This window comes from Siniperca chuatsi, linkage group LG17, assembly GCF_020085105.1.
Source record: "Siniperca chuatsi isolate FFG_IHB_CAS linkage group LG17, ASM2008510v1, whole genome shotgun sequence".
In the NCBI taxonomy this organism is placed as follows: domain Eukaryota; kingdom Metazoa; phylum Chordata; class Actinopteri; order Centrarchiformes; family Sinipercidae; genus Siniperca; species Siniperca chuatsi.
Genome location: NC_058058.1, coordinates 23,389,169 through 23,461,257, shown reverse-complemented (window position 1 = coordinate 23,461,257; position 72,089 = coordinate 23,389,169). Strand labels below are relative to the sequence as shown.

The following is a 72,089-nucleotide window of genomic DNA, read 5'->3' as shown; positions in this document are numbered from 1 at the left end:
TGCAAGGAGTGAAATCGACTTGATGTTGTAATACAGTATTATTGACTGCTGAGGGGGAAAAGTAGCAGAACAAAAAGAACAAACCTGTTGCAAAGAGAAACATAATAATACAAATTGGACTTTGCATTTAATTACCTGGGGTCCTTAGTATGATTTGTGCTTCTCATTGAAGGGATCCATTCAGTAGTATTTTTGGGAATATAACAGAATAATCAGGGCAGTAAACACTGAGGCTGAGCTGATGTCAGCAAATGAAGAGCTTTCAGGTAGAGAGCTTTGAAGTAAACTAGCATGTATTAAGTCTTTAGTGAAGTGCATGTATTATATCCCATGTGTTAATTGAACATAAACAAGGAGGAACATGACAAAGAAAAGAGTCAGGGAATTGTCACTCTGTGATTACATATGCACAGGTCAGCTTCTCATCACGGCTCCATTAAAAGAGATGCGACTGCTCAATACACAGCACCTCGGTTCACACTTAAAAGGATTGGCTAATGATGTTGTCTCGTCTGTTCCTTCTAACTAAAGGCAACGTCACTGAGTCTCCACAGTCTTGCAGGATCACAGTGTTCCAGCACCTTCAGCTTAAACATATTTTTTGTACAGAACCAACATATTCTGTGCAGACAGTTTCAACGCTGCCGTAAGACATTTGACATAAGAGGACTAATTCATTTTTCATTTGGGCTGCTGATGTCACACTATTACAGATATTTTTTGGCACCTTTTAAGCCTACATGGGATGAGTGAGTAATACTCAAATATTATATATACTATAAATATTTAATATATAAATTTAAAGAGTAACTTAAAGGGGCACTCGAGTAATTTAGTAATTCCCTAAAGTTGGGGGACTTGCAAAAGAAAAAAGAATGGATCAAATCCAAGTAACAAATCCTGACTTGTTTATGGGTCAAGTTCCAAAAACACTGGATCCCACATTTCCCATAATGCAACTCGTCATTAGAACCTCCCTGCCTAGTAAATGTACATATTTTTCAAACTCTAAGCCTACACGCAGACTGTGCATTTTTAGTAGTCAAGGCTTAGCCGAGATAATCTTGATGACATCAACAGGGTTCTTTTCTCAGACGAAGCTCCTCCACAGCCACAGAAGACCAAGAAGCTGAATGTTGCAAAAATTCTACAAACCCCACCCAGGTGTTCTTTAGGGTTTTTTTTAAGCAACTGAAGTGTGAAATGAGTCTTAAGAACAGCAACTGCAAAATCTTTCATGAACTGGTTTGCTGGTTAAAAGCGATACCAGACTGGCATACATCAATATGTACAGATATAAATACAGTATATATGGGACAAAGTGTGTAGTCAAATAAATCCATACATACTGATTGATGTGTGGTTCTGCAAATTAGCAGCTCTAATGCCATGCCTGTAGGGGTCACGATAAAACCACTGAGGGTTAACACCACGAGTAACTCCTCGCTCAACGTCTGTTTAAATAAATCAGATGTCTTTGCTAATGTCAGCATCTGCAAATGTTGCTAACAGCGACACACATTTTCATTAGTGACTATAAGCTCTTAGCAATAATCAGGGCTGCTGTCACATACGTAATCTTTACGGACTCATTAGATGTTGCCCTGCTTTTATGGCCTGCTCTGAAGAACATTACATCTCCTTTGACATATTGGCCATTGTTAATGTATTCTGAGCTGAAAACACCTATAATTATCTTGCCTGCACAAAATGTTCTTGCTACTGCGGGTAATACAGAACACAAGTGCAGACAGTTGACTGTGCCAGGAACCAATGATCACATTTACTTACCACCATTTTATGTAAGTGTCTGAAGTGTATGCACTATATACTGCCCTCATAAATTCCCACAACAGAACAAAAAATGTAGTGTTTATACTGTAGCACGTACACTACACTGTTGTTGATTGCTTTGATTGTTTTCACCAGTGTCAATTTGTTTCACCTGTGTCTCGTTGTCTCCCCTCACCGAGTGTATTTAAGTCTGTGTCCTTCCTTTGTTCAGTGTCAGATCGTCTTTGTACCTGGTGTCGAGCGTTTCAGCCCTTTCCCTGTGTTTCTTGTATTTTGTGGACTTTCTGCCTCGGTTTTGGACCACTGCTTTTGGATTTTGCCTGCTCCCTCTTGAACTCATTTGCCTGTTCGGACTGCTCTCCATGTTTTTTTGTTTTTATCTCTGCCTGCCTGACTACCCATATAAGCCTTGTGTCTATTATACCAGTGATCTGCACCTGCCCTGCCCACATGCCTGCATTTTGGGTCCTACTCCTGCTTTCCTGTTCGACACACTACAACAGGGCTTCTATTAAGAACCCTGTACCTCCCCCAGTCTGTGCATGTGTACAGTATTCCTATGCTGAAATATCACATGATCCCCAGGTTTTTCTGTGTGGTAATCTGATTAAACACAATTTAATTTAGAATTATGCACCATCATGTAATAATGATTACAACTGATATAAAGCAGATCTTACTGTACAGGATGCATCTGGTGATATTCAGAAATCAGAAATACTTTATTGATCCCCGAGGGGAAACTCTTTTGCACTTTGTGGCAATGGCAGTGTTGACAATAATTTTATTGTCAACACATCTCATGCAAAAACCAACAAGGAATGTATCCTACTAATAAGTATTGTGTGTGTATCCAAAGGCTGATATATTTTCTTCCTCTGTGCCATAGAGCTCCATTGTTGTCCAAAAATGGATGGATTAATCCACCACTGAATAATCCCCAACAAATGTGTTAATTCCTTTTGTTAGAGTCACGTTTGAAAACTACAGTGCCCAGCTGTTTTATGAAATTACGACGCCTTTTTAAGAAATAATGCTATATTTGTGACCTGTTTTCAAGACTTACGTCTAAGTAGGAACCAATGGGCTTGGGGCTGAGTGCCACAGACAAGGTACCGAAGTCTGAAAGTACTGACAGATGTACTAACACACTGTTAGTTTTGTCTTTTCAGTGGCTTTATTGACAATAAAAGAAAATGGAACAATGGAAACCTTATCCCCCAAAGCTAGATTTTAATATAAGACAATTCAAGACAGTGCCTCAAGATCAGATAACAGGATCCACTTCATGGCTCTTATCATGTCGGCTGATATTGTGCCTTAGTTGTGCATATTCCCAGACAAAGTTCTAAATAATGAAACTACCACACACTGAAGCTTTGTGGGACTGTTGTGGCAGTCGCCTGCTAGTATATAGTACACTATTGCATTTTTATTATGTAGAGAATAGGGAATGAGTCATTGAGGGAGTCCCTCCAAATCCTTCACAGGAATTGCATGTACAACTTAGAAGTTACTACAGACACAAGCAAAACAATTGAACTCATATTACGTTGACTACTTCTGTGAGTCTAACCAAACTGAACACAATCATCATCTTGGCTGCAAAATTTAGTGTCACTGAATATTTAAACAAAATCAGCAGGTTGTTCACTGACACTGATGCCGTAAATGTGCACAGCCACAGCTTAGCTGATTTTTATCCACTGCTGCTAATTAAGACTTAAAAGGAAGGCTGCTGTATATGTGAGACATATTAGGATTTTTGACTTGATCAATAGGTTCAAGTAAAGATTTTATTCACTTTTTTCTCTCTTCTCACCTCTTCTGTTAAAAACCTTTGATAGCATCTTAGCGTTAGACAAGTTGCATTTTGCTTCTACAATGCACCTTGCTGCATAAATAAACATGAGCTGAACAGACTTCAGATTTCAGAGGAGCTTTTAAAGCGAAAGGTAAAGTATCAAAATAAATTCCCTACATTGCCAATCAGTGTAAAGAAGCGCTGTGTCAAGTGGTTTATTCATTCTGCAAGATCTTAGCTACTGCATTTTGAACAAGACTGAACAGATTTGACTGAGGCTCTTGTAAAAGGTGTTACAGCAATCCAAACGAAATCGTAAAAAGGAATAGATAACCTCATCCAAATCCACAGAGGATAAAAACCCTTTTACATTTCTCATCCAACCCAATCACTGCCAACCCCCAGAAGCCCTGGCACAGGTGACCATGCCTTAGAGAGGGCTGCAGAGGCTGTATAAGCTAATTAAGATAATTATGTATAAATGTGTTATTGTTAAAATGGTCACATTTATCATCCATGAAAATGGATGTGCATGTGCTGGTTGCTGCTCATGTTTGTTTAAGGACAAGAACATGCTGCATTTGGTGCTCTTTTTTTTTTTTTTTTGCGGGGTCTATTGTCAGAACTCCAGTGGTTACTGACGAGATGTTCAGTGTGATGTCCAGTGTTTTTACTCAGTTGTAAGGTTTATGCTCCTTCCTGACTGTCAAAGACTAAAAATATCTGTGCAAGTTGGTGGAAACAATCTTTATATGAGGTTTTTCCAAGCTTTGAAGCTTTCAGCTAGTCTTCAGGTTTGTCCTTAGCTTTAGCCGTAGAGTAAAAAAGTTCCTCCTGTGACAAATTGTTCTTTAGTCATTCAAAGTCTTTTGCACATATCAGGAATCTGTCATCTCCATTTAAACCACTCTAGCTATCACAAGTAATGGGCAGCTATTGTATGGTGACTGGGATGTGGGAGGTAACTGGAAAACCCATTAAAAAAACCTAAATGAGCACTAGGGAGCACTTGAAAACTGCACACAGGAAAGCCCCAGTTAGCTCCAAATGTAGGGCTGTCTTGTGACATGACAGAGCCAAACGTCGCATCAGCATCTCTTTTATAATCCTTTTGAGATGACTTTATAGTACTTCAGGATCCAAAGCTGTAAAGGTTAGAGCAGTCAGAGTTGGGGGGACATAAGACAAATGTGGCGGGAGTATCTAAAGACAGGTACATCACTTTTTATGAATCACTTATAAAATTATGTAAAACTAAAGTTTTATATATTAAGGTTTTAAAAAGTTTAAAATAGTCATTTTTTATGATTCCAGATGGGCGTTGGACAGAAGGGGAGAGGGAGTCTGATGCTGTCTTCTTTTTAGTGAATAAAAACAGCTCTTCTTAGGAGGCTTCACTAACTGGGACGATGATTAATAGCAGCAAATGATAAAGCCCTCTTGTAGAGAAATGTGAAATTGAAAAAAACTGTCTCCCAGTGCACCTGCACACACACACATCACTGGCAGGAGCAGTTAACGGTTACTAATAGGGATGCACCAATCAGGTTAGGGCTGACTCTGAATGCTGATTTTTTTTCATCCAGTCAGGAAATCAATGATCACTCCACCAACTGATGATACAACCTGCCCAGAGACTCTGCTAATAACAATACATCATGTGAAAGTGCACAGTGAGCGATGTAGTTAACTTCGAATGTACTGTAGCAGAAAAAGATGGCTGCATATGGAAAGTCTATGCATGTGTAAATCAACAGAGCAACTGTACATGTCAGTGTGTGCTTGACGACTGTGCTTTCATTGTGTCAGCAGCTGTCGGTCCAAGACGAAATGTTGCTGTCTGAAATAACTCTGACTGCTGCAAATTGGTTCATGCTTTGTGTGTGTGTGTGTGTGTGTGTGAGACAGCTTTACTGAGTTAATAATTCAAATGTTTTTATGTGCATTTATTTTGATCAGGCAGTTCAAGCAGCGACTAGCTGATCATTGGTGACATGTTGAAGGAATATCAATCATTAAGGAATGGAATTTCAAATATGGCGGTTCAACAAGGACCTAATGCAAATTCCTACATTTGGTAGTGGATGCCTTGAGTCAACACAATCAACACAACTCAACACAGATGCGGTGAGCTTTAAAATGTGATGCATTGTTATAGATTAAACCACCCAACAGCAGCCTATGAAAATAGTTACATTTAGGTCCACCTTGACCAACTACAGCGGTAAAATGCTACCTACACAGTATATAATGTATCAGTAATGATAATCCAACAATATAATATAGCAATCACAGGGGGCAATTTTATGAATTGATTACTTTTGCTTTTGATAATTACAAAAAATGACTTTTTGATACATACATTGCTGCTGATGCATTGCTACATTTCTTGGCACATTACTACCACCAACTGTTCATCAGTAGAACGGCGTGATACCATTGGTGGGACTGTTTATCACGTCACCTGCATGCAAGCGCGCGTGCATGGGCGGGACAGGATACCAAAAAACACACACACACACACACACAAAAAGCGACCCACAATTAAAAATATTGCTACTAATGGTCAAAAAGTCCACGTGGAACCTTCAAACACTAAATTATATGTAGGTCGATGATACTTTTATATATACAGTATCTCTCTCTCTCTACATCTTTAGCATCATGAAGACATTGCACAGTTGTTACTGTAACATCCTTTTCAAAAAGTTTGACAAAAACCTTGTTACAGTTCAAGTGCAAACATTTCAAAATAACAAGCACTTTCAAAGAAACAATGCGATAGGTTGGCTAGACATAATGACAATTCAAAGATGTAATTTAGCATAAAGTAGCTAACAGATAGCATAAATGTAACTGTTTCATTGTCATGAAAAACTTGCAACATGACAATCTATCAAATGGAGGACTGTGTGCAATGAAGAATGTAAAATTGATTAAAGGTTTATGCCTCCTTTTGCTATACTGGACAACCCTGCAGTTTTTATAATGAACAGATAGCCGGCGTTAGCTTCCTTTCATTACCTACACAGTTAAGCACCATGACTTAATGGGGGATTTTTAATGGACAGGTGGCCATAAGAATATAAGATCTAAATGTCACAGATGCATACACCACTTCCTCATTTCAGTGTGCCTTCTTTAACCTTCTCCGGCACCTTTTCTGATGGAAATGCAGCTGTGGCGGCCCTCCCTCCTCTCGCTTCCCCTCACACCTACTCAGCTGCAGCGGCACAAATGGACAGTGGCATTTGAGACAAAATGCAGCTCGCCTCTTGACATTCCCTTTTCATTTTGGGTCTAATGATTTCACTTGTGATATGAATGTTGAGTCGGCGCCAGCTACTCAGAGTCATTAGCAGTGCCCTGATCATTAGGGTGAATCTTTAAACAACAAGATGAGGCGAGTCAGGGCTCACGATGTGTGAGTCCACCGGGTTCAGAGAGGGCTTCTTTCATGTTCTCTGCTCTCTGAGGGAAGCTGCAGACAGATTAAAGACATCCTAGGGTGCAGAACATATAATGTTGAGCATCTATTTTATCTTTCACACACAAGCGGTGCTATATTTTTTCCATTTTCTCTATTTGATAACTCTAGACTACAATATCCACATGAATAGTTATGAGATTTGTTTTCTTGCATTTCACAGAGATTTTCACTTTTTAAAGAAATCTGTACAACTGATAAGACTGCTGCTCAGTGGTAGAAGTCGATCATGCAAAGGAAATGCCACTCTTCCCTCACTTTGTATCTTTTTGTGAAATGTGACAAGACATAGCTAGTGGTAAAAGGTGATTTATTGTCAGGCATGGAGAAAAGAACTTTCTTAAGTTCTTCTGAAGGTGAAGGACTGATTTAATGTGTTGACCTGTTCTATGGATAGTTTAGGAAGTTCGATGTCAACAAATAAGCGGATACTTTAGGTGCTGTATCCATTATCAGAGTGATAGAGTTCCTTATAGAAATAGTGGAAAATACGGTTTATGTCATTTGAGTTATGAATTAACTTTCATGTGCATCTTTGATTTCTGTTATAAGTGTTTTTTCTTTCCCTTAAGCTGATTGGCGAGGAATTTACATGTGTTTTGATGTAGGATTTTGGGTTGAGGATTGTATTGAAGACTCCTACTGTGATTATTGAGTCAGAAAATTCCATAAAGAGTAAAAAAGAATTCTGGATTGTCATCATTGGGCCCATAAATGTTGACTTGACTACTGTTATTTTCACATTCCTGCTAAGTCCATTAATAATAACAAAGCGACCATCTGGGTCTGTGATTAGTTCAGCAACACCTCTTTTTTTTCGAATTATATGAAGCAGAAAATATGTGGTCTATCCATTTAGTTCTGAGTGTAAGATGTTCTCATGTTGTGGGATGTGGTTCCTGTAGAAGGCAATAGCCGCGGTTCATTTGAGTAAGATGATTAAGGACTTCGGTACGCTTTCCCAGTGAGCCAATGTCCCAGATGTTCCAAATAATAAACTTGTGAGTTGACATTATGAGTAATTTTTAGGGTTAATACTGTTTAGAATGTTAGTTTTACAATTGTAAATGTAGTTAAGTTTGAACAATGTTCACAATGTCCACATAGGAGTATATGCTATGCTATATGCTATAATAGCTGTCCTTCAATGTAAAGTTTATCTGCCACAAGGGATGGGTACAGTATTTTGAGAATGGGTTTGAGAATGGGTACATTATTTTCCGTCATTCATTTATTTCTCTGGGGAATTGATTGTTGATGCCGAATGCTGTGCCTTTCAGCTCTTTACTAGTTCTTTCTGTTGGAACTCAAATTTAGCAATTATGGGACAAGGTCTGTTTTCAATACGTGTTCCGAGTTGGTGTGTGCGGTGGAATGTAATGTTGTTCATTGTTTCTAATGGGAGTTTCAAAGAGGAGTGCATGAAGTTTTTGACTTTCCAGGAATTCCGGAAAAGAGGGCACATCCCCCACTTTTCAAAACCCTACTTTTGTTACTCACCTCTCCCACTTTTATTGTTTCAGGTTGAGTTTCTTGCCAAAGTCTTTCTGAACATTGTTCTTTTACTCTCCAGCCACCATAGTCCAGATGAGAGAAGATCTGAGCTGATTTGGAGACATTTTCTACCCTGGGTTTCACCTGTCCTACTTGGAAATAAAAGGCAGTTTGGAGATTGGACGATATCCAGGAGGGTGGGATCAAGCCCAGGTTTTTTTAGGACTGGCTGGACACAAACAGTTTTAAAGAAATCTGGGACGCAGCCAGTAGACAGCAATCTGTTAAAAATAATTAGCAATACAATCCATAACTTCCAATAAAAACCTAGTTGGGATTTTGTCCAGAGGGCTGGAGGATACTCTCATAAGAGACATGATGTCTGCGAGTTCAGGCAGCGTAACAGCAGAACAATTGCTTAAAGAATCCCTGAGAGGGTGATCCACATCTTAAAAAGGCAGGGTTGGGAGTGATACCAGATCATATTAACTCCACCTTACCAGCAAAGTGCAAAAGAAACTTTTCACAATCAGCATCTCAATCAGCAGGGGCACAAGGAGAGGCTGGGTTAACTAACTGATCCACAGTCTTAAACAGGAATCTGGGGTTGTGCTGATGGGCAGAAATAAGTGCAGAGAAATGACGTGTTCTTGCATCCTTCACCATCCTATTATAAAGGGGTAATAACTCTTTCATGGCCACAAACGGACCTGGAGACCTGATTTCTTCCATCTGCATTCTGCTCTTCTGCATTTCCTTTTACAGCTTTGAATATTGTCATTTAACCATGACTGTTTTCTAGTCTTTGAGTTTGGTCTATTTTTCAGAAGAGCTATGAGATCTAAGGTTGAACACAGGTAGTTAAAAGAATCAACCAAATCGTTGGTGTTGGAGGAATCAGGAAACACATTGCCAGGAGAATTGAACAGTGTACAGAATTTTGAGGCACTATGCTCATTAAGGACGCGTGTGTACTAAGAGCGGGATAAGACAGTACTAGCAGCTTCTAATTCACAGTTAAAAACAATGCATAGGTGATCGGATACAAACATGTCCCTGATTTCCACAGATGGGTTTTCAGTCCAAAGTAAAGACTAGGTCTAAGGTGTGGCCACGGGAATGAGTTTGGCCAGACACATGTTGTTGAAAGTTAAAAGAATTAGTGATATTTAAAAAATCAGCAGCAAGGGCATTAGAAGAGTCATCACAAAAATAAAATCACCACAAAGAACAATTCTATCATAAATTAAAACAAGACTGGATAAAAACTCAGGGAGCTCCAACAAGAAGGAGCCAGCTGGTTGTGGGGGGCGATAAATAATAGCAAATATGACCGGGAGGGGGCCACCATGTTTAAACATGAGGAAAAATCATTGCAAGCTATGAGGTTACACTTTAAATGCTTCCTATAGACAGTAACAAGGCCCCCACCTCGACCACAGACCCTAGTGCGGCTAAAGCAGTCATAATCAGGAGGACACAATTCAGCCAGCTGACTGTGATCACCAGGACGTAACCAGGAGTCTGTTAAGAACATGAAATCTAAATCAGTAGGAGAGATAAAAATCATTTAAAATAAACGTTTCATTCGAGAGCCATCTTAAAAGGTCTGTGCTGGGTCAGAGCTGAAGTTGAGACTGGATCTTTATTAAGTTATAATTATTGCTGTGTCGGCTGTGTCTGTTTCGTATTAAGGACCTTAGACCTTAGCTAGAGGGATCCGGGTTCCAAATAGCAGCATTATGTTCAGTCAATACAAACTAATACTTCCATATACATCACACTAAATTCAGTAAATGTTTTAAAGGTTTCGGATGTGGATATGTGTTCTTAATATCTGTGATAATGTTGCTACAAGTGGATTATAATTATAGTTTATCTGTCTATGTGCTGTATTGCACAATAGAAACTAGAAACTAAAGTAAAATGGGAGCCAGAGCCTTCAGCTATCAAGCTCATCTCCTGTGGAATCAGATCCCAGTTTTGGTTCAGGAGGCAGACACCATCTCCACATTTAAGAGTAGGCTTAAGACTTTCCTCTTTGATAAAGCTCATAGTTAGGGCTGGCTCAGGTGAGTCCTAAACCATCCCTTAGTTATGCTGCTATAGGCCTAGACTGCTGGGAGACTTCCCATGATGCACCTCTTTCCTCTCTCCTTCTCTCCCTCTCCATCTGTATGCATTTTTATCCCATTACTGCATGTTACTAACTCAACATCTTCTCTCTCCCGTAGTTCTGTGCTTTCTCGTCTCTCTCCTCTCTCCTTCTGTCGCTTTCAGCAGGTATTACCGCCTCCGGAGCTGCAGAGTCTGGATCTGTGGTTGCAGGCCACCTGCTGCCCCCGTGTTCCTGCTCGACAACTGCTACTACAGTTGTTGTTATTGGCTCTGTTACTGAAGCTGACATTATTTTTCCTATAGCTGTCATTCCTATTATAATTAATTATTATTATTATCTCTCTCTCTCCAAACCCCCTCATTAGACCCCCTCAGGTGTGGAGATAAGCAAACACACATCGCTGCAAGTGTTGAGGTTTTGTCTCTTATAATGGAGAGTTGGACAGGCCATGGTTGGCTGACTGGCAGGCAGACCAATGGCGAGCTTCTCTTTCGTGTCAGTATCCATAGGGCCACTCATGCATTCTGTGAAAGCCACCTCTATAAGCATCCATGAGCCAGGGCCAGGCCAGGGTGAAACCCTGTATGAGTCTGATAAGGTTGGCAGCTAAATGTAAGCTGCAGGGTAAGCCCCGTCATTATGTCCACATGCAGTCTACTGTAAACAATGAGGCATATCTTTTGATTTTGATTTGATGTCTTTTGATTTCAATCCCTCACAGAGGTTAGCTCCATGGATTAAAGCAATCTTCAGTCGGGCAGTCATGTTCTGCTGGCCCATGCTGGTTGTGGACTGGCAGGGCTTTCTGTAGTCATGACAGCTTCAGTTGAGCCCATGACAAGGCTGAAACATGAATAATGATGTGCAGCAATTTTAAAGTTCAAATACAGTATGTAGCAGCACTTGACAGCATTTTCCTAAAGCACCTGACAGGATACAGTATGAATCCAGTATAGATTAAAAAATGTACAATATCTGGGACATCTTTGCATAACCCAATGTGTTTAAGTCCAACTGAAATTGAATAGTAAGTTTTTTTCAGCCACAGCATACAGATCTGCCTTGTAAATTACATTTCCTGTTCTCTCTTGAAAACAATTAGTACACAAAAGAGAGAAATTTGTATTTTTTCATGATGGCACCCGTACCTGTGTACTAGAATGTCTGCATAAACAGAAAAAAACCCACATTTCATTCTTTACGGTGTAGAGAGCCCAGTTGAAAGCAGAACTTCAGGGTTCTGTTACAAAAGTAAGAAAACCACTTTCAAAATCACATTGAAATTTGTAATACCGCAAATGACTAAAAATCCCATACTGAAACATAGCCTTACCCAACAGCATGCCATGTGGTTCACTCCACATGTCCAGATAAGGATGGTAGCCTACATTTTTTTTAAATTATCCAATGTATTGTTTACTTAGCATTTCTGTTAGGCAATCGGGCACAGATGCATGAGATATGAGTTAACAAGATAGAACAGGAAATATTCAATATCTAACAGACAGCCAAGGTGACACTAGACCAGAGGGGCAGAGAGGGAAGCGTCAGAGAGTGTTGGTTAGGATATATATATCTATATATATCGATATAGATATATTAAAGTGAGATGTAACTTTGCACACTGCCACCATTTTCATGGAAGCTGTAAGTTATTTTTTTCTATACTAACAAATGAATCGTGTTAATTTTGCCAAGCTAAAGAGAGTTTCAGTGCTGCCAACTCTCACGCGTTGACCGCGAGACTCAAGCACTTGACACTTTTCACACGCTCTCATGCCATACGTCCATCTTCTCACGCAGTGAAAAACTAATTTATAACTGATAACGTCGCACTGCAAATCAGCTCTGCCCAGCTGATGCGACACCAGATATTGGAGTAGCTGGGAATATGATAGAAGCATGAAGTAATGCAGAAAATGGTATTCCTTTTTTAAGGAGGAGGACCTTGGTCCTCAGCTTTATTGTGCACATCCCCACTTCTCAAACCAATGTTACGCCCTTGAGGTGAGTACTACAAATTTGAAAATCAAATCATTAATAGCATCCATTAACAATATATGTGAACAAAATTCATATCCACTCATATATTTAACCCTATTTAACCCCCATTTTTCAATGGGACTGAGAAAGGCAGTCCCATAGGTCTCATTCTGTTTAGCTCAACCTCATCAAATTTTATATCACTGAAGTCAAGACCTCTCACTAAGAAGCTAACCCCAGGACTTTGCACTTTTTTCTCTTCTGAATCAAATCCTCTAGATGTCTTGATTACAAGTGCGCTAGAGAAAACAGTTTTTAACCAAGTCTGAGGCTGATTACTTCCAGGAAGTAACAACCGTTGGTTTGAACAGAGAGCTGGCCAAATTATCTCCTCAGTTGCTCATTCAGTTCTCCACACTGACCCTTCTAATCCAGCTCCTTCAGTCATCAAGTCCATATGCTCAGATTCACCTCTCAACCTGAAAAATGCAGCTGTTGTGAGGGGCAAAGAAAATGAGGAAATTGCCCGAAAGCAGTATGGAAGTGGACAAATTGCTACTGACCTGGCTAGTGATGCCAGAACATCCTTGTCTTGCTGTATCACCTGATGGCAAAGTCTTCAATATCGCACACAAATCCAGCACCACATGTTTGTGACTGGGGCAGTGTTCTGTGATTTCCTTGTCTGGCTGCCTCGTGGAGGCATTGTGTGCACTGTATTTCCAGACAGTGAATACAGACAGACATGTGTGCCCAAACTAAAAGACTTCTGGTTGGATCACATTTTGCCCAAGCTGAGAAAGTTTGAACTTGGTTCACAGAAAAGTGCTGCTGATGATGGTGATGATAGCACACACCACTGTTCTTGTGGGACTGTTGACAGTTCTAATGATCGGTTTTGATAACAATGACTGCCCTCATCAGTGGTACCAGTGGGAGTGTGTTGGACTAAACAGGGAGCCAAAGTAAGCAAAATGGTACTGTGATTTGTGCAAGCCTGAAACACCAATGAGAGGGAAAAGAAAACGGGAAGAACAAACACTGTTTGACTGCAGCTAGGTTGAAGTTTTAAAGTGTAAAATAGCATTGGAAATGACAAGGAATGGAATGTTTTGGTTGTAAATGTATTGTTTTTACCTGTGTATTTCAAGTTTTCCTGGAATTACCTGTCTTTCTTGTATGCATCTGACATGCCTTCTCACATCATCTTGTACATCAATCCCAGAATTATGTCTATATGAAATTTCAGCTCAATATCTCTGACGCAATTCTCACAATGTACAATAAAGATAATAGTAATATTTATGAACCGAGTGAAGGGCAGATGTGAAACATTTCTTTCTTACAAGTTTGACTATTTCTCCAGTTTAATGTGAAGTTCATTGCACACATTTTGTTGTCATAGTAAATGTATTATTGAACTGATAAAAACACAAATACATGACATTGCAATCAAAGACAACGACTGCAGAGGTGATAAAATAAACTTAATGCAAATGTTTTAAAGTGAGCTACTTGAAAAATTCCATTTATTATCGGAGAAAAAAAATGACCTTGGCCAATAATTGATACGGTTAAAAACACATTAAACCAACCAATGTAGAAAAAAACAGAACAGAACAGAAAACAGCTTCACAAAATTATGAAGAAAGGCAAGAATAATGAAATAACTGGTATACAGTTCTACTAATTGGACTATGAAATTAATTAATAATCACCATGACTAGGTTACTTTGACAAGGCAAACGTGAAAGGTTCATTCTCTGTACACAATACCATGTAATATGTCAAAATAGCACAAACGCCAACTATTTTATCAGCACTTGTTGTTATTTCCAGCCTCTTGCTTGAGTGACTTGTTACAAGTGTTTGATGGGCAAAGTACCCTGAAGGATTGCAAACCTATTTTTCATCAGTCCAATTATTCTTTCCACATGAATTCGTACTGAAGAGATGTATCGAGAGGCCTCTAGCTCTTAAGTGTTAGTTGATTATGTCCTTTGGTATATGCAGGAACAATGATTTCTACACCAGCAAGGCCAGCAAATTCCTCCTCCATCGAGAATCCACCATCAGTCAAAATCTGGTCACCTGGATGATGAAGCCACTTTTATGCACAAGTTCAACATCACTGACCCTACCACCCCCAGCATCAGGCAGGAAGCAAATGGCACCTTGAGGGGCGCAGGCTATCAAAAATGTCATGGTTGTGTGTAAGAAAAGAAGAGGACGTAATACCATGATCACATCCTCTGTGCTATTTAATTTTTTTGTTATTGCATACACATCTCCTTATCCTTGTTTTGAGTTGATTTGACATTCTTGGGCGTTAGCACAGGCTTTGTTGTAAATTTGGAGGGTATGTTATCAGGATGGTTGCTTTCCTTAACTGGTCGTCCTGGATTAAAACAAAACTCAATGAATAATTAAATAATTCAAGTAGGAACAGTAACATTCTTAATTATGTAGATTTTTTTATACATGTATGTATACACGTATATTTAAGATATGATGGGACATTCCATGTCAAATCAGATAAGGTTGTTGCAGCACCGTCTGAGATTTTATTCAAACCTTGTCTATATTATGAATGGCTCCCAAAACCAAGGCCTGTCAAACAATTATTCTGCATGTATATATAGAAGGCTGTAATATATGTAGCGGTAATATGGGGAAGTAGCTGAGAGACGCTGCCTGAATCCCTTTGTATGTGTTCAACTGTGTTCTTATTCTCCACACATACATTGGACATACATTATTCATTACTTTTTGCCCATCTGTGATCCTCTAATACTACTCTTTTTTCCTAATACTGCACTCTTTCTACTCTACACAGTGAAAAGAGCATAATGTCATCCATACTGCATGTTAGTGATGACAATTGTTTATGAGTTCTGATCTACAGTATTTTCACTGAAGATCACAGGTGCATACGCTTAGCTAATGAATGTCTCTGAAAGGCATTTAGACTCAAGGACCCTCTCTTCATCCATTTCCATTAGCCTGTCCTCTGCACATTTTTGAACTGAATGGCCCACTTTCAAACTGTAACGTCTATGTGTGCTGTCTCACGGGTTTTTGGCTCAGCTCGAGCTACTTTACGAGACAAAAGCACTCAATACCCAATACTGTATTTGAAGAATTGTTGATTCCTGTCAACATTCAATTGAACAGATAGAAAGACATATTTGTGAATTTTGTTCTTTAGTGGAGTCTGCCCGGAGAGTAGTACAATTAACCTGAGCATGATAGAAAGCAAACTATTTGGAGACAGCACACATTTACACATTCAAAGCTTTAAGCAAGCAGCAACCTGAAAGCAAACTGAAAAATGAAGCCAACGTGGAAGTGCCAAAAACTGCGCTTCCTCGAATAGCCACTTGAGGCTTACTCCAAAAACGAGTCAATCTCCATAAGCCCCCATGTTAAAATGCCCATCTTTACAACCTATGGGTGACGTCACGGACACTACGCCCATTTATTTATACATCTATGGGATTAAGCAACAAAAGTACGTGGTTAAGATTAGGGAAAGATTGATATTTCGGCTACATGTAGATGAAGTTAACTGGATGGTGCACAGAGGATGAAATCCCTTGACTTGTTATCTAGCACCACCAGCAAGTCAAAGTTTTCATTTAAGCAGTAAAATGTGTCAATATCTGCTAGATTGGTTAGCACAATATTCAGTGCAGACATTTTCAGGCGATGTATACTAACTTTGGTAATTCCCTGACTTTTTTGCATCACCATGACGTTGACATCTGTGGCTTTGAGTGAAATGTCTCAACAACGATTAGATGGATTACCAAGAACATGGTTCTGTAATTTGTGTCCCCTACAGGATGAACTGTAATGACATCAGTGAACCCTTAAGTTTTTATGTAACGTCATTATCAGGTAAAAACTTGATTTATAACTAAATATGTGCAAAACTAATGACATTCCCATCAGCCTCAGCTGTGCTTTGTTGTTAGTGCCAATTAGCATCTGTTGGCATGGTAACACACTAAACTAAGATGGTGACCATGGTAAAAATTATAAAGTACCTGCTAAACATCAGCATGTTAGCATTGTCATTGTTAGCATTTTAGCATGATGACATTAGTCCAGCCTCACAGAGCCACCAGCATGGCTGTAGACTCTTAGTCTTGTTCAGTATTTGACAGGCTGGCTATTCCTATTAACCAAGTGCTATGCCATCCTCTTTGTTTCAAACACTGTAGGCCACAGCTCATTGCAGTACTTGTTTTTTTCTTTTGTCTTACTATGTAGGAAAATTCCTTGTATGTGAAAACCTAATTGGCAATAAACCTGTTTTGTTCAAAATGTTAATTATGCTTTAGTTGCTACGAGTGGAAATCAGTGGGCAAGCAAATGAAATACAAACAAAAAATGTTCAGATACATTCTGTATGAACAGTTTGGCTGTTGGCAGATTAATTCATTAAAAACATTTCCAAAAATACAAAACTTATGTCGATAAAAAAAGGTAATTCAGGCAGCAATACATTGCTGCTGCAAATTAGTAGCATATGTAATTTCTAGGAGACAGGGTTATTCATCAGGATCTTGGGAGTTATTATGACAGCAGCAGCACCGTATCCTATTAGAATATATATATTAAACTACTGTTGAATCTCACATCAGGGATATGAGCCTTTGCCTTGGTTGTTAAAGTGGCCAGCCATTGGTTAATCTGCAGGGAGGCTTCTCTGTTGTGGATAGAGCAATCAGGATAATTGATAAGTGGCTGCTAGTGGAGGAAACCTCCATAATTAAATTGAAAGTCGTCAGCTCTTTCACTGGAGCACTCTGTGGATGTGGTGCTGCCGGTCTCCATGGTGACTACAAGATGCTGGTCTGAATTTGCAGAGGAGATGCAGAGTTGGATGTTTAATTTTCTGATAGCTGTGGAAAGCACACTCCGGGACTCAGAGAAGCCTTGGGCCATCTCTTGTGTGTTTATCTGAGCGACTGGATATGCACTTTGCAGTCCAATGTCATGACGGACTATTTTGAAGCACTCTCCACTTTTCAAATTGAATCATGGTCATGCAAGATGGATTATTCCATTATGAGCCCAATAATTTTCAAGAAAATATTATGCTATCCCATTTCCTCTTGTTTCCAGGAAACCAAAACAGAGGCTTTACAGAAAAAGAGGTCATGCAATTTTCTCTCAGCTTCATTTTATTTTCTTTATTTTTGCCAACAATTTTGAAACACAGCTACTGCATTATAAAAATGTTTATACAACATATGCACCAGAAGAAGCTAAAAAGTAACGTTAACACTGTTAAACACTGTAAAAGAACTAGTTTATTGTCAAGTATGATCAGCAAAATTCCCTTACACAATACTCCAGTCAGGGACTATACAACAATGAGCATCTTACACAAATGTACAGTTATTTATATTCACAAAGGCTTTTCAGTATTCCGTTTACAGTGTTAAGCAGTCAAATAGAAAAATGACAAAGTTAACAATAATGCAAGGTAAAGCACAAAGGTACAGAAAGAAGCATATCAGAGCTGAACGAAGGAAGAAGATCAAAGGAGCAATCGGTAAATCTTCAGTAACTCGACTGGCAATCAATAGAAACTCTGTTCAGCATATGTGGCTCCTCCTGCACTTTTCTGAGCAACAGCCTCAGCTCTGCAGCCTCACCTCAGTTACCAGGTTCTCCCACCATTCCCTCCCATCTCCTTATATACCAGACAACTGGTTCACACGGTGTAATCGAACCAGATAAGCTACAGTTAATGAAAAGAACACGACAAACCAGGACTGAATTATTAACTGCCATACAGTGAAATACTGCCAGAAATCACATTGATGGTTGATCACCGACGTTAAAACCAAAACCTGTAAACCAACCTTTAGATCTTGAAACACAACTCATGTCATGTAAAACATAAATAAATCGAACCCATAAACAGAAGTTTCAGCTATTTACAAGACACATTTTGGTGTAAATTATTTGTAGAGCCCCAATCTACCTGTGTTTGGAGTGACAGCAGCCTGGTCACACCAGAAAGTGGTACAGTGAAATTAATCTGCTTGGTCATTAATGGGACAATGAGTTCAAAAGATGTATTTGTACCATCGACTCCTGTCTCATACTTGTCAGCAAACCATTCCTTTTGTGGAACAGTTTTTATTCAGGCATAGGAGGTTAAATAAAAGTGAATGGTGCAACACAGCTAACAAACTACGATAGCTACCTTCATTGTGGAATCAGCTCTCCGACCCTCAAAGGTCAGCACTGTCAAAACAGCTTGCTATTGGTCAACGGCAGGAATTCGCAGCTCAAACCTCACAATACTTAAATTTGACTCAAAAAGATTTAGCAGATTTCCTTTTCCCATGTGAGCGAATCCACTAATTCCATTGTACTTAATTCCATTTGCTGTGATATTTTGCCATCTTAAACGTGTGGCCAGGCCTTAACCTTGCCCTTCAGTTTGGGGTGGTTGCTCAGGGGGAGGGTTTGGGTTAGCTTTGTGTAAATATAAAGGCAAACACAAAGCGGTGGAAAGCTGATGTTTGCAAGGTGTATCATAAAGACATTTTAGAAAGGTAGCTGCTAGGGGGCTAAATATACAAATGTCATACAATGTCTAAAACATCGGCTACTGTAGTCAGCCTATCAGTCTTCTGAAGAGTCCCTAGCTTCCTCATACCGTGTGTGGTACTGGTTTTACAGTAGAAATGACGAATTACTTTGCTGATTTGAATTGTTTCGTTCAGGTCACTGTAAAGATTTGCGGTCACTGAATGTGTACTTTTTTTTTTAGCTAAGCAATCACATCACTGTTCAAAGGCCCGTCAGTACGCACATCAGTAAGCATACGCATCACCGCACCAACCCTGTCGCTTAGAAATTACATTTATGTCCTACTACTTTGTTTTGCGTTATTATACCGGTAAACCCACTTGGTACTTCACACTTATTTTATTTTATACTTATACCCACTTGGTACTTAATTTATTTTCTGACCTGTTTTTATAGTTTTTATAGTGTATTGTATTATATATATATATATATATATATATTTATTTATTTTTTTTATTTTTTTTTTTCCTAGTACTTTCTCCTGTGTGCACTGACGTGAAGGCGAGCTGCTGTAACAAAGAGTTTCCCTTCGGGGATCAATAAAGTATTTCTGATTCTGATTCTGATTAACACTTTTTGCGTTATTTCTGCCAGCATTATGTTCAATGGGAACGTTGTTTCAAAGTGCTATGTTGTTGTACTATATGGGGTATGATATGGGTATATGAGGTGAAATCACAGGCGTGACACCAGAGCCTCTGAACCTGAGTCTCGTGTGGTTAGGTTTAGGCAACAAAATAACTTTGGCTAAAGTTAGAGAAAGATTGTGGTTTTCGTTAAATAATAATAAAGTCAACACTTCATGTCTCATGCTTCAGGTTGTTGTTGACTTTTTCAATATTAAACTAGGACCACGATCTTTCTCAAACCGTAACCAAGTACTGTGAGCGCATTAACATAACCATTTCAAAAATCCTGCCTAAGTTGCTAGGGGATATTGTACTAAAAGAGCGGATATTGTGGGAAAATAAATGAAATGAATGAATGAAAGTTTTGCAGATATGTTCAGTAAAAACTTTTTGTGCCTTGGCAGATACTTTCATGATAAACTTTTCCTCATTATGGTAATAACAAATGTAATTCTCAAAACTCTCAAAATAGATTTGCTTTTGCAAATTAGTAGTATATAATTGTGATTTATAGGACACAGGGCTGACAGTTGAAGTTGGTGCTGCTTCTGACTGTCTTTAGTTCAGCAGTAAGTCCGGTAGAAGTGTCTCATTGTATTGTCATTAAATTATATGGGGTTTGAGATATTAAGTTTGTTTGGTCAGTTTTTCTTCTACTAAATGTTGTTTTGCCAGTTAAAGGAGCAGCAATACCCTGAAAACAGAAAAGCTCTGGTGGAGGTTTCTGTGACTGAGGCGATTTTGCCATGCGACTACACTAAATAAAGCTAATTACAATGTAGATTTCAGTAATTGTTTTTGATGGAGTGCCGCCTGTTTGCTTGATGAATATAATTCATTTTGTCATTTTTGTTCCATTGCGGTGAAAAGCTGCCAGGGAAAGCCTGTGTTTGAAGGGATGATTTGGGAAACGTTAGAGCTGGACGGTTACTGTTTGTTCTTCCATACTTAATGATAGTGAAGGTCCGAGAGCACGGGGGCATGTGGTGCTCCAGGAGGCGGGGTTTAGTATTAAAATCTCCGTTGCCATTAGGAAACATTGGGTGACCAGCATTGGTTGTTAGCACTTTGATACCTCTGCTACTTTGTTATTGTCACTTTGTGCAACAAGATGATAAAATATTACTTAGAGTTTCTTTTGGACACGACCACGCAGAGAAAATTACAACAATGACAACATGTTTTATGTCACTAACTGCATCCAACAATTGAAACAATTTGAATTTAAAAGAATGACAACGTACCATCGAGACAAATTCTGCTTGTACAGTGTGATTAAAAATGACAGAAGGAAACATTTTTTAACTTAACCCGCGCACTTTAACTTTGATCATACCCTGAATGCACATGGTTTATGACATTGTTTTAACAGTAATTAGTTTCTGTTGATTTGTCAAAATATAATAATTTGAACTTGTCGTTGTTATTTTTTTTAAAACTAATTCTATGCATTTCTGTCATTCTGACCTTATATAACTATAAATTTGCAAAAATAATGGTAGCTGAGAGATATCCTGCACACCCGACAGATGTAGCACTTGGTGAATGCTAAGCAGAGTATACACAGTATATACAGTACACTTTAAATCACCACTGTCATTGTAAGAAAATATGCAGGAATGTATCACAATGCAAAAATGTAAATCTCCTGCTGCACACAGAATAGTCAATATTTATTGTCTTATTGTCAACCTACAGCTACATTGCTGAATCTGTGAACAGAGCAGAAATCCGTTTCCAAGCTTCGATTGTTGTCTATACGTTTTTTTCCTTTTTTTTTTTTGAGCCACATGAGTCAAAAGCATTGTGGTGAAATGTTAAAAACCATAAAGTGTAAAGAAAGCGTACAGAATCACAGGCACACCCCATAGTCATTTTAAATGTGGCTGAAGCCAAATTTGTTCAAATGCAAAAGCTTTATATTATCTACAAATTCACATGTATTGACTTTTTTCCTTTAATTTTTCAAGTCAAGTCAGTTTTATTTATGTAGCCCGGTATCACAAAGTAGCCTCAAAGGGCTTTATAATCTGTACATCATATGACACCCTCTGTCCATAGACCCTCATCTTCTTTTATTTATATTCAGTTTGGATGTGTTTTATCTGTCCCACATTTACCACATTTGTCGAATAACTTAACATTTCAACATTAATCAAAACTATGGGATATTTTGACATGTTTGGATGTCAACACATATTTAGCCTTCAAAATATTTCCACAAGAGCAAATTCTGATAAACTGCATTATTACTTCTGACATACCTCATCTGGTATGCAAAGTTTAAATAGTCATTAACTTCACAGCATCCACTGATTGATGTCTCCAATGTGATTGGTGTCAAGATCTGTTGGAGCAAATAAATTACCCAGAATAAATTACCATCCTGGTTAATGCCATTCAGTGTGTCTTACGTGCCAATAGACATTCGATGTGACAGATGGCAGGCTTTTTGCTCATTTAATATGCTGATCAATATTCTTGAACCAGTTTGTTTGTCGACATCAGGACAAGCGTCTCTATCCACACTGCTGCTCTCCGATGAACCGACAATGAACCAGTTGTGGCTGCCAACAGTGTTTTAGGTTTATCATTCTTTAGTGATTCTGCTCAGAGGCTCTCTGTGGGGTTGACACCACTCATGAAAGTCCAATAGGTGAGCAGCAAAGAAGTCCAGAGAAATTCCAAGCTTCAGTGGTTTGATGCCGTTCTGGATTTTTCCATCTGAGCACAAAATCATCTAGACTTGATTTTGATAACATGTCCTTTATGACAGACATTTTCAAATCCAAGCAACAATGAGCCCCAAATTTCTCTTCTAACACAGTTGATGGTGGCAGAGTCTAAAGGGAAAAAACAAAGAACAAATGTCTCTTTTTGCTGTAAAAAAAAAAATATATACAAAAAGGGTTGGCTGAATACCAAACAAGATTTCCCCTCTTCTCCATGTAGAGAGTGGTTGACCTTGTTGTGCAATAAACTATGCTGTAATTCATCATCCAGCTGTCGGTGGCTATCGGTTGTGTGGTTCTGCTCTGTAAGGATCATTTGTTTTGTGTTTATGGTAAAGATACAGATGAAAAAGATTTCTCTCTGATGTTGATTTTTTTTCCCTCAAAATACTCGTTCCTCACCAAAATTTAATTTGTTTGAATGTACAGGCATGTGTTCCTTAGAAGAAATTGAATTGAAGAGGCCAGTGTTTCATACTTCTGTCTTTTGTTGAACATTTTTCACCCTGACAGTGTCAGTCTGTATTATTACAATGCACTCTGAGGGATGGTGTCTGAACGATGCATTCTTCTTCATAAGATAGAAACCTGCAGGTGTTTCTTTGTCCTTTTTGCATCATCAAAAAGTCCTGTACTCTTGGTCCTTTGGGCAGACAAATCATGAGCTCGAGCTATCACCCCATCTACTGTCACTGCCTTTGTAAGGTGTTAGTTTCCTGTGAAAAAGATTCCACTTTGTTATCAGAACTTTAATAGAAAAGTAAGATCAGAGTGAAACTTATTTTCCATTATCTTTAGCTATTCCTTTGAATGTCCAGTATGTCAGCCAAATTGGAGAGAATAAGCGGCATGACTCAATTCTTTGAGAGATAGCTTTTTCTCGTAAAGATCTCTTAAAACTCTGTTGTGGAGATCTGGGTGACCTCTGATTGCAGGTCTTGCTGGATCCTCCTCGAGCGAGAGCTGTGGGGGACCCAGTCCATGCCTAGTCATGCCGGCTTCTTCCCCGCTTCTGTTGGAGCGCAGACAGACACCGGCTCCCTGGTGGTGTTGCGGCCTCTGGTCAGACTGTGCTGCTCCACGCGGGTCCGACAGGGAAGGCAGAAATCCCTGAAGCATCGCTTAAAATTTTCATCCAAAAATGCGTAGAGGACAGGGTTGAGGCTGCTGTTGGTGTAGCCCAAGGCGATGCACAGGTGCCAGCTGGCTATCACGAGGGGGTTCCTGCTGTTAATCTCCACCATGGTCTTCACGATGATGAAGATGTGAATGGGGGTCCAGCAGATGATGAAGGCTGCCACCACCACCAGCACCATCCGGGTGATGCGGCGCATGTTGCGGTCTTTCTCCTTGGAGCCTGAGAGCAGACGAACGCTCCTCAGACGCAGGATCATCAGGCCGTAACATATGGTGATGACCATCACAGGAACCACAAACGCAAAGATGAAGACGCAGATCTTTGTCACTGTGTCCCAGTACCAGTCAGGGTCAGGGAACTTCAACATGCACATGGTTTTACCTGGAAATAGGGCAGGTGGAATTACAAAGGTTTTGTTAATGTAAGGTTATGGTATCAAGAAGGTGTAGACAGATACTGATTTGAGGATTAAGAAGAGGATCTGTACCTAAAATACTACTGTTGTTGCTGCTGTGCAAATGACAGACAATCAAGAACATATTCTCTGTGAGGACAGACTGTAGTAATGCGTTTTATCCAACCCTATTGCCAGAAAAGAACATTAATAATGGACGATTACTTTCAGTTTTTCTACAATATCTGTGCATCCATGGTTTAATTAAGGCAAGGGAAAGACTCTGGTTACGGTATGGTTAGGGCCGGGTTATACTAAGAAAGAACTAGTTCAAACGGGATATGGATGGAGAACCTTAAAAAATAGGTCAAGGTTAGGAAAGATCATGATTATGGCTAAATAGAAAGTGAACACTAATTGCAAGATGGGATGAGATTGTGATGGGACGGAAACTCCGGCCTTACACATGAAAGCCGACTGCGCCACACACCCATCCACCACCCTGACTTCCTCACCCTTATGCCCTGTTCACATATAGAGACTCAAAGTAGCAGACTCTCTCTTGTCTCTCACAAGCCTGAAGCTTGCGAGCATGTTTAGCATTAAGCACATAATTTAGAGTTATTTTCTCCCTTTGCCACTATACTGCCGCACAACAAAGTACTTCATTTCTCAAGCAATGTTTTTCCACATCAAAATCTGGTAGCTCATTAAAATGGTATCTTATTGAATGGGGAGGGAGTGGACTGCAACAATTCTCCACCATTTTATTTAAAGTATTTTTACATAGAAAACAGCTGTGCTTCCATTTCCAGAGGGAAGCAAAACATTAGAAAGATATTTTGCCTCTTCCAGGTTTACTTGAGAGTAGCTGTGACTTGATCCCAAAGACATTGACGAATTGAACAAATCTAGGCTCATCATTCAACATAAAACCTAAAACTTCACGCAGACACACAAGGAGACTCTGAGTCTTGTAACTCTAAGTGAGTAGGAAAAGTAGTACAGTTCCACCAAAAAGGAACTAACCCGAACTACTAATGAAATTAAAATTCTATTTTTGGTTTCAGTGGCAGGTTTTTGGATTCAGTGGTCTAAATGTTTCAACGGCTTTTCCGCTCACTCTGAGAATCCACAATGGATCATTAGGGGTCATGGGTGGGACTGGATTCATAATCACCATTATTCTTGCTTTTTCTTTGTGTGCCATGCAAGCCCTGATGAAGGTCTTAAGGACCAGATGCTTGGCCTAATAAATGTAATTATGCAAATCAAAGCATGATGAAGGTCTTTTCTACTTTGAATTCTGTCTGTTCTCTGGCACTTTGACAAAGATTCAGTTTGGTGAGCCGTACATATTCAACTGTATGGCCCACCCCATTCTGGAAGACAGTTAATACTTGTACTAAACATGAAGACTTTAATTAATAATGAAAGGTAAAACAATGGAAAAAAACACTATCTCACCATTATCTGCCACTTTGGTCACAGCCATAATCATAATGGGTACCCCAATCGCAGAGGACAGGACCCAGATGAGCACGTTGATCAACTTAGCCTTGACCGGTGTCCGAAACTCCAGCGCCCGGACTGGGTGGCACACGGCGATGTAGCGGTCCACGCTCATCATGGTAAGGGTGAAGATGCTGGTGAACATGTTGTAGTAGTCGATGGCAATAATGAGCTTGCACAGGACTTCCCCAAACGGCCAGGTGTTCATGAGGTATTTGGCGCTCTGGAAGGGCAGCGTGCTTGTGGCCAAGGCGTCAGCAAGAGCCAAGTTGAAGATGTAGATGTTTGTGGCCGTCTTCATCTTGGTGTATCTGGTTGTGATCACAGAGCAGAGAAATGTGTTTGCAACAAGCAGCAGCGGTAATAAGAACAGCTGGGTACGGAAGTCTCTTTTATGGGATATGGGGATTTGAAAGTAATATTCACTCTGTAGAGTGTTTTATGGTTTAGATCCGAAGTTAATTCCCTCATGCTATAGATGTGTAGTGTAGAGCTGCAAATGTCTAATGCTTACTCTTCACAACTTAGATTTTTTTTTCTAAATGAGTCAATTGAGATAATGGTAACAATTGGCTTATTGGCCACTGATCAAGCAGCCTACTTGCATGGAAAGCACCAGAGAGTTGTGAAAAGAAAATACTGTTCAATACTGCTACTGAATCGAGGTTCATATATACTGTATGTGCTGGACCCTGCTTTCAGCATGGGACTGTGCATTTTTCGCTGTGTGTGTGAGATACAGATATTTTTTCTCACGCATTTAAAAAAAAAAAAAAAGGCCATCAGCACTGTTTTATTTGATACAATATTAGCTTATTGGATTCAGAAATTCTCCTCTGGGGCATAAGGCTTATTTCACAAAGGCATCTCTCAGAAACCATGCAAGATGTAGTTATACTATAAATCTCAGCTGATTTAGTTTTCTAGGAGAGAGCATCATTTTTAAATTATTGCAAATACAATCCAACTTACAAGCATAGCAGACTGCCCAAAGCCACAAAAGGCAAGCATTAGGGACCAGAAAAGTGTAAAACTTCATTAACATATACTGTATAATACATATTATAATGCTGTATGAATACATTATGCTGATACTACATGGAATTGGACATGCGTATCTTTTCTTCTATTTCGTATTTTTGAATGATAAAGAATTGGTTGAATGAACAAGGACGTAGACTGCATAATAGCCTATGTATCTGGCATTTTAATGGGAAAAAGAGAAGAAATGAGAAATAACATTCATATTGGTGGTGCAATCTTTGTCGTTCTATTCCATTAGAATACACCCAAGCCTGATGTCTAAATGGATATGTGTATTGATTTTTCTTCTGGTCATTTTTCACATCGGCAGTATAGACAATAACCTGGGGGTCTTGGTGGTGGTAGTGATGGGAGGGGGCTGCATATTTGCAGCAAGGTGTTCCTAGCCAAACCCAGCACACACGCACAGATGCTGAGTTCTTAGAATCGCTTGTAATCATTAGTGATAATATGTGGAAATTGTATGATCCTTTTCCATCATTAGCACAGAATTTAAATAAGGTCATGTTTTTATGAGCATTTGCCAATATTTGCTGGTTTTTAGTGGGTTAATGCCATCTTATCAGGGACTGATTTTTGTGTTAATACAACACGTTATATTGGTGGAACTGATTGATGATGAGTTTGTGTAAAATTAGTACTGTACCCTGTCTTAAATTGCAAATATCTATCTCCAACCTCATAGAAGTAAACTCCCCAACAAGGGACAGCACTGGGGAGTGATCAATACAAAGAGGCAGGAGTTTGACACTGAAATAGAGAATATGTGGGCTTTTCATAAATTGTTGAATCAAATCAAGTCAATTTTATTTATATAGCCCAATGTCTCAAATCACAAATTTGCCTCAAGGGGCTTTACAATCCGTACAGCATACAACACCTTCTATCCTTATACCCTCGATTCAGAACATCCCCCCCCAGAAAAGTCCTGTACTTGTTTTTAGTTGGTGAGCTAGCAAGCTTGCTAGGGTACTAGTTAATAATGGAGTGAATAAGTTAGCTTCAAGAACAGCCTATAAACGTAACAACAAGCTGTGTCTGCCACTTTCTGGCGGCTGTGATGTGAGCTCTCAGCTCTCAGTCTATCCGATGACACTTTTGGGAGTTAGCCCATTGATGATATATTAGTGACTGAACTCTTTGGACTGATTTTGTCTGATATAATAAATCAGTTTGATGTGAACATAGGCTTCAGCTGAACCAGAAAATATAATTACGACAGCTGTCGAAGAGTCCCTTCAGTTGTTCCATTATTCACTGTCAGCTCCAACATCAGGCTCTAGATGACATCATCACTAGTGTCTGTGTCTCCTCTGTTCAGCTGAAGGAGAATCTGGTTCAAATTTACAAATTAAGCTCCTTGTAAAATCTGACTTTTGTGTGACAATGGAGTCAAACATGTTTTGCTAACACCAACATATAGGCCTATTTGGGAACCAATATGACAACAGAAAATGTAAAGTCATCAGGAGAGCACGACTCGGTAAAAGCTCATGAAATGTGCTGTTGTAATGCCAGCTACAGGCAGGTAAATTACTGGTATTCTCTTTGGAGCCCCGTTTGTTCAGCTATTCCTGTTTGCAATGTTCCTATGGATGTACAGACAGCTGTCACTGGATTGCTTCGTAACAGAAGAAAACTTAACTAAACTAAATGTTAATTGTTAAGATCTGAGGTGTCTTTTTCTATGATTTCCAAGCAGATTTATGCGTCTATTCGCGATGGACATTGGAGATAAGGATATCCTTGGGAAGTGTAAGTCATACTGAATGATATCAGTATGTGTTTCATTAAGATTTGACTGAGTTATGACTCCAAGAAGGAGTACGATATCAAATTCACCTCACACAATGTCTGTCCCTCCGCACCTCCCCTTCAACTGTCCCGCACCCCCATGGGGAGGCTTTTGGCTTTCTCTTTTGGCTTTGTCCTGCTGAATGTCCATGTCTATTACAAACCATATCCTGTAATTTCGCAATGGTTTCAATGCCATCTGGAAAGATTTGTTAAATTACAGAGGAGCACGGTGGATATTTCATTCAAGCAAGTAAAAATGTTTTTTATCCCTTCATCTTGTAGGTCTAAGGCCTATCCATTCAATGTGAATGTGCAACACACCTCCATGGGGCCTTGACTCTATAAAATGAATTCAGCCTTATTTTTTAGTAAATTTTTCAATCTAGACAAAAGGAAACAGTGAAACAGGGAAGGCAGCAGCAGATGGCTGGTTTTGAAAATTCCCTCGTATGCTTGATCATCCTAATCCAATGCCTGTATTAAGTTCCACTTACAGCAAAGGAGAGCAGTGAGCTTTTGATAGTTACGTAAGGGCTGTCATTGAAGTGAGCACAATATTAATGTAATGCTTTGAACCCTTGGAAAACACATAAAAACCATCTCTTGCTCAGAGAAGAGATAGGCGTTGATGTTTTTAAATGGCATCAATCATAGATAGGAAAAGGAACATTTTTGGATTTGGATCTCAGCCATTTTATGGGACAAAATTGAAACTCTATTATAGTCTCATACAGTTAACAAAAACTGTTTATTTTGCATCTCAATCTGTTTGAAGCATTTGATTAAGCACCTAAACCCTGGCTGTTGACATAGGGAGAGGATTATGTTTATCGTCAGAGTCACTTTCATAATTGAGCCGTGATTCCAAAGAAATCTTTTTCCCCTCTCCTTAATCCAGGCTCCCGCACACAGTTTATCCCGCTTTGTGGCAAAACTGCCACTTCTTCTCTCCCTTCAGTAAACAGGAGCAGGGGTGAGTGGGCCTAGATGTTATACCACCCAGTCTGGTATATTGTGGAGATTAGAAATGAAATGGTGGAAAGGAAAGAAGCCTTTCCATTTCCATGTTTTGCTATTGCAAGCACATAGCTGGTGCTGAGGTTATTTTATGGTTAATTGTTCAGCGTATAATTCAGATAGAGGGGAAAGCTTTTAAACACCCATCTTCCTTTTTGTAGGCGTGGAGAAGCAATTATGTGTTAAGATCTAAATGTAACGGCCATTTTCACGTTACAATGAAGCACGTTTTTCTTTGGCACAGTCGCACTCTGAAATGGTTTGATCGCCCACTTCCATTTTTTTTTTTTTTTGTTTCCTTACAGCGTGGACTCCCTGCTATGAGGCTGTCATGGCTGTCCAATCCCTTCCTCCTCACACACATCTTTTGGTGCCACATCAGAAGAAAAAAAGTCTCAAAGCAGCACATGATTGAAGCAAACAGTGATGTACAGTCTCCACTGACTGCGGCAAGTATTGACCATCCTGACCTCTGCTGTCTGTAGGCAATGTGAAAGTTTTCTGCCAGTTCACCTAGATAGAGTGCCATTGATTACAGTCTGTCGCTAAGGGTTTATCATTCAGCTTGCCATTAATCAAATGCTGCCAGCTCGGCACTATGTAAATCCCATCTAACCAGCCGGGGTTTTAGGAGCACTCTAAAATTCCCCAAGTAATCACAGGTCTATGGAGCTCTGAGGCAGTAAAAGGTTATCAGACGAGCCAAAAATATGGCTGAATACATTAATAAATAATACAGTTTATTTAATAATTACAATGTAGTTTCTAAAGACATTTACATCTTACTACTTCTTAATCTCAGTTGATCAAATAAATTAAAACTTAATTTATTTTACTTTTATATTTATCTTTGACTAGATTTTTTAAACTAATGAGATGGGGATATGTGGGCTATGTCTAGGGGAATGATTGGTTTAGGGTGTGTGCAACATCAGTGGAGAGGACTGTGTGGCTAGCTAGTGTTAGCTTAACCAAAAACTGGTACCTAAACACACCGAACACCAATCTTTTCAGCTGCAGCTCATCATAAAACTACATCAGTGCACATGTAATGTAATTAATTCATTCTGTATTTAAATCAACAAAGTTAGCTGGCTAAAACTAATTAATAGTACACGACAGACAGTTAAGGTTGCCACCTTCACTGTGGAAAAATAAGGGACACCTTGCCAGCAGCCCCATGCCCAGGGGGCCTGCTTTCTGTGGAATTTTTATGCACTAATTTGTGCTTTTTAAGCATCAATTTCAAAGTCCTCTGCTGCTCTCAACATGAATGTAAAGGAAATAAAGAGTCAATAAGAGTAAAGCCACATCTTCCACGGCCTTTAGCGCTAGCCAAGTGGCAATCTACGGGGCTGAAAAGTGAAGCCAATGCGGAAGCGCCTTAAACCTGCATTGTTTCTAATGACCAGCAGGGGGCGACTCCACTGGTTGTAAAAACAAGTCAGATTGTAAAGAAGTCTATGAGAAAATGACCCTACTTCTCACTTCATTTATCACCTCAGTAAACACTAATGAGTTTATGGTCTCAATCGCTAGTTTCAAGTATTCTTTAATACGACATGATGTTCATTTAGTAAATTATGGTCACATCCGGTCACTGGTTGCAAAAAAAAACAAGATGGTTATGGCCAAAATGCCAATCTCGAGGCTTCAAGACGGTAGTCCACAAACCAGTGGGTGACTACGTCCACTTCTTTTAAACAGTCTATGGTGCTAGCACATCCATCACCGAGGACTCCGCTTTTGTTCTCCCACATGAGAATTTTTTGGCAACCTTTTGTGGGTGAGCTTCTGTGCACAATCGTTACTGTTGTAGCTCAGGTTGTGCTTCACGCTGTGGTAAACCTGAGTCATCTCTGCAGCCGTTACCTGGAAGGGAGATATCATTAAATAGATTCAACAATTGATTATAAAAAAATTATTGACCACTGAAAAATTGTCAACCTTTTTTTTTGGTAAAATTATTTATTATTACTTATACATTATCATATGTAGGTCTTTAGACTGTAAACTATAAAATAGCATGTAAGTAGGCTATTTTATCATACGCTTTAAGAGCCCCAACTATAGATTTGTATTTGTTTTTTATATTTATGGATGTTGTGATGGAATAAAAAGTGAATGGACGTTTTTTTGTACTCATAATATTCTGAGATGGATGGCTATGGCTATAGCTCTAACAGCATAGGCTTTATGCTAAGACTCTCAAGCCAGTTTTAACCAATAGCTAGAGCTAACAAGTCTCTGATAAAGCCTTGCTCTTGTGTTAGACTGTATCGTAACAAAGGTATTCTCACCCCATCCGTAGCCTAGCCTTTGGCAGATTAATGTCCACCAATGTCCAATTGGTTAGTATTATGTTACAGCATGTTATCTTCTCTTATGTATTTATAAAAAAAAATATAAAATAAATCTAATTTTAATCTTCAGTCCAACACCTTTCAGGAAGGATGGGATAGCCTAGCCTTTGGAATTTAAATTTAAATTTTCACCAAGTGGGTTATTGGTTAAATTTCTCTCTCACACACACACGCTTGCGTGCACAGACACAGGTCTTCCGCTTACATACTCAGAAAACTGTCAACTTGTGTATCTGGGATAATGGCTAACTATCACATGATGACTCTAAACACATTACAATCTAATAACAACAGTACACACATTAGCCAACAACAACTTACCATATCCGCCTCTGGGGAAGTCTGGGGTATCGTGTATTGAGCGATTACACTCCGCGTCCTCTGGTCTTGCGCTGCTCGGATGTGGTAGTCCCCTACTGAATGTTGCTCCAGGTCGGACAGTCCATCATGGGCGACAGAAAATACTGTACAGTTTTCCTTGTATTCATTCCCACTGACAGGACTGACCCACTTGTGGTCCATCTGCCAGATTCAGATCTGTATTTGGTCAGCCTCTTTCTTTTTACGGGCAGACTTGAGCTGGATGTATTCGGCGACATTTCTAAATAATTACGAGTCTGAGCCTCCGTAACCATGGCAACAAGGATGTTGAGTGACAGTTAACTTGTCATTCTCTTCCGCGAATTCTGATTTCTTCTCTGCCGTGTCTCGTAAAACTCTTTTGGTTTCATTATTCTCATGTCATTCCAAGCATGTGAAAATGTAGCGTATGCATTAGAGTAGAATGTTCACGAAAATACGAGACAAATCACGTCCCATATTGATTCAGTAAGGGACAATTATTTTTCAATATGGGACGATCACGTATTATATGGAACAGAAATTTAGAAACTTCGGTTGGCAGCCCTCGTATAATAATAATGTTTTTATGTCTCTTCTCTTCATCAAGAACACATTAGAAATGGACTTGTGTTATCCGTGACATTTTATAGATATGTGTGATCGAATGTCTCCCTTTTCATAATGTCAAATAAACAAAACAATACATTTCTCATAAGCGTCAGCTAGCTTATTTTGTTAGTGTTAGCCTGACAAGTAAAATGCTTTAGCTACTGCTACAAGAGTTTATACACTACAGCAGCACACAGTAAACGGGTGATTACTATTACGTGCACTGGCTGGTGTAGTTTTAAGAATAAAGTTAGCTTCAGCTAGGTAGCTAGCTGAGAAGGCTAATAGCCAGAGTGTTTAGCCACCAGTGTTTTCAGTTAAGCTAGCTACACAGTCCTCTCATTTGCTCCATTGATGTTACAAACACACACTGTCCTGTTCTGCTCCCGAGACAGTGTCAGTGTTTTATTTTGATAGAGACTTCCCCTCATGTGTCATGTAACGTCACCTCCTGTCTTTGTGTGTTTTCCCTCCAGTTTTTGATTGTCTGCCCTGCCCTGAATAGTTTCACCTGCGTCTTGTTAGCTCCTCTCACTAGAGCATGTAGTTTGAGTGTTTGTCTCCCTCAGTGTCAGCTCGTCTTGGTTTATGTGCCTAGCGTTCCAGCCATTCTCCCGGTGTTTGTTCCTTGGCACTCGCCTGTTTTTGGGCTTTGGATTTTCTGCCTGCTCCCTGATGGATTTGTTTGCCTTTGCTTAGACTGCTTTACTGGTTTTGACCCTGGCCTGCCTCACCACCCGTAAGCCTTTGTATTTTGTCTGTTATTACTAAATCCTCTGAACTGCAACAGCTCTGCCTCAGTTGTCTGCTATTGGGCCCTATTCCTTGTGTTACTGGTTACCCTGCTTGCACATGACTGATACACACAAACCCTGGACTACTCACTGCTCTGGACGCGCATGAACACGGCCATTTCATTATCATATAAGCATTAGGAAAATGCAGAATTGGGAAAACAGGGAGTAGACAAATTATTAAATGTGTGCCAGGATCAAAAAATAGGACACCCAAGAAGTTGAAAAATAAAACAAGCAAAAGATAAATGGGGGAAAGATAAGTTGAATAAAAGTTTTGATTTATTTTATCAACTGATTGGAGGTTAAAGGGAAACTATATAGCTTTATACCTCCTTTATACTCTACATTTTAATTATTTCTTGAAATAATAACTTATTAACTATGTATTCAATTATATTTTTTGACTTTTACAGATCCACATTCAGCATAGGGAATTAGCATTTGCATTTAAATCAGTCTTTACCCTTTATCTCGATGCTAGTTGGAGTTACACTGCCTAGTGCGACTACATCAATCCTTTCTTTGCTGATACACAAGTCAGGCTCGACTCTCCTGTGTTTCCAGGGCTGAAGGCCACACACACACACACACACACACACACGCGCGCGCTGGAATAAATGCTGCTGGGTGAGATGGAAGACAAGCAGAGAGACACAGTGGCCATGTTGACTCAGCCCGGGAAAATAAACAGACTCACACACACACACAGTCATGCTCCTACTGGCAACGGGCTGTGATATTTTCAGCCAAATTTTCACTCCCAGTCCCTAAAGCGGGGGGGAAGCTGTGCTGACTCATGAAGTAGCTTTATCTTTTGTCTTTACCAAAATATTTCCATACCAGAATACCCATGTACAGTATGAGATCTGCTTTCTTAGTAGAACTGGAACAAGAATCAGCTCAGTTAAGAATCCACTTTCACACAAACTAATCCAGCCCTCCACTAGCTGCACATCGAACTGATTTGATAATAAATTGCATGACCACTGAGCCAGTTCTTATCTAACAGGTGTGGCATAGTGATGAGAAGAGCGGTTCTTTTTAGTAACACTGTTCGTTTCATTAATTTTTTTTTTTAAACACTTGTGAACGACTCGTTCTTCGGCTCAGTGGGCGTGTGTTTTGTGCTGCTGGGTCAGTGAGCTAACCCAGTGGCACAAGGACTCTCTGAGTCGGAAGTTAACCTGGTTCTTATGCGCAGCTGCGCGTGCACCGTACAGAAGCAGGATTCTGGATTCACTTCTGCTTGCGAATCGAGTTAACGCTTTCTCCTTTAAGAGTCGTTCAAAAAGAATGATTCGTTCACGAATCTAACGTCACCAGCGTGGCAGCAGGAATAGGAGCCGAGGTAGAGGAGGGGATAGCTGGAAGATAAGAGGAGCCTAGTGCTGCTGAGCTATCCTGCATAACCGAGTGGACAACCCCCGGAGGTGTCAGTGTCAGCCTCTCCGTCAGCAATCAGACGCCACAGCAGCCCTGTGCCCAATTCACACTGACGTGAGCATCCATGCAGTCTCTTCTATAAATGGGGTTTGTGTGCATTTGAGTGTTTCTATCCTGGAATCTAAGTGAAGGGAAATATCTAAAATTTATGACTTTTGCCAAATTTATAAGCTGCCCGATGTGGCATGCAAGCAAATCACAGGAGGATGCTTTCAAAAGGGCTTTTGGGTTCTTAAATCAAAGTTATAATTACTGCTGAAACTATTAGTCAATTGACAGAAGATTAATCGACAAAAACTGTGGCAACCCACTAACCATTTGTTATTTATCAAGGAAAAAATAAACTTTCTCTGGTTCCAGCTTCTCAAATAGGAAGATTTGCTGCTTTTCTAAATGTAATATCTTTGGGTTTTCCTGAACATTCCCCACTATTTCTGATATTTTAGAGATGACTAAAGATTTATCAATAATGGAAATAATTGTTATTTGCATCACTAGTTATAATTAATATTTTCATTGCATCAAACTAGGGCTGCAACTAACGATTCATTATCAGTTACTCTGCTGATTATGTTCTCGATTCTTCGATTAAATTGTTGGTGTATAAGATGTCAGAAAATAGTGAAAAATGCACATCAACATTTTCGAAGCCGTCTTCAAATTGCCTGTTTTGTTCGACCAACAGTCCAAATCAAAGGTATCCAGTTTATCACATGACAATGAAAGCAGCAAATCCTCACAATTGAGAAGCTGAAACAAGGGAATGTTTGGCATGTTTCCTTTGAAAAAGGACCTCGAGTGAATGACGATAGTGATTATCACAATGTGATCACAGTAATTTTCCTGTGAAGGGGCTAATTGAATAATCGACTAATCGATTTGTCTTCAACCCTATTTTTGATGTTAGTTATCTACAGCAAGAGCCATTCAATGTCTTTGCACTTTGCCTCTCAATACAGTAGTTTTCATTGTTACTGGAAGATGCATGAGCATCCTGGACAAGAAGCCGAACACACACCAGAACATGTGCATGTTTTTATATAATGCGGAAGAAAACGGACCAAGCACCGCCCCGACTTGCATGTGTGCTCAGCACGTTTCATTGCTCTGATTGGTTGAAGGTCTTTCCAATTGCATCCAGAGGCATTCTGGTCTGCGCCCGTGGATAACGCCCCTTTGAAATTAAAAATGAACTAAGAGGTTACAGACTAATACACATTCGTCTTTTTTGTGTTGCGTTTGAATTTGCTCCTTTTTTTATGTCATTAACATATTATGTGTAACAAAAGAAAATATGAATCAACAAGATTTTAAAGAAAATGTTGTTTTTCACCTTTTGATAAAAAGGTATTCAATATCATAATGTGCACTCTATTTAATTTCTATTTAATTTATACAGGGTATTGTTATCTATTGTTCAACGCTGGGGCTCTGTGGGACTACGAGGCCCCCACAGCTCTCATATACAGTACTTTATGTCCCAGGCATGAGAGTTCATTGTTCACCTTGGATACGGTAGCTTGAAGAAATATCTTAACTCGAGGTTTTTCCACCGCTTTCAACCACATCTCAGCTGTCTTGCAGATAGCTCAGTGACCTAAGCGTGGAACTTTAGTAACTAGTAACACGTGATTACAGGTCTCCCCGCTGAGGAAGACCATGGGATGCGATTGAAATCTCTGGAAAAAAGTGGACCTCGAGTTGAAGGTTTTGTCAAACGTGTCATTTCTAAGGAAGGTCTGGGACCTGTATTATTAAAACACACTTGGTGTTAGCACCTGTAACCACAGGGGTCACCAAATCAACCAGGACTGACATTTTAAGGGTTAGGGTGTCTTTCTTTGCCTCAGACATAATTTACTGCTACCAGGAGGGTAGTACAGAATAAACCCACCTTTCTTTTCTTTTTAGGGTATAGTTAGGCTTATAAATCCATAGAATGCATCATAGAAAGTTTTTTTTAAAAACTAAAGGAAGATAAATGATCATCACGTGGAGGTCAGTGTTTACCCAGCTTCTCCTTTTGTTTTTTATTACATCACTATATCCGTGTCTACGCTTGGGTGTCTTCTCTAAGTTCGCTCCCTGCAGAGTTTACAAATGTTCCACAGGAGATCAAATATTCTGACGGGGATGGTTAATGCGCTCAGCGTCCCCCTCCCTCCACCTCTAGGGGGGGTCTCGCATCAGGGACGAGTCCTCTCATTCACACAAACACGCACCATTTGATTCACTGCCTTTTCCGAGCTCTCATCCATTTCCTTTTTGTCTCCCTCTTACCTCCCTCTTGCCCATTATTTTCATTCCGACTCCTGAATGGAAATAATAGGCAAATTTGTAAAAAAATAAATAAATAAATAAAATAATTCTTGGTTCAATATCCAAAGACTGCCACTTGCAGAAAATGGCTTGCTTGTGGCTTTTCCTATATCCAGCTCTTCATCTCTTTTTCTCTGTCCGTACTCCCTTTGCTTCTCTCTTTCACTGTATACATTCATGTCATGTTTGTGGGCTGAAAAACGACCGCTGGCCTTGACTACTGTGCCCCCACCTGGCTGTGTTATCCTCTGCTGAAATTGGGGCATCTCAAATTAATTTTACTTGCTTGTTTATTTTGCCAGCCCAGCTGGAGCAATTAATGCTTCAGGTGATATTGGGGGAACACATACAGAGAATGTTTGCGATTAGTAGGTAATTAATGTGAGCGAGGACAAGCAGAGCTGCTGTAAAAGATATAAGCTGTTTCATTCCTGACAAGCATGCGGGTTAGGGCTGATTAGCTGCTCGGGAAATGACAGGGTGCTTGTATCTAGTGGCAAAGTGGGTGTAGGCATTATTATATTGCTTTTAGAGCTGAGGGGGAAAGGCAAACTGTAACCTCGGACTGACAATTACTGTATACTGCAAACATTTACTAATGGACAAAATCAATTTACTCTTCACAAAGCCCAAGTCTTTTAGCCTTGAAAACCTTAGTTTTCATCATTTGAATGTTTAAAACTACAGACTATAAAGGCTTAAATAAAAATAAAAAAGATGGATTTGTCATTCCTGTTTATATGCCAATAAGGAGGCAGTTAAAAACAATCGCAGAGAGGGATGCATGTAGGCACACAGCTCCCCCATCTCAAACTCACATTCATAGAGGCTAATGTCTACCAGAAGGAGAGGGTTGTTAATGGGACAATAAATGCAGATCTACTTGTCAAATTTAGAATAAAGACACCACGTCTGTCTTAAAAAGGTCTATTTTAGATCATTTTATGAATTCTTACAGGTTTCTGCACAAGATCATAAACTTCCTTTGGATGTAGACCCATTTTTTTGAGCAAAGGTTTGTATTAAATCTCCCTTTTTCATGGCATCAAACCTTTCTTTTAAACTGAGATCATTGTTTTGAGAGTTTAATTTAGTATACGTTCTACTTACTGAGGAAAAAAAACAAACTAAAAGCCAAAAGCAAGCTAAAAACAAAATTAACATTTTTACTTTTTATCAAAATGCACCCAAAATGTGTTCAACTTGAGATCATCACTAAAACTCACTCAGTACTAATAATTTCAAATGTCGGTCATGGGGCATTATAAGGTCTCATAAGCACACAATGACACTGTAATAGGTGCATTTGGGTGAATTTCACATCCAACAGGACTCTGTTGCTCTTAACAAGTCTAAGTAATCTTTTAAAGCAGTTGCCAGTAAAATGACTGTAATTTAAAAACAACAACAACCGGGTTTACCTGACCACCCCGTACATGACGAGGACGTTGCCCAGAAGTCCCACCACGCAAATGACGGAGTAGAGAGCCGTGATGGATATGGCTATGATTACACCCCCGGTGTTCTTCACCGGACTCTGCTGCCCGGTGTAGTTCTGCAGCCTGTCGCCCATCAAGCCGCTCTCCTCGTCCGGGAAGGTGACATTGAAGGGGATGACGGAGTAAAGGTCGGACAGGGAGATCTGAGCTCCCGGGACCGTGTACGGCTCCATGCTGCGCACTGTCCACTCCGCCCGTGGGGCTGAAAACTTACTCACACAATGATCTGAAGGAACTTAATTGCGTGGAAGGAGAAAGCGGGTCCGACTTAAAGGCAAGAAGTGGAAAGAGTGAAAGAGTTGCCAAAAAAAAAAAAATGTGTGGAAGCAGAGAGCCTCTGCGTAAAATAACTGAGGTTGTTCCTCTGTTTTCTCTCCAGATAGAAGAGGAGAAGGTGGCCCCTCAGCAGCGGTCAGCTGTGTCTGTGTGCTCTTTTCTCCAAGATCCCCACCTCACAGCCCGTGGGCTCTCTTATACCCGTGCGTCGACGTCAAGGCTGCGCATTATGAGCGTCAAAAGGGAATGGTAAGGTGATGGGTGCGCACCGTACCTGAACCCACAGTAACAGAGTCCTGATTTGATCCCGTGGGTTTTATCTTTAGAACTGCAGCTAAAGATAAAGACATAATCTGACTTTTGGAAGAGTAACAAATCAAATCCGATCATAAGCGTTATGGCAGGAAAAAAAAGTCACATTGTCATTTGGTCTCCAGGTTTAGCTATGGAACCAAGTGTAGTGAACATTTTAAGGCAACTGATGCAAGCTGCAAGGACTGTGCACGCACGCTAAATTTATGTGTCTGCTTACAAGCTGTGAAACTAATCAACTCAGCTGCCAACAAACAAACAAGTCCAAAAATCAATAAAGTTCCCATTGAAGTAATTTAGGGATATACATGACAGAGGGGGAAAAAAGATTTCACAATGTTTAAAATGCCATGGGATGACAGCCAAAATCAATAGTCCCTCCATACACACAAAAAAACAAAGTGTAGTTATTGATGTCACTTTAAAAAAGCCACAGCAAATAAACAAAGTGATGATATTACAATTGAGAAAACAATCTAACCACAGCAGGGTCCATTTAGAGCTTTCTATCATATCACGTGATCTTCATCAGCAGATGAAGTTTGCCCAGTTGTTATGGAATTAGAGATTTTCAAATCTCCATTTTTTTTGTGAGCACTTTAAAGAGTATAGCCTATCACTCCCTCAAAATGTTGTTTTTGAGGGCTGCAGTGATGTAGCCTACAAGTGCACTCCAGGACCCGGTGACTCGAAACTCTCAACAAGAGAGGGTGGCAAAACACTGCTTTTCAGCCTGGTGGACTAATTATCCATGTTGACTTAAACCTGCAATAACATATTTGTTATTGCAGGTTTGCTGGTTGGTGAACTACTGTAGCTCGCGAGCTAATGGCTAACATGCTAGCAAGCTGGGAACATTTTAGCAAGCCAGGAGCTTGGTAGCGCTAGTGAGTCACAATAGTCCTCAGAGGTACACTCTATTTTCTCTGCACTGCTCTGTTTACTGGCATTTTGTTGTCAAGACTGTGCATCATTTCATTCAGGAGGTTATTGAAGAAAGGAAAAAAAGCTCTCTAAGCAAGCTAGCTTGCTAACTGTCATCAAACCCATTAGCTTGGTCGCTAACGGGACAATAAGTTCACACAGTTTATTCACCAGTTGTCAGACATATAATATATAACGGTCGCCTCTTTTGTGGAGCAGTTTTTACTCCGACAGAGGAGAGTTAAATAAAACTAGATGGTAACACAGCTAATAAGCTACGATAGCCCCCATTTTGGACTCTCCAGCTCTCCATTTGCTCAAAGGTCAGCACTGTCAAGACTGCTTGCCATTGGTCAACAGTGCAAATTTGTGTGTCAAAGTTCATTAAAGTTGAATTTGACGTGAAAAATGTGTGCAGAATTATTTTGCCCTTGCAAGTGAATCCACAGGTCACTGTGATTCCAATGAAATTCTCTGCAAAATTTCGCCGTTTTAAATCCTATTGTGACCTGTCCTTTAAACTCAAGTGATGGAAATGGGAAAATCTACAATTCCACGGTGAGAACTCCATCTGCTGATTAAGCTCAGAACAGCTACTAAATGGACCTTTTGGTATACCTCAGGAATACAGTAACAGAAATAAAGTTTATTTTAACCTCATTATTAGGTATCACCTATACAACATGTTTCCCTTGGGATCATTTAACACACAAAGCAATCAATAAACGATTTAAATAAAAATAAAAATGACCAATAAAAATGGTAAATGTTATACAAGATGACAAAGTCTCTTTTGCTTGATATCCTCATTCAACTTATTTCTACACATTTCATTCTCTTCAGTGCCACATCCAATTTAAAAAGAGCTTTTTTGGGCCAGTCTGTGCATTAGCTACTGTACATCATGACACCCAGAGTGCCTTAAAACATCACATCTCCTCTGCACTGTCCGTCTGTAGGATTGATCAAGGTGAGCCAGAAGTTCAGGCAAACAGCAATTGCAGTGTTATGTCCTGGACAGACAAAGGCTGATCGATCCTTGATGCTTTCTACTTGCTCATCAGTGCTTATCTGATGGCTCTGATGTGCCTCCAGGGAAATGAAATGCTTAGCAGATATACTACCTGTGCTGGAATTCAGATGGGTCATTAGGTGCTTTAGATCTATCACTCACCTTAACCCATCCTGTGTCTACCCCCCCCACCCACCACATCCCTTTTTATCATCCTCCCATTCAACCTCTCGCTTGATCACAACAAATAGCTGGCCACCTTCACCACCTTTCCAGAACTATATGCATTTGTCTGAGTGTAATGTGCATCACTTATTCCAGCTCTCCTTTCCTGCCATCACTAGTTCCTGTGTAATTGAACTAGTTGTTTCTCCAGCAAGCCTCTTTGGCATTTAATTAGTGTTGAGTTTTGATCTCTGTAGCACACTTTTCATTTGCTTTATGCTTGGCGCAGTACTCGGAGTGCAGCCCCTTCCCAGAGATACCACCTCAATTCTTAATTATCTCTAAGAGAAAATGTCTTACACAACAACATAATTTAATCAGTGTTTCACCTTCTCCACATACCTGCATTTCTTCTATGTTATTTTAGACAATCCAGACAAATAATGGAGGGGACACTGAGGGACAGGAAGTATTAATTCTCATCCCCACTCTTAGTGATGACTGAAAAGTGGACTGTGACTGAATGGTCATTAGCTCAAATCCCCAGACTGGAAGGTAAAAATTGGCTGGTAAAAAGTGAAAATTGGAGGAAGGAGAAACACTATTCACTCCATGTGCAACTGACCTGTTGATGGACCCCCAAGCAAGACACTTGGACTCTAACTAGAGTGATACTTATCTGCTCTAAGGTAAGCTTTAACCATTAGCATGTCCAGCAAACTAGTTTTCTACCTACAGTAGAGACAAGTAGCACATCCTTAGCTTACTAGGTTACAACAGTTTGTGAGGTTATAATAAGGCCCGTCCACTGTGTATTATTCACCCACTGTGTGGAAGCCGTTCCTGGATGTTATCAGAGTTTAGGCTAATGTTAGCGGCTCTGTCCTGCTCTTAATTGGATTTGGGGAAGTTTACACACTAGCAACCCCAGCAATGTTACCTGAAATAGTGTTACGTATGCTAAGTATATCAGTCCTCGAGTTAAATGTAAAAACATATTTTTAACAAATACTGACAAGTATGTAAACTAAGCAGCCTAGCAGGGTTATGTTAGAAGCTTTAGCCTCAGGCTTTTAGCACAATATCATGTATGTAGTCATAAAGTGCATATTTAAGACCCTTTTACAGGATTCCTGTTTTAAAACTAGAAACCTGGAAACATTAAAAAGTTAGCTGTAAATAGCACTTTCAACCAACTCATGGAGCTAGTTAGCTTAATTAGCTAGCTAGCTCTATCTGCCAGCGACAGTTGTCATTGAAATCTGAAGCCCACTTTTGTCTGTCTGTAATTATTAATTTTGTTATTAATTATTTGAAAAATTCCTCTGAATTTGGATGGTAAATCTGCCAGTTATTGTAAACTGCATATGGGCCATAGAAGAAGGGAAAGCTTGACAGACATAGAAACAATAACTAAAAGTGGCAGGATAAGTAAATGGTCAATTGCTCCGGTGCCTGCTCAGTGGCTGAAATGTGAATTTCAGCATTAATATGTGCAGCATGGAGTTGCTGAAAAAGAAGACTTGAATTTTAAGTCCACAATATATTTTTTCCCTGCAGTTTGGGCAGGTCTTTTTTTGTGATCTTCCTGCCATTTGTAAAAAGAGAGAGAGAGAGTGATTAAAAGAGAGACAGTGACAGAGAGAGTGGCTCTTAAAAGTGCTGTTGTTTTCATTTGTGCGTGTGTGGTATATGTGTGTGTTGTTGGTATCTAAGTGTTGCAACAAAGCTGTAAAACAGGAAAAAAGAAAACCATTATGAGAATAGCCTTTGAAATAAATGAGCATTTCTTAATTGCTACAACCAAAATATTGTAATTATTAATTACAGACGGGGGACAAATTACAGGAAAAACCTGAATAAAAGAGTGGAGAAATATATCAAATGCAGATGCTTCTGTGCACCAGGACTCACTGAATGGTTTCAGGTGGTTTCACCTATGGAAGGTTTTGAACCAACATCATCCACATGGCGTTCATCCCTCCAATAGAGTTCCACAGACTTGGCAAGGAGCACTGAAGCTGTTCTGGAGACTATTATTATTTTAGGTAGGCCTTTGATTTAAGTGACCTCATGACCTTTCATCTTACATCACTGCCAGGTCAACATTTCCGCACATGAAATATTAAATCTAATGTACATATTTGCATGAAATTTACTAAGCACCTTCATGCTTCCTGGAGAATGAACCCTTTCCATTTTGGCTGCACAAATTGTACATTTAGTTAGTTGAATATTCATGATTCAGGAGGATGAAGCGTTGTGTTTTTGTGTGACACCCTGACCCTTCCTCTTGTACCACCATGAGGTAAAAACTTCCACTTGTACAAAAGAAAAGACCAATTCTGTACTTGTAAGGATTGCCATGAAATGTACTCATAGATTTGAGACTAATTTGATTGTAAAAATTACAGTGATCTATGGTCTTTGCCCTTTAGAAACCAGGGCGTCTTCCATGGTTTGCTTGCAGCTGTGACAACACAAAGTAAGCTATTTGATAATTATGCCATACAGTAACTTACAGCCATTTCCTTAGACATAACAGCCTAAACATATTTTATCTGAGTTGCAGTACTTTCTTGATAAACAAAAAAACTTCTAGAATGTTTACTGTTTGATATTTTAAAGTTCAAATTAGCTTGAGTTTCATTTCATACCTGTGGTTGTTTGTTTGGATTACAAACAGTATTAAACTCAGTGAGAGGAGTACTGTATATTGCAATCTCTCTCTTGAAAGGCTACGTACGTGCCATTGTTAACTACCCACCATGAGTTTTTATTAGACAGCCGATTAGACTGCTTTATTAGGCAGTTCACAGTGACAGACAAACAGAAGTGGGGAAGTTTTGAACCACCCAGTTAATACCAAAGATGCCACATGTTAAACATTTTAGCCAACTGGGACAGTCCACATGGGGCTGTTTGTAGATCCTTTTGAATTCCATCTATTATCTATATGTATTTTTTTTGTTATGAAGTTTTTCACAGATGAACTAAATTCAATCATCACCCTCTGTCACTTGAATCCCCCAAAGTGCAAAACTGCCAATACTGCAGCTTTAACTTCAAGGCTGAGGTGTGTTTAAATCGTGTTGATTTAGAGCTGGGAGAACACAGAGCAGGCACCAATATGGGAGATTTTGAGACCAGGCAATTAACTGTTCTCTAGAGCCTCTGACTGTATATAACCCTTTGTAAATATATCCTGGGGGTGTGTGTTCGATAGGGAGGAGGTTCTTTATGTGATATGTGTATGTTTCTGAATATATTTCCTCTGGGTGGATTTGTGTTACTTTTATATCTATTTCCTTGTCTCTGCATGAAGCACGTTGAGTTTTCTATGAAATAAACCATGAACTTTGATCCTGCTACTCTTACTGGACTCAGGCTGGTGTTGAAACAGGTTATGTGGTAATTTGTGGCATCTCCAGTGCCGTTCAACTGAAAATTGGGAGCTTTCTGGAAGCCTCTTCATCAGAGCAGATGGAGGGGCGAGGAGGGAAATGTCGAGACACATTAGCTCCAGCCTTGTTTCACTTCACACTCTTGGAAAAAAAGATGTTAGCGGAGCTGGATCTGTTATGGGACTGGGTTTCTGCCATAACATATGGTCAGTGCTGCTGGTCTCCCATTTTACGCCAGGACTTTTCAGTTGAGAAATTGTGCTTTGAGGCAAAAGCAATCATGCAGTTTAAGTATTATTGCTACTTAGCAATCGTTTCATCTGTGTTTTTCTTGCAAAATAGTGCAAAATATTTTCCCTTGTGAAAACGACATGAAGCTGTCAGGTTGAGGAAACTACTTCTAGAGAGAAAAGCTGCTATGTCCCCCCTGCTGCAGCGCTCAGCTTCTCCAGGTTTCAATAAGTCGAAATCTATTTTTATTGTTGTTGCTTGGCCTCTATCTGGGATTAGAGAACTTTTTACAGCACCTCATGTCTTCTTTTGCCACCATGCTTCACTCAATTTGTCGCTCTGTGCTATTTCTGTGTCAAGCATTACATTTCTTAGTTAATGTAAGTGGCTAATAAAAGAATTGATGGCCATTAGAATAACACTGAGGGGGTTATGAGTGGCAGAGGAAATCATAACCATGTCTTTGCAAGGTAATTTAGCAATGCATTTACCAATGGGCTGCAGCTGACACAATGGACGCCCTGCTGTTCCCAGTTCTAATGTCAAAGCATTGCTCTGGTTTTGCCTTCTTGGTTAGATTGGCACACAGCCTCTTTGCATCGCCGTTTTATTGATGATTGCGGTGCCAAGTGCACATCTGCTCTCAAAATTGTTTGGCATCAAAAATTATGCTGGAAAACCAAAGAACATTAAATTGGGCCTGTCATTATTTTTCAGATTGTGCTCAATAGGGGCCATAAGTTTTAAATAACGGTCACAGTGGTGGTGAAGTTGGCCGCCTTTGTTTGTCATTTAGAAATCCTAGGAAAAAGGCGTTCCTTATAACTTCTGATCTTGGTTAAAGTAATATAGGTGGCTGTTGTCTGTATGGTGCAAACAGGAACTGCTAGTAGCCAAAGCAGCAGGACTTTCTATTATGCATTGTACAGACAAATAGGCTATACGTTACAAACATAGAGGTGTAGATAGTATGGTAGATAGATTTGATTTGATTTGACTCTGACATTCAACAAGGTTCAATCTGTATACATTTTCACCATTCTTCACCAGATTTGTTGTGCAGGGCAGGATAAACTGTTATTATTTTTAAATCAAGATTTAGTATAAAAGCCTGGCAACTTGATTAATTGACAGTAAGGAAACGGACGAGCTGAAAGGGAGCATTTCAAAGTTTTTGTCAAAAAGAGCTTTTCAGATTTTTGTCAATGATTTCTTTTTTTGTTTGTTTCTGAGAGACTTCAGAGCAACTTTATTTTCATCTGAGCCACCTTCCATTATATACACAACCTCCTGTTTTAAAGCAGCTATAATCAATATTTTTATATAGCTGTTACTTCCATGACTTCTTGTATGCAAAGCTGGTCTCTCATAGTGATGAACAGACAGAGATTTATCACCCAACTCTGCAGTTCCCCTCAGCTCAACTGGGCTTTATAGCGTCTTTTAGCTACTTGTTTTGGTTTTGCAGCCCATAACCTTTCTGTTTTGGTTTAATCTTACCGGTCTCATTAGTGTTGTTTTTACAAGCAGCAGGCAGCTGTTTTTAGTGAAATATGATATGTATGTATGTTTATGATAAACCGGTGTACACCACCTGCCCAACACCAATCAGTAGACTGACCAAGTTAGCAACTAGCTAGTGAACATAATGGAGCATTTAGCAGCTAAAGATTCAGATATAACTACTGAAGCAATCTAAATGATTTCTAAAAATGTCCGGTACAGGCCCTGTCCACTTCAGGTAAATATAAATACAGATACACCAACAGAAATTTTTGTGACATAAACACATATAGATAGTAGCTTAGCATTGCGCAGTAAAGCGTGTTTGTGTGTAGCTATAATGAAAAAGTGATGAGATGGAGCAGGTTGCAAACAGAAGTGAGGTGATGTTGGAGAGAAAATCAACAATATTGTTCTTTTTCAATCAACTGTCTGCACTCATGCAGCCACTCCACAGCTGAAGCTAGCAATTGTCTATGTAAGAGATACATGGGAGGCAGTTTGGAGGACAAAATGGAATATAAATCTAAAACTCCAAAGTACATGTTGTCCCCTGTTTATATTTTCTTTCTATCAACCTGTTGACTGCAATACAGTCAGTTGTGACTGATGGTGTGGCCGGTGTAGAGAGATGCTATAATGGATGCAGACATGCTGTGTATTTACAACTGCAGTACTGCTGCGCAGAAACACCATAACTCTTATTTATCTCCCTATATCATTTCACCTGGCGTTCCAATCAACTGTTTTTGGCTTAGCACACTTCTCACCATGAAATCCTTAAAAGAGAATTTTACGAGATACAGAAAAAAAGTAATGCTGAGAGCAATTGGAAAGTTGGTAAAACAATGTTCATTTTTTTCCATTTCAAAGCACTCTTCATCCTTGTTTCAAAGAAAGAGTGGTTGTGGTTCAAAAGAACTCCTTAGAAGCCAACTGTTGCCCCTCAGTCTGCTATATGTTGAGAGCAGAGTTGTATTTAATTCTGTTATATTGCAGTGTGTCGGCTTACAGGTCGAATAAAATAATCAGTCAGCAGCAACGCTGAAATATTTGTGCTCCTGAAAGTGATGTAATTGTGGGTAACAGGAGTGCTTTGAGGTGTGTTTGCTGTTCTGAACTCAAGAGAAGAACAAAAGAGCACATTTCTGTTACCAACATAAAGCTTTGATTTAAGTGTGGCATCATTTTAGTTAGTTGGCGGAAGAGATGGAGGAAAATGCAAAGCCCAGAGAGAGAAGGCTGTGTGTGGGATGGGAACTGATTTGGCTAAATAAGCATCAATGATAAGCAGGTTGCTCTCTAATCAGTAATAGAGCCAATTAGGCAGCTGTCTTGGTTGGGTTGGTCTATGTGATAGAACATTATCAACCCTAATAGCTTTTCTTAAAAAGTAATTATGGTATTTGAATATATTTGGTTCTGCATTTGCCTTTTTTTTTAGAGAAATAACTGAGAGGGAGGGTGAGAGGCACAGATGGAAAAAAAGCAAATGAAGGAGAGAGAGAGAGACTTGCTTAAGTGTGAGTGAGAGAAAGAAAAAGAAGTCCACATCAATACTACTCAGTGTTTTTACTTCCTGGAGGAAATCTAATTGCAAGATGCTGTTTCAAACAGATGCTCCTGGAGAAATGTGCACTGTTGAATTCTCCCATTTGATTAATTAATTCTTGATGCAAGGGGTAAACAGCAGTCCTGCTTTTAGATACCTGTGGCATAGGTTTGGATGAATAGTTTTAGTGTCCGATTTCGCACCACCGCAAAACTAGACTAATGTATTGTACGTGATCAGGCTGCAACATGCTTTAATTATATTCCCCACAGTAACTGATGTACAGCAAGAGTGTGTTACGCACGTAGTTATAGAACTGGAGTTACATCCAGGTAACTTCTAATTCGCCTTGCCTCATTACTGAATAGGAGACTACTGCTGTGCAATCAAAGTGTTTACGTTCTCAAATTCAATTCTGCCTGCGTGCCTACCTGTACCCGTCTGTAAGCCTTCATTTATCAATAAATCACTGAAATTATCCTGTTGCCTCGACTGTCTGCATTCAGGTCCTTCCCTTGTTGCCACTCTCCCTCATTGGCGTGACACCATAAGCTACGCCATAACCCTTGTATTCAAAACTACCATGCTAACAGCCACTAGCGTCTCTGTGAGGCACAGTGGTGCTTTGAGCTAAATGATAATATCAGCATAGCAACATACTCACAATGACAATGCTAACATGCTGACATTTAGCAAGTATAAAGTTTACCATGTTCCCCACCTTAGTTTAGCATGTTATTGCGTTAGCAGGTGTTAGCATGCTAACTTCTGCTCATTAACACTATACACAGTAAAGCTGAGACTCATGGGAATGTCACTACTGCCTGCAAAAGACTATCAGTAAAATATCAGTAAAAGACATTTTACTGAAAACCATAAATGTGAACCTCATGGTGGCGCTAGAGAATAAGTCAGGAGATTATCAAAGTCAGTAGGATTGATCATCTTGGAGCCATGAATGTCAAAATTTGTGCAAATCCATCCAGCAGTTGTTGCGACACAAAAACGACATTTCAGTCTGGACCAAAGTGGTGGACCAACCAACCTACACCAACATCCCTAGAACAACACTGCTAGTGTGGCTAAGAAGTAAAATAGTGATTTTTACAGAACAACAAATCATGTTTCGTTTTGCCTTGTAACCACTTACTTTAAGGGAGTTATTATTTTTTTTTTTTTTTATTAACTTTTCTCTCCTCTCTCCTTTCTCAATTTCAGTTTCACCCTTACCAAATAAAACTTTCTGCTCCATTTCTTACTGGAACTATTATGTGTTTAAATGTGAGTCAACAGAGGGTCGTCCAAGTCTTGGCAGTGTGTCCAGCCTCCAGGCCACTGACTTGGCATGCCTGGATGCAGTCTGTCTCATCACCCACCTATGGGACAGCAGAAGACCTTCTTGGAAGAGACTTCAAGCGCGGCAGGTGGCAGGGATAACCCAGGGCAAATCTAGCCTGTCTAGCTGACATCTGTCTCAACCAAAGCATTATTTGCCTCTTGGCTGCCCGATCCAGAACCCCTCTGAATGGATCAAAAGATAAAGAGGGGTTTATAGCTAAAGGCAGCTTCAACAGAAAATATTCATTCACCAAAGCGGACGAATCACAAACTGCTGCAGCGCTTTCAAGAACTTTGTTAGCAGGACCCAATAAAGTTCTGCTTGCTTTTGCTGATGAAACACTCAGCGATGAACTGATAAAAACTTCTAATGCGGCGTAAAGTGAAATTATAATAATATAAGTAATTTATGTGGTAGTGCCTGCAATACAAGAACATCTCTGTTTGTAAACAACTTCTTTCATTACATTTCCTTGTCAGGCTTGATTTTATAATTAAACTGTCTGGACCATTGGTCTCTTGATTCCCACCCAGGCTCTTAACACAAATCAAAGACATAATTCAAGTTTATCAGACACAAATAAAACCATTTTCCATCATTTTCTTGCTTAAGTGAACTTTTGTAATCCACAAATGTCTCAAATGACATCTCCTCCAGCAGTCTCAAGAGATAATGCAGAGGGACCTTCTGCTGTTTTAAAAATACTGCTCATTCATCAAGTCCCCCTTTGATAAAACCTCAAGACTCTAGCCTCTAAACTACAGATAGCAGAGCCTGTACTATGAAGCGAGGTAACTGGCTTATCCAGTATCTTTGTGACGTTGGGTGTAACTTCCAAGTTAACCTGTACTATGAAGTTTTACTCGAGGTATGCTGTCATGGCAATTTACGCTCCTCCGAGCAGGTTATGCTTGCAGTTAACTCAATGTTTCCCTTGATTAATGGGTCTGTTTCTGAGATGTAGACAACCCATGTGTATAATTGAATTATCCTAATTGTTTGTTAAAGTTTAGTTTGAGGGAGGTCATGATGCGTGATTAACCGCCTGAACAATCAATGATCTGAATGTTGGACGACTGGATGGATTTCTGACATTCATATATTTTGGTGTTTTTTTAGTTTGAGCAGTTCCATGACCAGATTTCCAACATGGCTGCCGTCTAAAGATCCATTATAAACTGTACTGAGCTGGTTTTAATGTTTTTCTGTAATACTTTCCATGTTGTGGCCACTGCAGTCTTGACTGAGACTGCTGTGATATAAATAAAATTGAACTTTGCTGTAGAACAGACAGACCAGACTGTCCACATCTTCCAGCCACCTGCGGCTCCATATTTTGTGCTGCCTTTCTCTTTTGACAGCGTTGCTGAGGACACGATCGTTTTGGTTGAATAAACTTTACTGGAATTGTCACCTCCTTTAAAGCTGCTTCCATGGCAATGGCTGCGCATGTAGATGCGGGGGCAAGTAGCTCCCGCAAACTTTGCTACATTTTTTATTTAATGCTATTTTCACGCCTTCATTACTGATGCACGTATTACTTATGACAGAAATACACTCATTAACATCGGAAAAGGAAGTGCAGGGATTGGAGGAAGTGCAGTGGACCTTCAGACAATCACTGCTTACGGCATCTCCCGGCCTGACAACCTGACCAGCCGGGCCAAACGACACCACAGGCGGTGTTGACCGAAACAGGAAGAGAGGAAAGAGAGGAAGCATAAGAGTTAAGCTAACCCAGGTCGGACCTAAGGCTACTCCACTACCCAGTCTACTCCTGGCTACTCCAGTCGCAGGAAAATAAAATGAATGAAATAAGGCTCAGGCTAACTCGGCAACGGGAAATCAGAGACTGCTGTGCCTCATCCTCACTGAGACCTGGCTGCATCCCAACATCCCGGATGAAGCTATCCCACTCGACGAGCGGAGCATGTTCCACAGGGCTCTGCAGCGGGTGATTAAAACCATTCAGAAGATCATTGGTACCAACGCACCGAGCATCAGTGATATCAGTGAGGTGTCTGCGCAGAGCCCAAAGGATACTTAACAACAGTTCCCACCCCAGCCACAGCCTGTTCACCCTGCTGCTGTCTGGTGAGAGGTACAGAAGCATCCGCTGTCGGACCACCGACTACAGAGCAGCTTCTTCCCTCCTAAATTCATCCTCAGCACTCCACCATGTAAGATAGTTTTCATTTCTGTGACGTATTATTTATTCACTGATCTACTGTATATATTTTTTTTGAGTAGCATAAAGGGAACTACAAAACAAAATCTCATTATACAACCCTGTGTTGTAAAATGATCAATAAATCTATCTTGTCTATCTTCCTTGAGCTTTTCTGTGGAACCGTCTATGCCACTGTATGCCTTCATCAAGTGTTACAGATTAGAAGACAAACAGAATCTAATATAGGCGACCCACAGATGCAAGCAAGAGCAATCATGTCAATAGATCACAGTTGTCTCCCTTCTGAAACAGGGAAAACACTGCTAAATGGTGAAGAGCTGCTGTGAGAGTGACTGCATTAACAGATTCACTTCCATGGAGTTTTTAAACTGACAAAGCTCACTCACCAGCTTCATTCATTGAGTCTAACAGGGCAAGGAAGGCATGAGCAGGAAAAGTCATACAATCAGACAAGTTGTCAACAAACCCCCAGTTTTAATTTACGTATTTGGAGATATAAACTAAAGCAACTGTTAAAATATCAAATCTGTCTAATATAAAGTTTTAGCTGAGCAAGGGGCATGGCTCCATGGATGGCAATGTTGCTCTGGATGAATCCTAATAACTTTGGTGATCTTCTGACTTTTCCTTATGAGGTTGACATTTGTGTTTTTGAGTGAAAAGTCTCAACAACTATTGGATGGATTGCCACGAAATTTGTTACAGAAATGCATGTCCCCCTCAGGATTAATTGTAATTACTTCAGTGTTCATGTAGCACCGTCATCAGGTCAACGTTAGCATGCTAACATGCTAAACTAAGGTGGCTGTGGTAAATGGCATCTGATAAAACATGGTAAAACAGACCCACCACCAACTTTAACACCAACGTTGTCATTGTGAACATCTTAGCGGCCGACTTCCTGTTTCATCGATCTACTGTACTTAGTTGTTTGTACACCGTTTTCAATGAGAAATTATGACATTTCATGTGCACTCACATTTGGTCTCCCTTCAAATAGCCCAGTTGGATTCTGTTGTAGCAATGTGAGAAAAAGTCTGATAGGAATGACAAGTAAAACTATGTACTGTAAATGAGAACCAAGTTTTTAAAAAAGCAGTACATTAAAGAAACAGACTTGAAGTATTATTTCTCTCGTATGCACTCTTGTAAAAGGTCATTCAAGATTCAACCTGTTCCCCCTAGATTAATTATACAAATTCCAGCTCCCTTTGCTTTGACTCTTGACTCTCACACCTACTTGTGTTATAAAATGTCATGGCTTCAAAAGAACTTGTCTCCTGCAGTATTCAAGGTGTTCCTATTTCTTTTTTCCATTAGCTCTAACCCTACTCATATTGAGATTACTTTAAAAATTAGATCGCCTTTGAATATTGAATGCATGGCTATATGGTCTGCAGACACTGCTTTCTGTGAATACTACACAGTCACCCTCACCTCTCAGTTTCCCCGCAGGGCAAAACTTTATAACATCTTGTACATGCTCTGGGTTTGACTGGCTTGGACCCGATCACTTACTCCCTCTTGTGTTTTACTTTTTTGTGAGCCGCATGGTGACTGCTCATTTTGCCACTTGTCCTTGCAAGGTTTCTGGGAGTCTTACACCATTCATGTACTTTACTATCTGAGACCTTCTCCCTGTAATGAGAGCACACCTCTGTCTTTGATTCTACAGCCCTCTGGGTCAGCGCAAAGTCAGATTTCGGTTGATATTGTTTCATACACGCTCTGTTAATGAGACACCCCTGTGGCTGCACTGGACTTCTTTCTACCACTACCCTGATGAGTTTATCTGTTATTCTCTCTGGGCATCAGCTACAGAAACTGCTACACAAATTGGTCATTAATTTGCTTTCCTTTCGCGGCTTCTCTCACCGGTGCAGGCAGAGTTGAATCTTAAATATTCTGCTCTCTGTTTTGGGTGTGTAATTGTCAAAAAACTGGAAGAACCCCTTCAGCCATGGTGTTAGAGTGCAAACTTTCTTTGTGAATTTTCTGATGCCGTCAGTAGACATCAATTTGAAGTGGGTGAGGTTATAACACCTAAGTCATTTCTTGACTGCCATCTTGCTTGTAAAATAATGTCCTGGATGTTGTTTTTAAATGAGGATGATGAATTGTTGTTGGCTCTGCATCCAGCCAGGAAGCCCTTAAGTGTGTGTGTGTGTGTGTGTGTGTGTGTGTGTGTGTGTGTGTGTGTGTGAGTGTCCATGCATATGCATATTTTCATAATTCATAAATGCAATTTCTGCTGATGTGGATATGAAGTGAGCAAGCAATGATAAACCAAGGTCTTGTGAACTGTACACCACCACCAAATACAGTTTTCACCTTCAAACCAGAAACACTTTTATTGTATGTTTCAACCTCACGCTAATCTCCTGCTCAACAAGGAGTTACAGTATTAACGGAATGTCCTCTAACTCTTGGCAAGAAAGCCAATAAGCATAGTGTTGAACTATACCTTTAGGGTGTGTTCAAATGTTCAGACTGAACTTGAAGTGAATTTTAATTGGGCACCATTACATACAGTCAGTGTAATGGCTGTAGAGACATCCACTTGAGTTAAAAATACTTCAACTTGTGTGAAATGATTTTGCTTGTCCTGAGGCTGTATGACTCTACTTTATGAACGTATAGTTCCTAGAGAAAAAAGGAGAAACTGAAGAAAAAAGAGAGACTTGGAGTTCCTGGTAGGTTCTGGCTAGCTGTTCTGAGATCAGACAGCTAGCCAGCTTGCTACAACTAATGTACAGTATAGTTGGTTTATGTTGAGAAAACACATAATTTTGTGTAAATAAAGCAAGGGAAAATGTGCTTTGCTTTTTATCTGAATGTACAGTTATAGTGTAGCTATAAGAATTCAGACTTTTTACACACCACTTAGTGTCTGGTAACAAGAAAGTGACCCTTTTCCTCTTGAAAGACCCTTTGCTTTCAGCAGTGGACATACTGTGAGCTTAATGGACTGTAAAATGATTTGTGCAATCAATTGGTTAAATCCGACCCCTGCTGGAACACTACATGGTGGATATACAGTAAGTGCATTTCACAAAGACCAGTAAGTTCCAAAGACTTTTTACTATCTCCATGTACCTGACATGAAGTTGGGTGTTACTGTATTGTATTTTTCATAAGATTTATGGTGACCTCAGGGACATTTAAACTCGGCTTGGTACATTTAACAAGCCATTACTGATGAAGAGCATGACAAAGTCATTTTTATGAGCCTGTGTAGAACAAAAGGTTACTTCCAAGAGTCTTGACAGCCATGATGGATAGTGTTAGCTAGGCTGTACATGTAGCTCAGTCAGTGTAATTAACTTTGAAAAGAGTAATATATTGCAATAAGAAGTCTGGTCAACAAATGGCCAAACACAATTCAAAAGGTTAAACAGACATTTTTCACAACTTACAAGCCTTTCATAAATGATATGAGAGAAAAAAGGTTAAACAAAGACATTTTTCATGTGGTTTGAATCACTTTTCATTCCACTTTTCGAAGATTCATAGTCACTGACCATGTGGTTTGTTCCTTTCTTTTTCAGCAAAGCAATTGCATCATTGTTTATAATATTATATTATTTCTGTAGTAAGTTTGCTATATTGCTGATTGCTGTTTCTATCATTAGTATAAAGCTAGGCTTGTATAAGCACAAGTTATCACATGATTGTTTCCATGGCTTTCGCACACTTTCACTAAGCTTTTAGGACTTAACGTACTGTACAACACAGCTGAGCTGACAGTGTTTCCAGCTGCCAGTGAAGAGCGCGCAAATGCAAAAAAATACTGATTTGGTCAGTGACAATGATTTAGCATATGTACAGAACACCTCTACTACAAAAGCCTTTTATTAAAAAGAAAAATTATACTGCACTGTGTGATCTCCTACCAACAGACTCAAGTCTTACTTGCTTTCATTTGAGAATATCTTTGTGGCTAGGAGTGAGTCAAATGTGCAATCTGTTCACTCTAACTCCATAAGTGATGATCATTTTGCCGTGGTAAGGTGAAGGTACAGTTAGTCCAGCCGCTAAAAGCGGTCCCACAGGTGAAGCTGATGTCCCACGGATGAAAAAATACTGTCTGCCAACTGTGCATAACTGGGAGGCAGCCATTGGGGTAACAGGAGTGACTATTAAGTGGCATTGAATTCATTCATTCATTCATTGCATTTCTCTTAGTGTATGATTCCAAAACAAAACTTAATATACAAAGTGCATATTGTAACCCAACCTACTTAAATACATATTTCAGAAGTGAAGAGGAGCATGGAAAAGACAAGTCTCATTTAGGGCTTAGGCTATATAAGACAATTTGCCAAGACAATAACGCAGCTATGAGTTGACCTATGATTCTACTTAGTTAAAAGATCATAACTTACCGCCTTCTCCACAGGATGGTGAGAGATGATGAGCATGTTACGCAGTTGGGGCAGTTGAATATATTAAAAAAAGCAACTTTTAGATGTTTTCCTCATTAGAGAAAACATATTTCATTTTCTCTGTCATCGGAAACCACACAAATTGAATGCATCACAGTGAAGAAATGTGTCCCACACCCCTCTAAAATGGTTGTTCCCCAGTCATTTCATTAAAAATATTTTGGCAGGGGGCACCCCAGTAGCTCACCTGGTAGAGTGTGTACCATTAAGGCTGTGTCCTTACTGCAGCGGCCAGGATTTGATTCCAAGGCCCTTTGCTGCATGTCATCCCTTCTCTCTCTCCTGCCTTACTTGTCTCTATCTACAGCTGGCATTGTCCAATAAAAGGCAAAATTCAAAGTGCTTCACACAAATCATAAAAAGCATCGCAACAAAGCGAAACACACCACAAAAGGACATTTAAATACAATTAAAAACAATCATTAAAAACAAGCTAAAATAGAATAAGTCAGGTATAAAATACAAGAATACTTCAGTGGTGGCAATTTGAAGCTTAATAAGTAAAAACTTGCCTTGTGTACACAATCTACAAATCGGCACCTAGGCCTCTGAAGCCATAAGCACAACAGAACCTCCCATTTTCCCAACAGACACAGATTCACCACCGGTCATGATTAACCGAAATAAGCCTCTTTCAGCTGACCCCAGAACGTCTTAAAGAAAGACTACAGTTTATTACAACTTGGGTTTTACTTTCGTAGCTTATGCCACACTGTACTCACCAAAGTAAATCCGGAGATCTCGGAACTAGGCGACATTGCTAAAAACAGGTCCAATGGGGCAATAAACCCAATAAACAGTCAGACACTCTTACAGGTTGTAAACAGTTTTGCCTGATTCGCTACTACTTAATATGGAAGTAAAATCAAACATTAGCACACTCGTATTGTCGCTAATATGGCAAGTATGATAGATCAAAGTTAAACCAGGAAGTCGGTCTGTTAACTATAATGATTGTTTACAATGGACAGTTGTAGGTAATAATTTTACTATTCAACCTTGTTTCCACTTCTAAATAAGTTTGACTAACCTCAGAGTTTGTTTGCATCCTGTATGATCATCTAACTGCTTGTGTTTATTGCTCCATTGGAGCCATTTTTAACAATGTTGCTGCCTTCCCAGATCTCAGCAATTACTTTGGCCTGTTGCAAAAAAAATATAACCTAAGTTGTTATGTACCCTAGTATTCCCTTAAGGTAGAGTTTGGGGCAGAAGGTTAGCCACACAAAATGTCTAAATTGGTTCATCTAAGGTTTGCATCCTGCCTCCTACCAACAGTCAACATTGGTTTCTTTTAACCAGGACTACAATCATTTCCTGACCATACCCAAGTAGTTTTAGTTTTAGAACCTTAACCACAGAGAAGGAGGAAAATGGTCATGAATTGTTTTTGTAATTGTCATAGGAGTGTTTTGGGAGGCAATGACAAACACAATTTTGTTGTTTAGGTATGAGGACTTGGACATAACCAACTACTTGTGGTTGCACATTTAGTATTTGCCCTTTGATGGTGATCCTCTGTCTCGGTTTTTTGTGGCCCATGTTCAGCTGCTGATGCTGACTGGATGAGATGCATGTACATGTGATGCAGCAGGCAACTGTCAGGGGAGCCTGTTATTGATTTTGCTGGACTACCTCATTTATTAGTGTCAAGCTGAAGGCTGTGGTAGCAGAGACACTGCTGGTGATGGATACCTGTGTTTGGAAGCAGAATAAATCTCCCAGTTCCTACATATCCAAACTGGAGATTTGATCAATCGATTAACCAGACAAAATAAAACCAGCGGTTACAAGAACAAGAAACATACAGTATAACCCTGTTTCACTCTCGCCCAGCAGTCTGCTAATCCAGTTAGTCCATGCAGTCTCATTATTGTTCTCTGATACAGACTCATCAATCACTCTGTTTATAGTCACATACTAAGCCTATGGCCATATATTATTTATATCTTCCTCACCCAAAGACAAAATTGACTATAGTGTGATTGGGCTAATTAAGATTCTAAATGAGCTTGGAAATGTTTTCATTGCATTTCATTTGTCCTGCTGTGAGAGAGGAAAACAGTGAGACCTGTTACCTTCTGATTCACACAGGACAGCTGTCAAGGACCACATTGCTTCTTATAACTTGTAATGGTGATTTTAACTTGCCATGAAGACAAGTCAGTGTCCATGCTGCGGATTTTGGACTGAAATTCATTTGGGGTAGAAGTGGTTTTGTTAAAACAGAAATCAAAAGTTGATCTCAATTGGCATCCAATGGCAAGTAAAATCATCAGCCAACATTAGAAGTGTGCCTTAGTTGGCTGTTAAGTGCGGTTTTGGGAAACACGTAAAAATGTAGAAGCATTCAGAGAAAACACTTAAACCTGTAAGATCGATTGCTATTGGGAAACAGGATCTTTTATTGTTATAAGATGAACACGTTTTAAAGAGTGTCCTGTAGCATATTTCTAGCTGACAGTGGTAAATCTATATCCTGACCTCTTCCCCTGTCCTCTTTTGGGTGATGGTGTTGAGCTTGGGGAGGAGGACCGGCAATAAACAGGCTGAGAATCAAATTGAAGAGGCAGAAAGAAAGTACACTGTGCGACATCTGTCGCCCCCAGCTTGGAGTCTAATGCCGTAAAAGTTGATGCATCCTTGCAAAACAACATCCATATGGAGAGGCTGTACTGCTGAAAATCTCCCTGGGGACACTATAACAAGCCTTATTAAAAACAGATTCTGTTGTGTGGGGGAGGCCTCTACTGGTGCCTCAAATTTTATCATGTTTCGGATGCCCCTCTCTGGACCTGAATGGTGAATTTATTGCAGAGAGATGAGTTGGGTGCTCATGGAAAATGTGTCCTCAGGGTCCTCATCAGAGGCACCATGTTGCGGTTCAGTTCAGGAGGTGGACCCAAGTGCAGACAACAGACACAGAGATGGTGTTATGAACGAAAGATGACTTTATTACTTAATACAGAGGAACACAAAGCAACTAAGGGCAGCTGAGAAGTCCAAACAAAGAATAATCCAAAAAGAATGCGATGAAAGGCAGGAACGCAGGGAAAGACGGGCATGCACGCTCACACACACACACACACGCTTAAATACACTCAGGTAGGGGAGACGAGACACAGGTGAAAACAATGAAAGCAATCAAAGACAAGAAGCAAATCTACCAGACACAAGAGGGAGAATATTACAAAATAAAACAGGAAGTAACAGGACAAAAATCCAAAACCATGACACACTATCAGTTACCAATGGGCTGATGTGATACCTGGGGGTTTAGGCTGAAGTTGCAAATAGCCAATATTTGGTCAGATTTCCAATGTAGGAAAAACATCCAGAGCAAAAGGGGAAATCCCCTGAGATTATCCCTTGAAGAATGTGGAGAATTGCCACAAGCACATACAGACGCACTGAACCTTGAAGGGGCCACAGGTGGTATTGCAAAAAATACTCCCTGGATGTAGTGGCCAGAACATAGGCCCAAGCAACACCTGCATGTCTTCCTGATTCTTCTCTTAGCAAGGATGTACCTGAATTAGCATGAGTGACTAGCTGATTTGGGACACTTAATGGTGCCATTTAAAAGAATCATGCCACCACAAATTGGCAGTGGTAACAGTGGTACTCCTGAACAGGATATGATTGATGAATTGGGTGTTCAAGGTTATCATTAGAGGCATCATCAGTTATTAAAAGGATCACAGTGGCTGCAGTACCCGGTACAGTATTTGTTTTTGGGCTGAAGTTGCCTTCTTCTTCATAGCAACATGATACCCCCAGGATGTAGTTTAGGACATTTAACACTGCATTATAACTTGAACGAGTTCCTCTTTTTTACAGGCCAACATGGAAAGCAGTGACAGTGACTTCAGTGTCCCCTCCACTGATGGTCTAGATGGTGATTCAGAGCCATTTAAACTGCTAGCTTAGCTTAGCAAGACTTCACCAGATGCAGCAGAAACAATGAAACAAAAAAAGTGGATTTAGTGTTCAGTGATGTTGCTAGGTACGTGTCCTGCATGTCTGACACATTAAAATCCTAAAGGACGCAGTAAACTCACTACCGATGTGTCCAGGAGGCACACCCTATTTTCCCCCTTACAATGCTACATTGTGAACAACAAATACGTGTTTAAATCATATAAATAAACTAAAGAAACCTTGCTGTCAAAAAATTGGTGTAATTTATTATCTGGCTGCAGCCTCTCACCTGCTTGTTTGGGCTGAGCACACACCTATGGCACACACACACGCACACAAACACACACACAGAGTCAGTCAGAACAGCCGAAAGGCAGGTGAGATTACCCGAGTTGACGACAACTACGCTCGTTACTGTAAGTAAGAGCAATAAAACCTTTGCGAGTAAAAAGCCAGTACTTTATCAATACACCTGTTCAACAAGCATAAACATGTGAACATGAAGAAAGCGATATTTTAATTTAATCTGCTCTGTCCGCAGTCTGATGTACCGGTACTGTGTTTTACACAAGCACAGTGCGCTAGCTCGGCTAATAGCGAATTGTTACAAACAAGCTTTAACGAAAGCTGTCTGTATGTAGTCTACAACAGTTTATCTTAAGTTTGTCACATATCTTAAAATTTGGCAAATTCTTGTAAATTCAATGCTGGCTGAGACAAACCAGCCCCTCCTCCCTCTACCAGCAGTAACTTACCTGTAGGCAGTGAATCACAGCAGCAGCAGAGGCAGGAGGACAGAGGACAGGAGGAGGGACTGATACTGACTGATGTCTGAGTTCTTCATTCTTTCTAAACTTCACTCAGTATTTTGATGTCAGGAATATGATTTATTTTATTGACATTTTAGATTTCAGTGAAATGAGTTTTTATAGTGACTTTGCTGTTGCTGCTGTAGAAACTTGTTAGATTTAAAATATAAAATTCTAATCCTTTTCTAATTTTTTAAAGATTTTTTTTTAAAGCAATTATTTAGTAATGAAAAAGAACCGATAAGAGCATAAGCACGGAAACTCTTGGCCCTTTTTTAATTAATTGACTATTAATGACTCACCGGTAAGAGATTTTGTACAATCTGGCAAGTCAAAAGTTGTTCTTATTAATGGCTACCTAACTACAGTATAAAGCATTGGTAAATGATTTATTAGCCATTAAAAAAGCCATTATCACCCTTTAACCCCTTTATAGAGGGTAACATATGATGAGAAAATGATACCATTATAATAATACTTAGAGATAAGTACTGAGTTCCTGAAGCATATCAGTTAAAATTTGTGCTACTTCAGGGGGGAAACCTTGTCCTGCCTTTGAATAAGCAGTCGAGGGCAGATGAAGATAAATGACTTTAGTCATAGATAAAACATTTGGCACTGTGGTCCTAACAACACAGCAGACAGAGTGGCAACTGGCAACTGGCCCTACTCCTTGTTGTGTTGTGGTTTATCGCGAGACTTCCGTGTTGGTTAGCAATCATTCCTACCACAACCACATGTCTACATGTGGCCTTGCAAGCCAAATGATTCTTGCAAGTTGATGACTCTACATAGAAATGGCTGGCCTTTAACTCAATGAGAGCAATTGGGTACTGCACTATTTAATGCATATTTAATGCATTTTTATGTTCAAACCAATCTGAGCATCATATGACAGAGACAGTGTGCTGCTAGGTTTGGCAATAAACAACATCAGCATATATATCCTTGGTGTTTTGACTGGTGTACTAATTTGGTCAAAATTTATTTAATTACCATATGTAGTTTTTGTTTTTTCCTGCCGTGATGCTAGCCCCTACATAAGTGTTTTCTTTGGGGGGGCGTGGTCTTTTTGGTTAAGACTGACGGTGTCCATACTGTTGATTGGTAAAATATCTGTGTAGGCAAGCACTCAAAATAATTTATAACTACAGTTCCAACGGATACACAGGCAGGTGATCAGCTGGGGACCAGCGTTGTTAGCCTTTGCTTTTTGCTGTTAGTCCCAACTGATTTGAGCTCTCCGTACATTACAGCGTGACTTTGCCTGGACACGTTAGTTACTCAGTGTCGTGATTCGAATCACTGAGTAACAGAGTGCTGAGGTTAGACTACTTACTGCAAGTTCTCACAGTCTGGTTACTTTCTGTCACAACAACTGGACCCATGAAATAGAAACAGCTAATGCTAGCTAGACCAGCCTCTTTTTAATAATGCCGGATGAGCACAGCACTGAGTGTATGAGAGCTGCTGATGACTCAGCTGGTGTTGAAATAACGTCTGGTGGGAATCAGTGCTAATGTTAGCACGGTAGGCTAACTATCATCCACTTCCACTATGAGCGGTAGTAATTAGTGACTGATGTCTGTCTCAGTTTGTTTTGGTAGAAACAATTTGATTTCTATTGGCTAGACATATGACAGCAACAAATGCAGCTTTAAAAACATATCTGTCATTTCCCAAAAGTGCAGCCTGTCTGTTGAAACGGACACAAACCTGGCAGAGACAGACTCATCATCAGACCTTTAATCTCCTCTGAAAACCTCTTTGGAAAAAGACACAGTGAATCAGTGTGGCCCAATCATTATTTGTATAGAGTTTTCATGAAAATGGATTTTATTTTTCCTGCTTGACCTATTTATACAAAATTCAAATTGCGTAACATTTCATCCACACATTCCACATAAACGGTAGGTCAGCGTTTAAATGGGATCTGTCCATGCATGCACTGTTTGATAAAACCACAGAAATAGCACTGAATGAAATTGCACCTTTGTGCCATGTGATTTTCACATGATCTGTGCCAGAAGTGCATTGTCTGAATCCTTTGACACAAAAATTGCACAGCTCTGCCTACTTATCACAGAAGCAACCTCTCCCAGACCTCTCCTTCCACGTAGGCTCAGTCACAGCAAAAGCAAGTCACCAAAATCTGTTCTAATGGTATCTGGACATGGCATCATGTTATCTGTGTTTAGCCAGTTATTCATGGAAATAAGACAAATTCAACAAATTCAATCAAATGGATCCAGAAGGCACATGGCCCATAGCAGTTTTGTAGTCAGTGTTAAAGTGCTATACACAAGGTTTAATTACAAATCAGATGTCACGGCTCCGGCCATGACTCCAGGTTTTTCCTGTGTTTCCCTGTGCTTTCTCTGTCTCCTCCTCCCCTGTTTGTCTGTGTGTGTGTGTGTGTGTGTGTGTGTGTGTGTGTGTGTGTGTGTGTGCTGTGGGCGTGGCTTACTTCTCCTGGCACCTGGTTCAGCTCCACACCTGTTTACAATCAACTCATCAACTCACAGTTCAAGTACCTCAGCTCTCCAGTCATTAAAGTTTTTTCTTGCCACTGTCGCCAAGTGCTTGCTCATGGTGGGATTTGTTGGGTCTCTGTAAATAATATTATAAAGAGTAGGTCTAGACCTGCTCTATAGAAAAAGCGCAATGAGATGACTTCTGTTATGAATTGGCACTATATATATAAAATTTAATTATATTGAATTCTTGACCATGCCTTTTTGTGCTTCCTCTTGTTCTTTGGATAACTTGTTTTATTTCCCCGGTGCCTCAGGATTCCGGTGCCAGCGTCTCACATGCTGGGTTGATGGCAGGGCTCTATCTCCAGCTATTCTCCCTTCTCACCAGCCTGCCTGCCTCCTGCGTTCATCAGCCCCGCCAAAATCCCCTTCATCTCACCAGCCATTGTTAATCAAACCATATTACTAACTGTACTCTCTGTCTCTGTGTCCGCCAAAACCAAACCGTAACATCAGACAAAGGGAGCAGCTGCACCAACGGACCCAGACCCTCAGATGGCCCAAAAGTTTGTTTTACAGAAATTTGATAAATTGCACATTATTTAGTGCATAGGCACCAACTCGATTACAGTATCAACTTGAGATGACAAGCCCTGTCTTGTAGAAGGGCCCTATGTCAAAAGCTAGTTGTAATACCTTCATTTGTTTTGTTTTTTTAAAAGCAATAGTTAGACATTTTTGGAAAAGACTGACACAATATCACTCTCATCTGTAAATTAAATATGAAACTGGAGTCAGGGGATGTTTAGCTTAGCATGAAGACTGGAAACCAGGGGGAAAATAATAGCCTGGTTCTTTCTAAAGGTTACATAATCCACTTACCAGCACCTCCAAAGCTCAAAACAAACATGCTACATCTTATTTGTTTAATTTGTACAAAAACCAAAGTGTAAAAAAAAAAAACCAAGGTTTTATGAGAGGTTGTGTGTCAGACTATTTCTTGGCCGGGCACAGTAACTTCCTTAAATCTCTGCTGGTTGCCTGGTAACCTCACAGTGACGACAAGACTCTAGGAAGTTGTAGGACCTGACGTGACTACATAGTTAGAAAATTACCACTGTTCATTAACGGAAGTGATGTCATTAATGGAAGTAAGGTTAACATCTGGACCGAGACGGTTAGGCTAGCTAAGGGCATAGCTGACAGTTACGAGAGCTGTAACATATAACTTCCTCTGTTCATTAAAACTTGTTAAATGGCACAAGTTGTGATCATTATAGTTAAGACCGAAGTCACTGCACCTGGCCAGGAAATAGTCCTGCACTTAACCCCCTGCACAACCACAACTTGACGTTTTTGTACGGAATGAACAAACAAGGTATAACTTGTTAACTAGTGAGTGTTAGAGTTGCTGGTCGTTGGATTTTGTTACCTTTAGACCAAGTCCTGTTTCCAGTCTTCATGCTAAGCTACAGTAACTGTCTCCCGGCTGTCGCTTCATATTTAATGGACAGTCATGAGACTTATAGCAAGAAAGCAAATAAGTGTGTGTCCCAAAACGTCAGACTATTTCTTAAATTTTCTATTGTGCTCACATGGTGCATATTGCCAAATGAATCTGTTTGAATACATCTGGTGGTGATAACGGCAGGTGTCAGCATGGGCCCGCACCTCTGCCCTAGGGCCCCAATCTGGCCTTGGCTTTAGGATACATTCTACCTCTGCGGTTGTGTTAGGTTTGCTGTATCAAATAAAAAACTAAAAACATTAAGATAAAATATTACACAACTTTAAACATTTATTACCATTCTCTGCTGTCTTTTCATAATTGTACCCTTCATGCCGGGTCAGAAAATCATTCCCCCATTCTGCCTGTTCTGAATAGCCTCCATTTATATGTCATTGGAATGGCATATTTAAGTGGCAGTCTCTTATTTTCAAAACAATACAGAACTTACACAACGTTTGGCAGTGTAAATGTGTGTTTGGCTGTGTGCATGGTACCATCTGTATTAGTATAACTCATCATCATTGTATAATCTCTAAACCCCTGTTTGTTTTTCATTTATCTCATGGCATCTGCTCTGTAATTTGAGAAAGTAACACTTAAATGCAGATATTTGTGTGTATATATATATAGGGCCTTAAACTATATAATATACAGTACTGTATAACAATGTACAACATCTTTGACTGGTATCCAGTGCTTGCTAAAAGTGAATAACACTTTTCAGATGTAGCTTTAGTAGCAGAAAGCTTTCCGTCCTTCATTATGTGCCTTCATGCCTGTATATTGAGGCTTTCTGCATGGTGCACAAGTCACAGAACTCCTGATTTCACATATGATGTACTGGACAATACAGTACACTGCCTGCTTCTTCAAGCAACATCATGCGTGTGTATTTCACCAGATTGCACTCTTCATCAAGATTGTACATGTAGTTAATTTTGTTTATCAGCAACTCTCTGTCTCTCTCTGCACCAGCTAACATCAGCTTTATACATGTGCATGGTGCCAGTAATGTAGGTTAGAATGACATATAACATAAGAATGAAGTGAGTCAGAGTGACAACCCACAATTCAAATTGTGTTTTTATTCATATGCTCTTTTGGCAAATAAATCCTTTAAAGCTGAAATAGAGGTTGTGGATGATGTTACTGTAGCTTTAGACAAGAAGCAGAGCTGTGCAGCTTTATTTATTGATGTTGTTCATGCCCTGTTTACATAGAGCTAGCTTAAAATAGGTATGTCTGACCAAGCAGTGCAATGGTTTATTAATTATCTCTCAGGCAGGACTCACAGTTTAAAAGTTAATGGGCTCAGATCAAACTGGCTTACTGTACTCAACAGGGCTCCCCAAGGTTCTGTGCTTGGCCAGATTTTAGTTTCTATTATTATAAATTATTCAGGTATTAATTAATGTGCATGGAACTAATTCTCACAGTTATTTAGATAATATAGTTTCATATGGCTGTAGATGTTCTCTCTTAGATGCACTTCATAAATTAGTCTGCCTTTAAAGGAATAGTTTGACACTTTGGGAAATATGCTTATTTGCTAACTAGCACCAGCCTGAAAAGCAGTGTTTTGCTGCCCTCTCTGGTTGAAAGCTTCATCTCAGACCACACCCAGCATCACTGTTGGGTGTGAACAGAAATGTGCTCTGTTGCACCTGTAACCACACCAAACAGTGAAATCACCGGGTCCAGCTGTACATCACTGCAGCAGTGTGTGAAGTTAAATCACTGGAGGTTTTCATGTGGTGTTAAGTTACTCTTTAAATGTCTTTAGTATCTAACAATTGACATAATGCAGAGGAGCATAATAGTGTTTCCAAGAAATCCATAATGTCTTTTGACCCCAAGTCTTACATGATGTCAACAATGATCCCCATCACTTTATTTTGCAGGCGGGAAGAGGGGGAAAAACTAAATTTTCAACACAGTGGCAGTGGAGTGGAACAACCTGCTTACTGAATGAAAACTCTGAAGACTGACTGAAGACTTCAGCAGGTGTTCAGACTGCAGCTGGAGCCTGAGGAGCTTGGTGAAGAATGTCTCTTGAGCAAAATACAGCATAAACCTGGAGGTAGCTGTGCAAGACGGTTGTTTTATGTATTGTCCCAGTGTCCCATTTGTGTACGTATACTGTTATTATTGTGCATGCTATTAAAGCTATTTGTCTCTATCTTTAGATACGGGATTTATTTATTTGCTTGTTTACATATTTTTGTCCTCCCATCTATAATAATGGTAAAATGCTTTCCGCACATTGTGCCTGTTGCACAAATGGAAACGGAGCAGGCATTAAACACATTTGTTTTTTGACTTGAATGCTTCTCATCTAGAGGAAAAGGGTTGCGTATGTGTTCTCCTTTTAGGGTTAACACACCAAGCTGTGCTCCTGTAGCAGCCTGTTGTTACAATGCAAGCTGTGTAGATTCTCCTTTTTTTCCCCCCCTGAGCTCATGTCAGCAGGGTCATACTGTGAATGAGTAGACACCCAACCAAGCCTAACTGTCAACAGATATCCCCATCCACAGAGACCACCAGTTAGACAAAGGGTTTTCAAGGTTTTCTGACATTGTTGGGTGTCATCTGTTATTTAAGTCGCAACACTTTGACCTTCTCGGACATATTTGCCCTTTATATAGATGGAAGGCAACAGTCTTGACATTTTAGTATTTTTAATGGTGAGGTCAGAGAACTCCACGACGCATATCAGCAGTTTATATCGGATGTTCCTTGAGAGCAGAAACGGAAGTTAAACACTTAAAGCTGCAATAATTTATATTTATGGGTCAAATTACTATGTGTAATGTGTCACTTGTAGTGACGAACTCACAGATAATCATCACCACGATGCAGTTCCTCTCAGCTGTTTTAGCATCTTTCAGCTCATTGTTTTGGTTTACAGGCCCCAACTTTACTCTTTTGGTTCCGTCTCACTGCTCTCATCTGTGTCATTTGTAGCAGCAGCAGGCAGCTGTTTTCATTAAAAATGTTCTAATAAACCCATTGTACGCTACCTGCCCTGCAACAAACGGCAAACAGACACTACAGCAAATAGCTAGTGAACATAGTGGAGCTTTCAGCCGCTAAAAAGCCAGATATTTTTTCTCAGGAGTTGGTGGAGAACAAAATACAGCTAAAAGGAGAGTGAATATTGGGCACATTCATCAGGTGGTCAGAAAACATGACTCCAAATGAATGCTAATGTTGCACCATGTCTGCTGGACATCTACAGTAAAGAGGCAATAGTTTGCTAAAACATTAACCATATCAACTCTACATGGCTGATATGTCAAATGTGTGTAATTTTTAGCTAATTGAGGAGTTGTGACCCATAGTGGTCACAAAAAAAAAGATTAATGCAACTTTAATTTCCGTGGATGTCTTGAATTTTATATATACAGTATTCAAGGAAGAAAATAATTCATATACAACCAAAACTTTCAGAGGATACCCATGCTACTATAGTATTTAGTATGCCAGAAAAAGATTTAGTATGTCCCAATCAAGCGGCAACCTCTGGGGCTGAAAAATTAAAACTTCAGTTCCTCGAATGGCCACTTGAGGCTGGCTCCAAATGCGAGTCAGGCCCCACAGACCTCCTTGTTAAAATGCCTAACTTTACAGCAGAAATAAACATGTTTACAGCCTGGTACAAAAACCGGTTTTGGTCTCTATAGCTAATTTCCCCGTTCATGATAACTGTACGGGGGGTAAATTTTTCTATAACTCACCCATTTAAATTATATTAAGGCTTAAAGTTATGCATAATTAAGCAAGTGGCCGCTTTGAGTACCAGGTGGGTGCCATCACAGGCAGCTAGCCGCTAAGGTGGTTCAGCAACCAGGCTTCATTCGGCCCGCCTCAGTTCCACCTGGCAGGCACTGCCAAGATGGTGACAACCAGAACCTCCAGGAGCCGCCCACTGAGCTTCACAGCGGCTCTTCAGAAACCTATGGACACAACATCCATGTTTTATACAGTCTATGGTCCCAATACATAGTATGTCAAATGCAGTATGCCAAAAATACCAGGATGTCAGCCAGCATGCTTTTCTGGCTATTCTGACCCACAATCCTCTGCGCAGCGGAAGATACGTCATATCGACAGCTGATTGACAGACAACAAAAGATGACAGCGCGCTAACAAATAAAGCGATCCAATGTTATGCAAAAGCCTCATTTGAATTCCTGTAATTTCCTATTCTGCCTGTTAGCTGTTTTATGTTGGTACAACTGATTTATATTTCATAACTATACTCTGTACTGCCAACAGTGTTAGGGTGGTGCTGGGGCAGCTGCACTTCATTTCATAAATGGTTTAGTTACAGTTTGAGATACAGACACTACATATTGGGACTGCAATGATCTGAATATACACTGTCACATATCATAAAGTTTTGCAAAAATGTTACACAACAGAATCGGCAAGTATGTTACTCTACAAATAAAATTAAGTTAAATGTAAGGCTGCTTCACGTGCATACAGAGCATAGTGTCAGCAGCTGCATCTCTGCATGAAAATATATTCAACAACAAAAAAACCATCTGCCAGCAACAGAGAGCTATGTGAGAAAGGGGGTAATATGCCTACTGGTGACCAGTCCAATAGATAGTAATAATAGGAATAGGAATTGTTTAAGTAAACAAAATAATCATAAACCAATAACAACAACAGGACATAACTATGAAAATAACAATGACAGAGAAATGCATATGTAATTTTATATGAATATAATACTGCATGTTAGAATCTACAATGTATGTATGTAGTTTTAACTTTAAAACTACATAAAGTAACAACAGCAGAGCTCTCCGGGTGAACCTCTGTTTTGTTGTATCTCCAAGGTAACGTAAGTAATGTAGCCTGCGACGGCTGTATGAGGAAGAGGGTGAAAGTTTAAGGCGCATTGTTATGACAAAGTAGTATGTCCCAATTGTATGCATACAGCATGCAACAGTATGTGCTAAAAGTAAAAAGAAAAAGTATGCATCAAGTATTTGGAACGCAGCAACTGACTTTGACTCCAGCCACTCCCTCTTGTCCCGCCCACCTGCTCACCTGTTTCCACTTTCCTCATCAGCCCTGCAGATATTTAACCAGTCCTTTTCCGTTAGTTCCCTGTATTCCCCCCATGTACCTCATGCTTTCGGTTTCAAGCCTGAATCTGGCCACATACTGGAGCGAGCCAGCCAGCCAGCCAGCCAGCCAGCCAGCCAGCCAGCCAGCCAGCCAGCCAGCCAGCCAGCCAGCCAGCCAGCCAGCCAGCCAGCCAGCCAGCCTCTTCCTGTAAGCCTTTTGTATCAATAAATACCTGTATAATTAAACCTGCTTCGTCTGCATTTGGGTCCAATCCTGCATTTCCTGAGGTGACAGAGTTGCTGCCTTTCATTCTTTAAACTCACAGCAGAAACTGAAACATAGGGTCTATTTAATAAACATTACATACATTAGACATGTTCACATATTTTCTTTATTTTTCTTATGATGTTTTCATGTAAAGAGTTTTTGTTTTTTGTTAACGTCCACATGTGCCATTTGGTTCAGTCTGGTTCAGTCTTTGAGTCAGGTTAGTGATGCTGCTGGCTAAGTTCATCGCACCTACCTACCTCCTAGTTGGAAAACTCAGGTGAGGAAGATGTGTGATCTTTCATAGCATTTTTTTTAAGTTATGCACCAATAATCCTTAGCTCACCTCCAGGCAACAACAAATCATTCAAGTCTGGACTGCTTTTGAATGATCTCAATGATGGACGGATCTTCATTGGCGCGCGTGAAAATCTCACTACTGCTTTGTTATTTGAGTTCAAAGTGCTTCTATAACTTCTGACACTGCTATTGCTTTCTGAGCCAGACATTTTTCATTGCTTTGACACAAAATGCATTCAGTGACCACATCTTTCAAAATTCATGAACTGTTTTCTCACTCAAACTCAACCACCAACAAACTTCACAGTCCATTAAGCATGACGATATGCTATTTTAAAAACTGTTCAATTTATGTTCACCGTTCTCTTCCAGTCACAGAGTGGTTTACAGCCCATACCAGGATGGTGTCACTTTTGTTTCCACCTTACACTCCATCCTGCAACCTCATAAGGGGATTCTTTTCCTTATGGAGGCAGAAAGTGTATGACCACCAGCCACATGATCATATGTCCCTCTTGGACACAATGGGTACATCTCAAGTCTCTGCGTTCACGCATTGGAACCATGCCAGGAGACAAGAATGTTAAGAGAAATGAGCTGTCCTTTCCTGTGACGCAACGTCCGTTTCTGATAACGGCGGCAGCTGATCACAGCTGGATCAGCTCAGTCGGCTTTAACGGCTGTAGAGACTTGATGGAGTTTGTGTCTGCACACGTGCACTGTGCTAATACTAATACAAGGCACACATTTATCATTGCCAGAGCAGCAGTGGTTTCTCTCTATAACCTGTTTAACAAACACCTGCACATGAATAACAACCTGCATTCTGTATTTATACAGAGGCACAAGTCATTTCTACTGGTAGAATGTGTTTATATTATTTATTCATTATTTGTATCTGTATTTATTGATATTGTGAATTAATTATTAAATAACCCAGAATATGATTATGGTGTCTTTTGAACATGGAAATGATTCATTAGGCTAAATGTTTAAGGGAAAATTTAAATGATAAACTCATATCAAACCCAACGCTCAGGAATTATCAGCCTCACATGTGACTGAATGGGAAATGACGATAAATGATGTAAAAAGTGTTTCTTGCTGACAGACAGGCTCTCCTACGCTCTCTGACTTTAATTGTATCCATAATAGTTAATGAGCCAAATAACAGATCATGAAAAGAAATCTTTCTAATAAATGAAGAAAGTTGTTTGTGGTCCTTTTTGTTGTTCAAACCTACAAGTAACAGATTTTTAACTAGATGAATCAGAAAACAAATAAAACATCAAATTTGGGGGTGATACACTTGAGTTTGTTATCTGTCTACACTCTGGTATGAAACTCCAGTGATGATGTGATGTCTCAGATCAGTCCAATCAGCTGCAACAGCCAATCAATAACTGATATCCAGTAAGGAAGCGCGTCGGCC

At 39.8% G+C, this 72,089-nt stretch overlaps 1 protein-coding gene and 1 long non-coding RNA gene across 3 annotated transcripts; one reads left to right on the top strand and one right to left on the bottom strand.

The window, feature by feature from the left end:
- Positions 1 to 21,090: 21,090 nt before the first annotated feature.
- oprd1a (opioid receptor, delta 1a) lies at positions 21,091 to 39,964 on the bottom strand. Of its 2 annotated transcripts, none has more exons than XM_044172283.1 (3): positions 38,857 to 39,964; positions 25,660 to 26,015; positions 21,091 to 24,179 (listed from the first exon to the last, which is right to left on the bottom strand). In XM_044172283.1, exons 1-3 carry the CDS (start codon positions 39,105 to 39,107, stop codon positions 23,650 to 23,652), a joined length of 1,137 nt encoding a protein of 378 aa, XP_044028218.1. In that variant the 5' UTR covers positions 39,108 to 39,964; the 3' UTR covers positions 21,091 to 23,649. The 2 variants fall into 2 exon arrangements, with proteins under 2 accessions (XP_044028218.1, XP_044028219.1); XM_044172284.1 differs by lacking the exon at positions 38,857 to 39,964 and adding an exon at positions 32,247 to 34,668.
- LOC122864681 lies at positions 39,370 to 67,184 on the top strand. The gene is made up of 2 exons (XR_006375278.1): positions 39,370 to 39,459; positions 66,907 to 67,184. It is a non-coding gene; the product is annotated as an uncharacterized LOC122864681 (long non-coding RNA).
- Positions 67,185 to 72,089: the final 4,905 nt, after the last annotated feature.

Bases quoted from the DNA above. Each gene is read 5' to 3' on its own strand.
- oprd1a (XM_044172283.1), bottom strand. From the start codon at position 39,107: ATGGAGCCGTACACGGTCCCGGGAGCTCAGATCTCCCTGTCCGACCTT. The intron at 26,016-38,856 runs GTAAACCCGGTT...GATCACAACCAG, and splicing joins GTCATGTACGGGGTGGTCAG to ATACACCAAGATGAAGACGG. The intron at 24,180-25,659 runs GTGAGATAGTGT...CCCTATTTCCAG, and splicing joins GACCAAAGTGGCAGATAATG to GTAAAACCATGTGCATGTTG.